General features: G+C 40.4%; 1 protein-coding gene across 5 annotated transcripts; it reads left to right on the forward strand.

The window, feature by feature from the left end:
• Positions 1 to 23,443: 23,443 nt before the first annotated feature.
• On the forward strand, positions 23,444 to 41,640 carry triqk (triple QxxK/R motif containing). 5 transcript variants are annotated; one of them, XR_011077433.1, is made up of 5 exons: positions 23,444 to 23,610; positions 25,830 to 25,904; positions 31,033 to 31,195; positions 33,338 to 33,423; positions 39,636 to 39,672. XR_011077433.1 is itself a non-coding variant. In XM_068575815.1 (4 exons), exons 2-4 carry the CDS (start codon positions 25,844 to 25,846, stop codon positions 39,735 to 39,737), a joined length of 249 nt encoding a protein of 82 aa, XP_068431916.1. In that variant the 5' UTR covers positions 23,444 to 23,610; positions 25,830 to 25,843; the 3' UTR covers positions 39,738 to 41,640. The 5 variants fall into 5 exon arrangements, 2 of the variants coding, with proteins under 2 accessions (XP_068431916.1, XP_068431917.1); XR_011077432.1 differs by lacking the exon at positions 39,636 to 39,672 and adding an exon at positions 33,590 to 33,795; XR_011077434.1 differs by lacking the exon at positions 39,636 to 39,672 and adding an exon at positions 33,590 to 33,795 and having other exon boundaries at positions 23,444 to 23,606.
• The last annotated feature ends 19,308 nt before the right edge of the window (positions 41,641 to 60,948 follow it).

Here is a 60,948-nt window from a genome sequence, read left to right on the forward strand (position 1 = left end):
AATGGACTTGCATGAGCATTTATGGCATGTTAATACCAGTTCAGTGTGAGCAGGAGACTTACTATGAGTGTCGGAGAGAGCCTCAATAGACAGAACTATCTGACAGAGGTCAGCTGATGTCGAGGTACATCAATTTTATGAACCTTCACCTCCCGCACGAGCTCCCTGCCACTCATGTGTTAAATGGGTCTTGTCGACAGAGGAGAATGCCTTTGTGCTAAAATAAATGGAGGGGAGAGAATGGGGTTAAGACGACTCCTTTGAGCTGCATCAACCTACATATGTTCGTCTTTCTTTTTCTCACTTCTCTTTCTTTTCTCTTTAAAAAAACAGGGTGTATTGAATGTGAAAGACAATCAAAAACAAATCTTTGTCAGTTGTCATGGCCATTTTCTTCCCCTGAAAACTACCTCAGGCATATTCACGACACACAGATTTTCTGCACGTGTGTATTGTGTGTATAAAATATCATTCCACTTTTGTAAGCCGAAATGAGAATAATTTGTATGTTCTGTCCTTTAGAGACGGACTTTTGACTTGAGAGCAGGCTGACGTGAGAGATGTTCAGCTCAGCTAAACAAGGCCTTTAGTGACACACACTTACAAATACACACACACAGTGTATTGACATTTACGCGCGTGTTTTATGTGCATGTACACATACCTTACTGACACACAAGAACACAACTACATGCACGTAAAAACACACGCTGCACCCTGAACAAACCCCTAATTTACTCTCTCTCTTCACTCACACACACACAGACACACACACTGGGAAGAAATTACTTTGAACTTGGTGTCAGGCGGCGTGAATGAAGCTGGGAGCAAAAGGGTCACGAAGCTCTTTGAGAGGTGAGATGAGGTCCAGCCTTTCCTGCGCTGTCTGATGTGCTGATGGCTGACGGGGGTCGGGGGTTGTTTTGGTACACATTAGACCGCGGGGCCCGACCATAAAGCTCTCTTTGTTGCAGGGGGCACTTTGCCACTGCAGAAGACTGGTACCGTCGCACATTCTCCACAAACAACATCAGGCAGTCTTTTTGGCATCTTCATGCTCCAAAATCTGAATTATTACTTCTTAAAAAGGACCAAATATAGAAATACATGTTTAAGATAGATATAAAGATTTCACATTACTTTTATTTTTGAGGGATTTTCCCTCATAATATCAATCATCCTGGCTAAATATGTTTCAATCAGAAATATACTTGTGTAATATTGAAGCAATTCTGCTCAATGACATCATTTGAAGAGGAAAGATGTGACTGCGTCATGTGGTGATGACACTGTGATGAGAGCACAACCTTTTCTAGTACTCACTGTAAATTAACTAATACTTTTAATTAAAGGACTGTAGTAAACAAAAACACAATCAAACTGATGACTTAATTGATTCTAACTGAGAAGTTAGTATGTTTCATTCCTCGGTTGGTTAGCAGAGCTGGAACCGCTGCCAAGTTGTTAAATCATGTTTCATAAATCGCAGCAAGCGAGACTGGGTGTAATCTATTAATAGGGCCACATCATTACACTACGATTTGCATCTGGAAAGGATCCAACTGTGGACACACTTCTAAACTGAGCTGAGCTGAAAGCAAAACACAAACAGACTTATCTCATACACTAGTGACAGGTTACCTACCAGGGGACGGAAATGTGATTATAAATATCAGACTTCTGCTAATACATTATCTATTGTAAGAATTTAATTTAAAATAAACCGACGCAGCCTTTGTGCCTTGTGCATATGCAAAACTGTAAGCATGCACATAACTGATTCCATAGAACAATGTTGTCGAATAAAAACACAAGGCTGAAGATTAGCAGGGACAAAACAAAGGGAGCATCAATAAAAAGGGATCATATGTGTTCGTAGGCAACCCCCTAAACACACACACACACACACACACACACAGACACACACACACACACAGACACAGAGACACACACACACACACACACACACACACACACACACACACACACACACACACACACACTGATTAATTGCATTCTTCATTCATTGTGAGGCAGCCTGCTGCTAATTAGCTTAGGCATGGTTTTGCTTATTGTATTTATTTAATTACTTCATGGGCTGCACCAAGGTGTCATTTAGAATGAGAAAGGGGGCATTTCTTGCTCTGGTTTACACAAACAAAGGGTTGGGATGCTGCGGCTGATTGCTGTTACCATGAGGAATCTTTCTTTTTGTGCCAAATGTGAAACAAAACCTAACAACTTCCCTTTAGTGTTTAGCTCTTGCTTCATAGCATAAAGACACTAATGCTAATCTAATAAACAGATTATGTTTATAGTTCTTAATGCTTTCACAATTTATCTCAATAAAGTTTTATGTTAAGAATAATCTCAAAGTTTTTTCGAGAATTTCTTTTGCCGGACTCTTTGGAAGCGCATGAATTCAAAACAGCGGTAGGCACAGCATCAGAAGATGGAACATTTTCTGGGAAAATCGGCTCCTAAAAGTTGTCTCCGTCGCAGTTTTGCAGAATCAAGAGACACTTTCAGGTGATTGGGCATCCAGCTGAGTTTGGGTGAAAACACATTCAATATGTATTGAGTATTATAATGGAGAGCAACTCTAAGATGCTCCTTTTTCTCCAGATTACTGACTTCACACACCAAATCCCCGTCGAGGCTCTACTTTGCATCCACGTGCACGTGTTGGCTTGTGTGCATTTCTTTGTCTACCTTATACTGCGTGCCAGCGTGTTTGTGAGTTTGTTGACGTCTAAATGTACATCGAGATCCCCTGACGAAGGGTACACCATTGTCTCTTTGGAACATCTAATCAGAAGCCATTTTTTCCAGCCATGCTCACATCCTACTGCAAGCAAGCAACAGATGGCATGACTGGGCACTGTGGCCGATTTAGTCCAGTCGTGTTTGCTAGGAAGTAATTGTGTTTTAACCTGGAGAGAAACGGAATATTACAGCCACACAGGCAAACAAATTATAGTCACCTCGCTGGCCGACAGATGACTCTATTTGTCTCATGACCAGATGGAGTTTGAAGAAAACAAATTGGCCTGTGATGCTGCATGGACTGAATGCACTTGTGTGTGCAGTTTGTGTGGGTGCATCTGACTGTTTGCTCGCCCGTCTCTTTGTCTGTCTTTCTACCTGTCTGTCTACCTGTTTATCTCCTCAACAGCTGCCAGTCTGCTTCCTCATATATCAGCCTGTCGGTTTTTGTTTCGTGCCAGATGTTTCAGTGCTGCAGGTCTTTATATCAGAAAAGGCGGCAGAGGGAGAAAAACTGTTCAAGTGGATTAGAGCGTCCGTACATTCACCTTAGCGTCGTGCCGCAGATTGTCTTTTGATGCCGAACACCGCCCTGGGGAACATAAATACGAGAAACTGGTGTGGTTTCAAGATAAGTATTCATTAGCATGAACAGCAATAAACGATGTGCCATGCTGATCTCCCAACAAATTAAGTCACTTTTTCTATTTCACGTCTCCCTGATTTTCAACACTCGCTGTTTAGATAAAACATTCTTGAATGAAGTGTTCATTCACTGTCAATTCCTGCGCCGTGTGCCAACTGTGTGCATCAGAAAATCCCCTGCAATCTTTGTTTTGGCTAGTGTGAGGCTGCAAGTGATTACCCAGAGTGCTTTCGGAAGTTAATGTTCATGGTCTGCACAACGGGATTCTAGGAGTGATGACAGAGGAAGTGCCTCAGGGCGAGCGTCTCTTCGCTGCCATCTCACTTTCACTGTTTCCTGCGCCGCATTTATCCCAACAGATGGCTCCAATGCTCAAACACAGGCATTCTGTGAAGAACTGCGTGGGATGAGACGACACAAAGATGTGCTGAAAGTCCCAAACCAACAAGTGTGAAGTAATGTTGAATGGACTAATGGGATGTCAGTAGACCGTCATGCAAAATCACTTGGTCTAAGGGCTTTGTCATGCCTTAAACAAATCATTCACCATCTTATGATCTCATCGGTATATTTCCACTATAGCTTTATTTCATTCATTTTTTTTAATGCAGCAAAATAAGGACTTTGAGGGATGGCTCATACAGTCTTCGGACGTTCCCCAAAGCAGCAAGTGTTGCGAGGGTAAAAGTCTCGGCAATATGACTTAATGACACTTTGTTCCTGAACTGTAGCTCATTCTGCCAAGTGATGCCTGAAGTGTTTTCTTTGCATATCAAAAAAGAAGAGTTCAGCTTTGCCTTCAGGCCGCTGAAATGACACAGCACGACGCCAGAATGTGACTCACTGAGGGGTACAGCGGGATGGAAAAGTGTGTGTGTGTGTGTGTGTGTGTGTGTGTGTGTGTGTGAGTGTCAGACAGAATAATTACACAGCATCCACAATACCCCAAAGCGCCAATTCATGTTAGACAACAATCATTTGTTCTTAACGACAATACTGTATATACACCACAACAATTTAAAGTCATGAGTTGTTCGGAACATTACCTTAAGAAAATATAAAGTTTCATGTAATCTGTTACCGGTGGTATCCTTCGAAACCACCCAGCAAGTAATGCTTTTAAATGCGTCTCGAAAGCATTCCGAAGCCAGTGTATGTGTGTGTGTTTGTGTGTTTAGTGTGTGTTGAGTGGGTGGATGACCATAGTGGAGTGTGAGGTGAATGTCACACCCATCAAAGTGCACAGGTAATGATGGCATAGCTACAAGGGGATAACCTAGATGTCCATTTACCCCCAACACGCACACACACACGCGCACACGCACACACACACACACGCACACGCACACACACACACACACACACACACACACACACACACACACACACACACACACACACAGTCCCTTGGGCTTCCTTTCACACAACCTCGTGTCCTTTTACAGTGCGCAGCGGAGCGTGCTGGTGTGACTCCTCTCAGGCTCTACTGACGGAGGAAACTGCTGCAGAGAGACAGAGGTAGTGGGTGGTGGTGGTGTTAAAGGTTAGGGATTCATAAACATCGGCAGGATGATAATTGCCCACTGGCATTTGTGTTTAGTCAGACATACTTTTATTTAAGAGTTTGAATTCAGCCTTCAAATTTTCTGTACTCTGTGTTTTATGCAGAATAAGTTTGACTATTTAAAGTTCATTGAACCATTGGATAAGTTTTAATTCCCCATTTAAAAAGAGATACAATGTTGTTTAAATATTGTTTACTTACAGAAGGCTAGAACAAATGTAAGATGTAATTACTTTGTAATGGTTTCTTTCATTGTTATCATGACATAAACTGTTCATAAGGTTGCAATAATAAGCTCTATTTCCTTAAGATTGTAAAGTCAAAGATCTGACATTTCATTAAGTAGAGCAAGTCATTGTGTAAGTTTTGACATCTTAGTTTTCTTGTTATCATAAAATAATGATATTGAGATTGTATGTCAACCAGCTTGATCATGAAATATAGCTTCTTCATCCATGTCCACTCTGACCGTTCAAATTTAATAAAACATTATTCATGTTACATGTATCTTTACACGGACAACACTTTCACACTACCAAGGATGCATATGCATATGAATGCTGCACCTCTACGCATATATGTATGCTTATATAGAAATTTCACATCTTAAAGGATGTGAAATTGCTGAAAACCAGAGAACGTGTCAGTGCCACAGAAACCAATAACAACCTTCATCTTTGAAAGAAAGATTGAGTGGACATTCACAGTGAAATGCTTTGGATTCAGCCGACTGTAATTATTTTCCCGCCTCCTCGCTGTGCGTGGCTAACACAGAAGGGTCAGTGGCAGCTGTAATTATTATACCTTGGCCTTTTGTTCTCTTTACCATTTCAGATCATTATTGTTATACTTCCTGGGAGGAACTCTTCACATATCAATTGTTAGCTGCACCAGAGGGTTACATTACATTACATATTTTGTTGTATGTGAGTAGTGACACATAAAAAACAAAGATTTAATAATGAGCTGCAGAGACGTTTATGGACTACGATGCATTGTGTAATTGCAGCTGTAATTTTATTGATTGTGCATACACATATGCTTTAAAAACATACATTGAGGATCATTTTATATAATAAGTATATGTTCAAGATAATACATTGGTAAAAGATTGGGCTACAGTACGCAGCCAGTGCTTTACTGTTTGGATTTTCAAGTGTTTTCTTAAGCTATGGTCAAATTCAAGTTCTATTAGCCTCTTCATTCCTGCTTCTAGCTTGACTAAATGAGCCTCCATGTTGGTTAACTGGGCTGAAAACATTCCCCATTAAGGTAAACAAGATTGTACTTTCTGCTATCTCCCACATGACTCTGCCCCAAACCAAATTAAGACACTCATTTGCATAAGCGAGATGGATGAGATAGGAGGAAAACACTTCTCTCTCTGGAAAATAAGTGCACTGTTAGACGATGTGGGAATCTCAGATGAGATGTCGCAGCCTATTAGTATGGCCATGCTTCATCATTTTTGCATACAACGTTTTGCTGTAATAACTTTTAAGTGTTTTTGCTTTTGAAAAAATTTAAAAAGCTCTGACTGATAAAATGACAACAAGTATTAATGTACAATTCAAGTGAGGAGAGTGCATTTTGTTTCATAATTGATTGTTTGTAAACAAACCAGCGCGTTGTGCAGCACTTGAAGTAATTACACATCTTTAAATAATACAGTTAGCATTTTTTTTTCTGAACCTAATTTTGATTCACAATCAGAATTCTCAACAGCAAATAACAAAAAGTATTATAAATCAATGTCACCCGTTACTGATAGTGTTTATTGCCTGACCAAAAGACGAAACACACTAGAAACGTACAAATCTTCGCCAAGACACCCCTCATCCTCCCCTCTGTCCTCAACAAACCCTGCCCAGTGATCGGAACAGCCAGACACACAGTAAGGTTTGTTTGTGTACTAAAAACAGCACCCCAATTTGCTGCAATCAGACACTGTGTATGGGCCGAGGCACCTGGAGCGCTCTGTGTGCTCCCACCCTGCGGTGAAATTGCTGTCAACACATTTCCCCTCCTTTCAGCGTTGGTAGGCTCTGGTAAGCAGCCGTGCTCTGTCCACTATCCACACCTCCCCCACTGGGAGGAACACCATGCTACATCCACTACTCCACATTTGCTACCTTTGGCTCTCCAACACGCATGGAGAAAATTATTGTTTTCTTTATATTGTTCGTTCCTCGCTATACCTGGCTTTCTTTCATTGCTGTGTTCTGCTGCACAAACCAGGAGTCCAAAAGCTAATTGTTCTTGACAGCTCACTTTACTTTGCAGGCGATTTAAACAGGAGTGTCATGTGAATATAAATGGACCCGTACTTGTAATATGAACTATGATTTCTTTGTAACTGTCGGTACTGTCGCTGAATGAAAAGTGCTACTTTACTCCAGGCAGCTGTAACCCACACGGATATAATAAAGGAAAACAAATCAAATCAGTGTTTTGACCTCCATAATATTCAGTTTGTTTGAATTATTGTACAGTTTTTTGAAGACAATTAATTTGCTGTTAACTTTGTATCAACAACCTGTACAGTCCCGTGGCTTTGACATGTGTAAGAGTGACTCATTGACTTAGACCATTAGTGAGATAATGTAAACAGTTGCCAAGGAGAGAGGGAGAGAGAGAAAATTTGCATAAACCCCTGGGAGAGAGAAGTGGCGACATGAATAATGCATTATCGCTTAATTTATGGCCAAACTTTAAATAGCGTTGAAACACAGGAGACGCTACCATATGAAAATCCATCTTGTTACATTATTTGCTGAGAATATGCTTTAAAACCCACTATCTCACTTAAAGTAATTAAACAATATCCTGACAATGATAAATATAATAATTTCATATTGTGTGCATCTTGCTTTCTTCTTTTACACCGTTTCCTGATCGCCAGTGCATGCACACACACTATCCTGAATGACCTGCCTAGGTAAATATTATAACACCCAATACAAAGCCTGCTAATTGTCTGTATTCTGTGTTTTTAGCACATTCATTTCTATTATTTAAAGGTCGTAAAGGCTACGCCACAAAATCAATTATCACCACAAGGCTGCCACAAAACTTTCAAATCCCGGTTAGGAGAAAAAGAAAGATAATAGATAATTAGAGAAATCATTAATAGTGCCATTAATGTAAAATCAATAGTAAGCCACTTACTGTACCTGCTGATTCATGTTTATGATTCACACCTCCGTCGTCCAACTAGTTATGAAGGGTATTTTTCTCGAGGTAACTTTGGCTACTGGAGGCTATGGAGCATGCAGAAACTGAAATGTGATATGTGGTGCATGAAAAAACAGCAACAGGGAGCTGATTGCAGTCTATGCAGCCTACCTTCACCCATCCTCTGTTCCTCTCCTTCATGGTAATGAGGCGATGAATGGCAGCATGTCTACAGGCAGGGGAAGCAGACGCGCCATGCAGCTGTGGACTCCTACGCATGAGACACACTCACACACACACACACACACACGTTTCTTCTCATCCCTCAGGCTCCCACCTGAAGGCCTGGTACTTAAATGACAGAGGGGTGGAGGTGGGTAGGATGGATTGGTACAGACTGTGATATCCTACGGTGGTGGCAGGAAGGAAGGGGAAAGCAGGGAGGCGGTGTGACCTGGGAGATAATGAGTTGTTGTCTTGCGTTCTTCTGACTTTTTTATTGCCTGCTCTATATTCTGTCTGCAGTGTGCCCATAATGCCCAACTGCATTGATTATCCTTAATGTATGTTTGTGTGAAGGAGCGTGAGGAAGGTAGATCCTGTCCAGCAAACCAGCAGTCTGTTCCTTAATAAGACAGCGAGGTCTTATTTACCTTACTCTTGGTCCAATTAAAATGATGGATGCTGTCAGAACTTCAATTAAACTGACAGAGATTCAGAAGACCTGCACTGAGTGGTGGGAATATACAATCCTTTACCTCTCCGTCATTTGTCAGCACATCAGGCTTTTCAAGCGATTTGTTTTAACTGTTTTCCGTAGTGACAAAGTGCTTTGTGTTCAACGTGCTGTCGAGATCTGACTTGCATATTGCTATGATCCTGTACTGGATCTTCCACTTCCAACTATGAATTCCCACTGCCGCCTCACATGCTTGATACAACACTGAGTGCAGAAATGGAGATACATTGTGCCCTATAGCTGCTGCCACACAGCAGGACTCCTGTCACTATCCTTTGTATTGGTGAGGTTAGCGTGGGCAATGAGAGATCAATGGGTAGCTAGGAGACAATTACTATAAGACCTTATCCTGCTGCAAAAAATAGAAAACCTGATGTGTATTGAAAAGTGGCGATGAAGACACAAAGGACAGACGGCTCAGAGAGAGAAACAACAGTGTGTTTGAAGGCATGATGGAACAAAAGATGCAGTTTGTGTGTTATTCATATAAAGTGAGGCACGATTACGCAACTGCAGTTCGTTTGTGTCGCGTCGATCACTATTTGTGGTAAGTCTCCCCAGGCAAGTTTAAGAAAGGTGCATATTATTTATCTTTTGTACAGCATACAGAGCTTGAAAGGACACCTGTTGTAAGCACTAACGTGATCTTGGTCAACGAGGCTTAAAAAAGAAAAACCAAACTCAGAGAGCTGCAGTGAGGATGGCAACAGGACTTGCTAATCGTCCGAGTGATGAGGTAAGAAGTACACCGAACAGCAACTTTAACTGAGACTGAAAACAATCAAAAATAACTTGTAAAATAACTGCTATCCACCCAAAAGGCACAAGCAGCTTTATAATTATCAATCTATGTTCAGACAGAACGTGCTGACTCTTAATGATGATGAACTCACAAGGAACTATGTACACCTTTAAATGTATTTAGCCCTGCGATAAGCACCAATCTTTTCCAAAGTCCATTTCAACACATCTTTTCTTGATTCTGTCCACTCTGCTTTTTGCTCTCTGACTCCCGAACTTCCAGACATGTGCAGTGCATCCCATTGGTTTAGTTTTGAATGGGTAGCTTGTTGTATCTTTCAAATGTCTTTCTCTCCCCCTTCCAATCTCACCACAGATGATAGCTCTGCTCCCAGAACATTGTGCAGAGATCAAAAGTGTATCAATCAGCATTCTGGCATTGTCTCCTTGTCTTGCTCCTGCAGAGAGAGCGTGTCTGAGAGGTTGTACTTGTCTTGCCCTTTCTAATCCCTTGAGGATCTCAGTTCAGTAGTCTGAGTGTTTCTGCAGGTTTGATCTATGCAACGGTATCAGATAGTATGCAAGTCAACATCTACAGTGTGCAGACCTTTTTGAAACAAGAGGAAGTAAAGGAGAGCTCAAACTTTTTTTGATCAGGAAAACTAATGACAAAATATGTTAAACATCTTAAATATCTCATCCCACAAACATAATAACCACACACCTGTTGAGTAATCAATGCAGGTTTAAATGTAAAATCTTCCTGAATATGTATTGTATGATTTCATGACATAAGAGCCAAACAGACAAACACTGCAGGGATAGATTGGATGACAAGGATATCAAAGGAACAGATGAAAACATTATCAGTTCAACAATGAATACATTGATAGCAGCACTGCACGACAAACCTGCGCATAAAAAAAATCCCTCTTCTCAGAAGTGCTCTTTTAGGCAAATATTGCATGAAAAGATACACCCACCACCATAAATCAAACATCTCAGAAGTCATCGTATTTAATACACAGCTCTTTTTTCTGCCCTTCTGTCTCCCGGTGATGCATTAAACACACACATTCTCTGAGGGGAAACCTGTGATCTCAGAGAAATATTTATTTTCTCATGCTGTGAAGCAGTTCATCTGAGATGCTTCAGAAAATTGGTTTTATTCCCTCTTAGTGAAAAATGTCTAAAAGACTGAATACAGCTTTGCTGCCTTTGAAAATGTATCCCCTGTGGGCTTTTTGGCCACTCCTAAATCCCTTAGTTACTTTCATTGTTTGTGTTGGTGTAAATATTTTATAAGCACGTTTTAATATTTATTCATCTTTTTTCTCCACGTAGATAACTGTCTCACTAACTCCCTTGTATCATACATTTTAATGCACTGAGTGATCACGTCCTGCAAGCGGTGTGTGTGAGTTTTTCTACCCCTCCCTCTGTAGTACAAGAATCTTCATTAATAAAACATAATGGATGCCTCTGCCAAGAATCACTCGCTTCCAATAAATATGCTGTACAATAGGCTGGCATAAAAGCTCTCATCCATTCAAATGAAAATCACGTACATCTTAGTGTTATCAAACACATCAAACATATTCAAATGTATTCTAAAAAAATCTTATTTTTAAAAAGATTACCAGGTACACCGTATTTCTTTATTTATCTTTTCTTAAGCTGCTGAAATGTAATGAAATTGTCCACTGATTTAAATTAAAATACGGTCCAAAAATATATTTTACTACATTTTGCAAGTGAACATTTTGCAATTGAAAGTGATATCAAAGATTTTACTTAACAAGCTTATTTGACATATTGTCCCGCTTTAAGCTGCAGATGTATTGGTACACAGCGGTTTTTAGACATCCAGCAGACACAGAGCAATGTCAGCATTCATTTGTAGTTTGAAGCGCTCCTGTTGTTCCAGACCAACTCCAGAGAAAATATATTACTTTCAAACAGCTAAAAACTCCACGTTGTTGCTAACTTTGTCTGTTAGCTATAGCTGGCTGCTTGGAACGTGACATACAGTCGACTATTATAAATTTTCTACAAAACATCTGCAGGCTGCTTCTGAAAATGACACTGATAGGAATGTGAACCAAAACAAAATAAAATACAAAATCAGCTAAAAAAAAACGTTGAAGGAGAACCCACTAAGGGTGATAAGTCTCTCTGGGTTCATTATCATAAGCTTGTAGACCTTAAACCATTGTTAATTTCGTAAGTATAGTAGTTACATGAAACCAAAGACAATAAGACAATAACAGAATTATGTTCTAATTAAAACTATTATAAAAGCTGTCCTGAGTTTTTGGAAAATCATTTCCACCGTAACTTTGTTTTGAATCTGTAACTCTGCACATGTGTTTCAGAAAAGATAGAATATCAAGTTATTAGCTGGACCAGAAGTTCCCCGAGGCTGCGGCAGTAGGCTCGGGGCAAAGCCCGAGGACTCAAACACGGTAAATATTTATTTACATCTCCCACATGCTTGAGTTGTATCCTTTATCTCCCTCCTCTCTTTGTCTTTAGTCCATCCCACCATCGCAGGTCGGGGATTGCTTTCTGTAAAACACACCTGGCTGCTGGTAAAAATCCACTATTCCCTGTTGCCGCAACACAACATAGATCTTCAATATTTAACTTCCTTCCTTCATACATGACTTGTTAAACCTGCATTTTTTATACATGCTCAAAAGCCAAGCAGTGTCGAACACACGTCTAAATTCAAATCATATATAGTCAATAAAGTCATGTGATCAATAATTAAAACATTTTAACACCAGAGAAGTGGAGATGCTCTGTTAACAGACAAGTAGTGTCTGGCCCAAAACTAAAGTGAACAGTGTAAGTTTGAATCGTGGAATTTAGACAAATTATAAATTAGGTCTTAATAGGTAAAGAGAAATACCTGCCCTTTCTAAATGAGTGGTTGTCAGCTTCACATAAGAACCCTTTTGATCACTATGCTTATTAAATCTTTTTTTTTAAAGTCCAGCTCATACTGACAGGCATATTGTTAAGAATTAATCATTTTAATGCCTAAGCAATAATCATGCAGGAAACTTTTGACACAAATTACTGGAGAACTGAAAGGGAGATCAATCACTACGTCTAATTGTGCGACAAGCTCCTGTTTCTCTGGCCATTAGTCCGAGAAGTCCTTTCGGACCTGCTGTACTCCATGAACCAACGTGTGAATATGCAAGGTGAACAGGAGTTTTCTTTATCATGTCAGAGAAGTTTAAAGTATCTCAGAGAAGGGCACAACCCTCGGAGGCGGGAGGCAGCAGCATTACTCCTCCAAAGCTGGCAAGATCATTTAGTTTGATGTATATATAAATAGTTATTTTATATTTTACTTAACCTTTACAAAGGATATTCTCTTGATATAAAAATAAATGTTCTTGACCAAATGTGTTCCACAAATATGATACTTTAACCAACGCAAACCAACAGACAAGAGGGACGAGAGGAGCGAGAATGACAACTGTGCTTCCTATTCAAGTCAATGAAAATGAATTTTAGTATTTTAATTTGTGTGTTTGAAAACACACACTGACATGAAAAACCTTTTTTTTTTATTTTTATTTTTTACATTTTTCACATGAGTGTTGAAGTTCCAATGTAGGATTTTTAAAGGGTCGTTATTTTGGATTAAATGGCGGCAATGGATTAGAAATAGCCACCAATCTTTTACTCTGTGTGAGTCTATAATTAACCAAAGTTCAAACAAATCAAACTGAGACCCAGTGGAAAAAAGGACATTAATATTTCAATTTTTCTTTTATTAATTTAATCACATTTCATATGCTGATTTGAATTGGCCACGCTCCTCCACTCAGAGTTGACTCTAATCCCAATCTAATTACTAATTATACGGTTGGAGGTTGATTGGACCAATCCTCCCAGCCAAGGCCAATTTGACTCCCTCTGATGTCGAGCACCTTTCATGTGCGATGTCTCCCAGGTTTTGAGGACACAGTGTGTGTGCATGACTGTGTGTGTGTCTGCGTGTGTGTGTGTGTGTGTGTGTGTGTGTGTGTGTGTGTGTGTGTGTGTGTGTGTGTACATGTCTGTGTTTTAATCAAGTCATTATTCAGCACCCACAGTTAATAACAAATGTTTTCCCACTGCTTTTAGCTGACAAAAAAATTAAACAACAAACTAAACCTTCTGACCTCAGCTCGCTCCTAATAAATTATCTCAAAAGAAATATGTTTTGGTTTTGTTAATGCTGCCCAACTTTCACAATAAATTAAATATCCTTTACTAAAAAATAATGATTAATTCTGTTTTTAGTGTAATTTAAATAAAGACATGTACTTTATGGCAAAGAAAAGGTTTTTATGGAGAAAAACAATCCTAATGGTGTTATAATCACAAAAAACTCTAGATATTTAGCATCTTTTTAAATAATTATAAATATGTCATTTGCAGTCCTGGAAAACCTAATGGCTTTTTGAACAATACGTTTAAATACATAATAATAATAATACTCAAAAATAATAGTTTTGAGTGTTACATGGCTGCTGCAAATAGAGAATAAAAAAATACCTGCGACGTTGAAAGAAGAAATGGGACTGATTGCAAGAATATTTGTTTAGCGTTGTGCTGTTCTCTGCTGGGAACCAATAAAGAATCAATGCACGGTCTCTCCTATTGACAGTCCACCCCGTCCAAACACAGGTTGAGGTCATAGAACTCCATTTGCTGACCGACACTGACTGTGTTTATGCTGCTGCCGACCGGACAGCCAAGAAACGAGAGAACAAACTTCATCATGAGAGAATGACGGCTCTGTGCATGTTAACAGTTATGAAGTGAACATACATCTCATCACATGATCAAATAGAGACTACGCATTGGACAACATCAACATGATTACATAGATACAAATACATCTACAAACCAAGCAATCATTGCATATTGACAGTAAGTCTGAGAGGAAATGTAAGTCAACCTCAAACAGGCTTTAATAGGACTAATAATAGGACTTTTTTTTTTTTTTTTTAAATTTTTCAGGTAATTATTATTCTAAAAAATATGTAAAAGACTTTTAGTTTCATGCTTTTCTATAGCTAGTTTTGGGTTATTTTTTTTGCTTGTCTCTTTTCTTTGGCAGCAAAAACCAAAATCTCTGCGGTGTGAGCACGAGGCCAACCTGCAGCGATGTCTCTGTTGAGCACATTTGAGTGCCTGCACAATACGACTCCTTTGAGTCCTGCTCACTACAAAGTAGGATGGAGGAAGGCAGTGAACACTTCATCATTAAAGTGTGAATGATAGCAGGAAGACAAGGGACATAAAATATCTTACTCCTATTATTTATTAGGAGGTTGTCAAGATAATTTGGTATTAAATATGGGTAAAATAGTCATTTCATGCAAAATAACTGCTTCATTGGAACACAAGCAAATTCATTCATTTCAAACTGGAAACTTTGTTCTATATATACATTGCATGTTGTGCTTAGCTGTAAATACATTTTCTGTAGGATACACAAGCAATAAATAGGAATAAAAAAACAATGAAAACAGCCCAAGAGCTTCTCAAGGCAAAGAAATAGAATATTCTTCAATGGCCAAGTCACCTGAGCTCTTGTGAGCATGCAATTAGTTGCAACCCAAGTGAGCATGCTTTTCATTTACTTTGGATAAAACTGAGGGCAGAAAGACCCACAAACAAGCACTGAAGGAGGCTGCAGTGAAAGCCTGGCAAAGCATCTCAAGGGAGGAAACTCAGCGTTTGCTGGTGACTTTGGGTGTAAGACTTCAGGCAATCATTGACTGCAAAGGATTTTCCTCCAAGTATTAACAACTTATCATATATTCACTATTGTGTTGGTTTGTCCAATTACTTCTGAACATGTGGGGGACTGTGTAAACATGGCTGAAATTCCTAAAGAGTTTTTGTCATATTTGTGTTACATAAATTGAAATAAAGCTGAAATATTGACTGCTTTATTTAAAATCCATTGCATTAGAAACATTGTGTCCTCATGGCCCTGATGGTGTATAGGGCTCTATGTGCATGTGTGGCTGTAACCGCTCGTAGCTCATAGCAACGTTGGCAGTGTGTATTTGGAAATGTCATCTCAATTAGTTGTTAAGCCCCAGTCGTGAGAGCTCTGACAGACCAGTAATGAATGGCGCCACACTGGGACTAAAATACACCCGGCAAACTGCAAGGAATGACCAGAATATTCTATTTCCTCTTAACAACTTGTCGCAGGGACAGAATGAAAACCGTGTGGGCGGTTGCTGTGTGTGTCACTGGGAAAAAGAAAGGAGTGCAGCTGTTGTTGCCATAAAACATCCATTACATGTTCATCATCTTTTATCTTAGCGGTTTTGTTTGGAGGTGCAGGGGCTCGCACGGACATTCCCTCTGTCCTTCCAATTTCCAGCTTCAGTAGCTACCTCTAAATCTTTAGACATTGTCTGTGGCCCCACAGGCAACATTTATGTCACATTTCTTTAGAAGCTGTTATATCAGCCAACAGACAACGACTTCACATTATCCTTATTCCCCCCCGATGATGGTATAGATTCAAGGCGACTGTAATGGGGGCTTTGTATGCAGACAATTAGGGTCTTGTGTAATTAAACTGTCTTTTAGCTATCACAGTCATTACATGGGCCACATCTGAAGACAGAATGCGGACATTAGGCAAGTCACATTAAAATGTAATTGACTGGTAAATACAGTAAACAAATAAATTATCTCCACAGCTGTGCAGCTCGAGTCAAAGAATCGGCAAGAAAAAGACTGCTGCCATGGCCTTGACTGGAGAAGCATTAGTATTACAGTTTGGTGCGTGTTTTAGATTCAGCCGTGTACGTTTCCTTTTCCTGAGTGTTTCTTGTTAACGTTGCAATAAGTGCTACTTCTTTTGTTTAAAATATTTTGCCCATTAAGTTTTAGCTAAATAATATATAATATAACCGTATTGTGCTTTAAACTTTTCTTAACTTCATCCTTTGCAGCTGTAACTAGTTGGGATGTCATTGTGAGGCTGCCAGAGGAAGCTGTCAGTCTTGACTTTTGACAGCCTGCGTGATGGAGGTTTCCAACAGAGTCATGGTCTTGTTAATGACTGCATCGCACAATGAGCCTGATTTAAATGCACCAATCAACCCTTATCTAAATATCAACCCTGATTATTAAGTAGCTCCATATCAGTAGCCCTGATTAAAGACATTTTATTATTAATTATTCCAATAATCTTAGCTCACGGAGACATGATGTTGGAAAATATCTGGTTTTAAGTATGAAATTATTGCATGAAATTTAATTAAAGTTTGGGTAATTACCATTTTGGCAGTAGAGCTAAAAAAGGAATCATACCTACGGCAAAAGTCATCAAATAAAAGGATGGCTCGAGTTTTTATATTTAAAGGGAAGGTTGTGTCTTTTGAATTGGGGTTGTATGAGGTATGATGATAGTCACTGTACCTGCAGCAGACGGAGGTCGGCACAACCCCAGTTTGGAGAAGCCGACTTGAGTACTAACACGGAGCAAAGTGATGTACTGCTGTGGACGAGGCCAGCAGCAAAATATATTTTAGCCAACTACAATGAGACCGACTTAAAAATAAATCAATACTAGTGTAGGTGTACTTTATATCTAGAATATTTTCAGATATGCAACTGAACTGAAAGGAAACTTTACAATATTGTATTGTCAACAGACTCCTGTGAAGACGAGCTGCATATGGTTCTAATCAGCGCCTTTATTTCTTAAAGGGTTTGTTTAAGCTTTGAAAAAAAATATATAACGTTAATATTCTACAATAAAGTATGGATGATGAGCTTTTGTGTTTCCATTTCAGAAAAAGTGAACACTACTTTGACTGAATAAGGATCATGCCAACATTCAGTATGAGTTCATTAGGCATGAGAAATTCCAACACACATAAAACCAGTGACTTATGACTTTATTTCTTGTTTACTCTCAAAAACTATATTCATACCTCTAATCACCATGAGACATTGCATGTTTGGAGCAGACGATGAACACAGCATTGCTATCTGTATGATCAATTCCCCCTTGGTTGTGCTCTGCTCTTTCATACAGTGGTGGCCCCAGCAAAACTGATCCGACAGCTCCAAATTACATGGCGATCACAGTGTTCAGATTTCAATTTTACTCCTTGGGGAAATATTGTTTCAAGCCATTACTCTTCATCAGGGGGACGTCATACCCACTCTATGCAGCTATTGTCCTCCATGGCCCGTGTCTTCAGCTGTGCCCCTGAGACAATGGCGAACGTGATGTACAAGCTGCTGAACTCCTGTCATGCACCCACAAAGGACCAGCGCGCAATGATCGAAATCCTTAAATGGTGCTTGCATAGAAATTTCATCATTATTTTGGGAGTGAAATGCATCAAACACCATTCGCTTGATGAGATGTTCATGTGCTGAAGTGGTGCAGCTTACCAAGTGCTTATTATAAGGCAGAGTGTCATGAATCACTTGGATACTATGATCTTACTGTCTGTGTTGAATATGCTCAGTTGCAGTGCGACTGGCACAGCACCAATGATCCATGCCCGTTCCCCATTTATCTTTGCCGCTCGCAAATTACAGCCCTGGTGAATTCATGCTGCTCTAATCCTCAGAAAAACTGTGAGGGGTTATGTGGGGAGCCTTGCCAGTTACCTTGGGGGGCGAATGATCTCCCCGACCTACCCCTACTAACCCCAGTGGTCGTTCCGCAACGGGAAAAGATCCGTCTCTGCTTCTTATTATGTGCACCTCCCACCAGTGGTACAGAAGATGAATCATACCTGTCAATTCTCATCCCTTGTGCAGGGAGGCCATGTTTGTTTATATTGATCGGCAGCATATGTGGCACAGCTGTTGCCGGAGGAGGCTGGTGCTGGCAGAGGTTTGTTCACGCTTTCCCTTGGCAACAGTACAGTTGGCAGGCAAGACAGCAAGCACAACGCACTCGACTAATCAATACAAACAATGAGGCAGCAAATCAAGAATAATGTTGGAGCAGACAGAATAAAGCTTTTGATTATTTGCGGCTCAGAAAAGATTTTGTTTTGGGATCCAGTTTAATGTGTTTTCATAATGCTTAACTATGCTCTCTCTGTGTGTGTTAAGACAATATGAACAATGAATGCAAAGTAAATGATTGTCAGATGTGTCTCTAGATTATTGGTGAAAGGAAAGATAGCCACTCCAAAACCTATTTTATACAAGTCATGTTTATATTGATTATTATTTGGGGAAATTGTAAGATTACAGCAACAAGCGACACAGAGTAAAATAAAATAAAAAAAACAAATAATACATATAAGTAAACAGTAAAATAGTAATAAAAACAGTAAAACAAACCACAATAGCACTATTATATAGACAGAATAAGCAGGTATTTAGAAAAAAAATATCACACCAGTTAAAGTAGTTAAAGTGACCAAAGAGATGGAAGCTGGTGATGAACTCTGACAGCAGCAGACCACCATGGTGGTACTGCCACATTTGGACTACTTTAGGTTTGATTATTAAAGTATTAACCATTTCATTGTGTATTTAATGATATGTGAAAAAAGTATGAGAGCAGGAACTCAGAGGTGCACAAATGTTGTCTTTGGCTTTGCAAGGGTTCAACAAAACATAGAAATCCAGAATCAAGGGAATGTGTGAAATTGTAAGTGCAAGTGTAGGAAGTGGGGCAAATTACTTGAGATGCAGCATCTGGCAATGATTAGTGGCCATTAATTGGTGTTAACTGGTGCTACTAGTGTTTACAGAGTTGAAGGATAATTAGCTGGGGGTCAACTCAGGGCTGAAATTAACATGTCAGAACTCTGCAGCTGTCTCGTGACAACCAGGCGAGGTAATGGTGGGGTGTACCAAATTTAGTTGGCAGGGTAGCGTAGGTTTATGGTTTTGTGTGTGTGTGTGTGTGTGTGTGTGTGTGTGTGTGTGTGTGTGTGTCATGTGGATTATTACGGGCATTTTACAGAGTCAGTAGGTTTTGGTTTGTCTGTGAGTGGGTTTGAGATAAATAGAAGAAGAATGAATGCTTTTGTGTCTGTCCTGGTGTGGATCACCACATGAGTCAAAGTGTTAAAAATGAAGCGCCTCAAGAATAGCTCTCAGCAGGGCCCAGATTTTGAATTGGCAGAATAAACAGTGAAAAGAAATACTCCAATCCAGCCAGCCGGTCTGCAGTGTGTCCATGGGGGGACCTATAGCAGAGATCCAGCTGCAGCACCTGCATAAACACTAAAACTCAGTGCGGGCAGCCACCACACACAGCTGGGGGACAGGCAGGCACTGTGTTTGGGGGAATGAAGTAGATACTCTCTGATTTGACCTCTGTTCGTATCCAAAAGAGGAAGCATTGTGATTTAACTCACAGTAGATGAGAAAGACTGGAATAACAAGGCAGCACATTCTTCACAGCACACATGGAGCCCTGGAGGACTGGCCACCGCTTTGTGCAGACTAATGGGGATCCAAGTAAATAATGAAAATAATAAAGCTGCATGTAAACAGCATTGTTGAAGTCACATAAGGTTAGGTCAATGGGTTAAAAAAAAAAAAATTCTGCTCTCTCGCAATACATTTTGTTTACTTAATTGCGATTTTTTTAATGAAGCAAATCTTTGCTTAATGAGTTTTGTTGATTATATCGTCACTGGTTGACTTTTTTATGATTCAAATGAACTGTGAAAAGGAATGCAAATATGCACTTGATGGAATATGGAACAATAAACTATAGGCAAGGGGCTAATATCTTCACCTATACGTAATATCCTATTTGTCTTAATTCTTCAGAAAGACATTTGTAAAAAACAGATAAAATAAGCTGGGGAAAGTATGGATTTTCTGTATTTATTGGTTTTGTGTTTAATGCTCAACTTGGTTTCCCACCTGGGACTTTGCTGCATCCTATTCTTCTCAAGTCTTTTCCAACTGCTGCAGATCACAAAGGGACGTCTGTCATGATAGTCCCGACAGCCAAACCCTCCTCACACACTGGAAGATAACTCCTACCCATCAGAGTCGCTATGCAGGATAATGACTGGAGCGAAACGGGACTAAATTCACTGTACGATAACTTATCTCTCGAGGTCTTTGGGACTTTTTTCTTCTTATACGAGGACCAAATTCATTTCATCTGTGCTGATACAGTTTCCCCGTCAATGAGAGGGAACTCTGGGGCTGTGAGATAGAGAGGGAGAGAGAACTCACCGCTCACTGCAGGCATGGCGGAAAACCAAGATAAGAATATTTAACATAAAGAAGAATTGTGTCTTCTCCTTCAAACCAATAATATGGCTGAGGATGGAAATGAAAAGGGATCTCTAAAAAATCAATCTCTAAGAATTCATATAAGGAAATGTAGAGAGTATAGTGTGTTTCTTGTGTGTCATAAGACAGTGACTTTTAAAATATTTCAGTTGAGTCATGTCAACAATATAGATGTTCGGTTGTCCCGGGTAAAGCACATGAGAGAAAATGTGGAGACATTTTTAGTCATCAAACCAAACCTGCGGTTTACCTTTCCCCCATTTAGATCATAAAACTACAACTCACAAGCAATTCATGTAATTCTAATACTTTTTAGAACTGATACCGTCAGACAGAGATTGTGACATGCGTCCCACCCAGTGGGGCATAAAGTGTAAGATATCTATGGTTATAACATGTTTAGGGTCTTTACGCCTCTTTTTCAAACAAGTGTATTATCTGCATTCAACAACATGTTTTTTTTATTAGTAAAGATTAAGGTCTTGATCCATTTGAAAGCATTATTTTATTGTTTATCACTATACTTTGCTTTGAAACATTTAAAGTCACGAGACATGAAAAGACAGGAACATGTAGAAAGACAATCTTGCTGTTTACGACTGACACTCAGTTGGAAAATTAATCAGTCCCCCTGATGATGACTGCAAATTGCCCAAGATTATGTTGACACGTTTTCATTGCTTCATGTAGGAGGAGGCGATGGCAGCAGAGCTGCCATTTAGCCTGCCAATAGCCCCGGGGGATTCTTCTCCTCTAGCATTCTTTTTAATGTCTGGCAATTAAAGGCCGTCTAACTGCCTGAGAGAAGGAGTGATGGAGAGATAGAGAGAGAGAGAGAGAGAGAGAGAGAGAGAGAGAGAGAGAGAGAGAGAGAGAGAGAGAGAGAGAGAGGGAGAGAGAGAGAGAGAGAGAGAGAGAGAGAGAGAGAGAGAGAGAAAGGAGGGAGTGTGACTGAGTGATGTTCAAAGAGAGAGGCAGAAATAAATGAGAAAAACACATAGATAGGCACACACCCAAATAGATCTCAAAAACTTGATGATGATCATAAGAATCCTGCCAAGACTTAACTCTATTTAATGCTGCCTCTGTGGTGTGGTCACTTAAATCAGCAGCCATTTGTACAGTTGATATTCTCTTTAATCTAACAAGAGGCACTCAATCACTAGTGAAAACTTTCACACTAACAGGCCCTGAGGGGAACCCTCTCATCTCCTCTCAAGTCTTATCTCGACATTACAATGAGGCGCACAGTCCACACACCACAACTGTTCATCGGGCAAATCCATCCTGCCTAGTTTTCATTCACACTAGCAGTTGATGCTAATGCTTTCCATATCTATCATTGTGACAGGCACAGCACGATGGTTTGTTTCACTCAACGGGAGAAATTAATCACACACATTTAGTATAACAAGAGAGTATTTGAGCTCTGCATTAACTTGTGCTGGTTTTGATGGCCATGTTAAAATACAATTTTCAGGTTTCTATTTGTTAACAGTTCTAACTTAACTGTCTTGGCAGCTTGGACTTGCACATGTAAAATGTATGATAATGATAATATATTTTATTTGTATCGCGCTTTAAAGGGTACTCAAAGCATGTATGAGTTTATATAGTCTAAAATGTTAGTATGTAAATGTAGAGGCCTTAAGTGCAATTTCAGTGTCAGAATCTTGAAAGCCTTTAATGTGAACGTGCAGTACAGTTTACTTAGCAATATTTATATGCATATAAAGTACAGCATAATGCAGGCACGTTATAGGCAAGATACATCTATTGCAAAAGGCATGCCCATGGGAGAGCAGATAATAGGTTTTAACTTCAATAAATTACAGGCGGCAGCAAGTCGACCTATAAATGCCCCGTGCAGCAACGAGGCTAGATGCATAGGGGGAATACAATTCTACACAATAAACAAAGAAAACATTTTAAAAGAGATAAATAAACATCATGGATTGAGTTGGCCTGTCAGCTGTTGCTTCCTTTAATTGTCACAGCATAATGCTACTGTTCTCAACAAGGATACACATGTATTTTCTTGTAATCCGACAAAGCAGAATGGCTCAAACTAATATAATTTCTAATGAATAAAATGTATGTCTTTGTTTCAATTTTAGGAATATTCAAGGGTGCAGGCATGACATCTTTGTTGAGATCTTTTGCAATGGTGGAAGAAGTCTTCAAATAATGTATCCAAATAAAATAAGAAATACTATAATCTATTCTAAATTATAAATTATACTAAAGTGAAAGTATTAGCTACAAAATGTACTTTAAGTATAACAAGTCAAAGTACTCCTTGGTAGGTAAAGTAGTCCCTATAGATGGACTATGTAAAACCACGTAAGTGTGTATTTTGAAAGGAGAGGGAGTGTCCCGACGAGCAGCTGGTCACGTGTTCAGTGTTTTGTCTGAGCGATCCGTCCCACCCTCGTGCTATTGGCCAACTCGACAAATGCCCATCTCTGATTGGAGGAATGGACTGTATGTCATCACTGTCAACGTGTAAACCAGGAAGTCGGAATGTGAGTAGTGGTGTGTTGGCATTCTGGAGGAAATTTCGTTCAAAGTACAATAAAAACAGTTAATTCCATCGTCTCGCGTGCTCGTGTGCCCGCGTGCATCAAGCAGGCGCTCTGTCGTGCAAACAGACCTCGACTAAGCGACATTTTCTCTCGGTAAACAAGAGCAGTGTAAGTAAGTATCCCCGTGAGTGCAATGAATAAACCTGCCCGATGCCAATTACATTTCCACTTAGCTACATGTTTCACGTTGTGTACAGTTGAATGATAATTCGTTCGGTTTGTTTTGCTCAAAAGCGAACGAACTCTATGGAGGTCTGCAAAGAGTCTCAGACTCTTTATGATCGGGACTAAAGAGAGAAAATGCGGACATTGTGACTAATAGTCTGTTTAATATCAGGTGTATTAGACAATGCTGACAGATAGAAAGATGCACGTGTACATCCCAGATACCACACTGTTCCAAAACACCCATGGTCTGGTTAACAAATTGCATGAAACTCCATGCTCCTGTCAATATCTTATATGGAGTTTACACTCCATATAAAGTTGAATCACAAGTAACAACACTGGACATTTTAACCTTCATTAAGCTGTAATTTTAACCTTCATTAAGCTATAATTTAATTAATTGACTTCATTACTTATTGCCTAGCTATTGAAATCTAGGCATTCTAACTAACTAAACAACAACAAAGAAAATACTAGAGTTACGTGCTGGACATAGCTTAGGGTTCCAGAAAATTCAGGTTCTGGTAACTACTGTTAATGACGAGAGCGTACTATCAGCCGTGTCACCTCTGCATACCAGGTGCAAATATGAACGAGAAAGTATTATCACCTGCAATGCTGCTGTTGCTTTGCTTCGATATGTTTTTTTTCTTCTAATAATCAGTACGCTACCTTCTTGCTATTTCATTATGCCGAATGATAGATATACAGTTAGTTACACATGTACAGAAATGTCTGAGATTGACCACAAGGGCCAACAGAGGCTTCAAATGTGTTGCTTTTGGCCACTTGGATATAATACTACGATGTTGCTGCACAGTAAAACATAACTTGACAATCTGAGCCTACTGTGTCCGACTGTAAACATGGCATGCAGATAATTTCCTCTCTCTCTTCCCCTTATGTCCTCTGATTTGCTGACTCTGGTTTTCCCACGTTGGAGAACAATAGCATCCTTGCTCCTCCTCTGCTGGCACTAACGGGGTTTGAAATGTAGCTGAAAACAGTGTTTTTAGTGTAAGGTAAAATTCAGGTCTCTGAAGGCAGCAGTCTCCCATGAGAAGGCATCAGACGGCACAAGCATCCCGCCACGCTCCTTGAACATGCTAATTCAGTCTCTTCCCTCGATTCCCCTGCTGCACCTCTCGACTCTTCACCACTCCTGTTCTTCTTGGGTGCACATACATACTTTTTTTCCTCCTTTCATATTCCCCTCTCTATTCTCTCCTGTGCACACCTGCTTCAAGATTTCACTCCCTATCACACTTAAACATGCATTTTTAAAACAATAATAATCATCAGCCGAGTAGGGCTTGATAGATATCGAGTTCCACTCGTCGAAAAAAATACCGGACATATCTTACAAATCATGCTCAAAAATTTCAGCCACAAAACAGTTTAGAGAGACTTGACAATCCTTAAAAAAAAGTGCTGGCCTGCCCCTCCACTCATACTTGCTTTTTCCAGTATTTTAAACAAAAGGCTACAATATTGATTGATGCAGTATGTTGTGAGGGATGTTGTCTGGAATGTAGAGCGCAGTGCTCACTGAGAAACAAGCATGTTAGATGGATTCATGAAACACATCACACACAGATTGAGTTTCAGCACTTTGTACAGAAAAGTAGTATTCGAGCGTAGTTATTTCTGGTAAATGTACATCTATACTAATTAAAATGCACAGCCCTGGAGACTGACATTTATTCTGTCACACTCTTGCATACGGTAGTTACATGTGGAGTCTAAGTATACTATTTGTATTACTCCAAGCTCTTTCGCTTTATCTTGCCTGTGAGCTGTCAGAGTAATCAAAGGGAGAATGGTGTGAAGGGAAATGGTGTTAGACTAAATGAGATGGATAGGAAGTGTGCATACTGTGAACGTAACTCACATGGAAGGTGGTGAGAATTAATTTAATTATGTGGAGCAGATGTATGTGAAAGATAAACCATCTGCCTGATCAAAACTGACTGCTCTTCTCCATATATGATTGTGTATTAACTTGAATCCTTCCTGCAGATTTCACAAGTTATCTGGGGCTACTGTAGCAGGAACAGAGCTATATCCATATTTGATTAAGTTAACTGATCAGGTGTTACATTGAGACCCAGCTGCAAGATTCTCTCACTCAGAAGGTGTTTTATTCTACTCATTTCTTATCAGGCTGAGGAAGGAGAATGGGGAGGAAGGATGCCTGTGCGACCAGCTTACCAGTTGATCAGTACCGAAAACAGATTGGTGAGTCTTCATACATCCGAGTGCTGCTCAATCAATTGGTTGATCATCGGGAAATTAGTCAACTGTAATCAAACATTGATTAATTTTATATTCTAGTAGTAACAGATTGGAAGAGATGCTCTTGATTTTATTTTTTTCGAAGTTCATTGATATAGTATTTTGTAAACTAAATGAGTGAACGTTTAATCAATATATATATATAACTGACAATTAAAATGTCTGTAAATTAGGTCAATTAACAATTTTACCGCAACATTACAATCAACATATGGAAACAAGCTAATGTCTGACTTAATAAAGCATACATGAAACTGCGTTGCAGTAAGCATTTTTGTAGTAATTTCATAACAGCTCAACCTTTATCAATGCAAAAAAAACAGCTTTACATTACATGTCTTTTTTTTAATATCTTTGCACAGTCCTGCAAACTTTTCCAATTTGTATTGTATTGAAAATAAACTTTAACCAGGCTCACTGGAGTAGAACCAGTATACAAGCTGTGGAAGTAATTACACTTTGACACACGCATGCAGCATCTAAGGTCACAGGACTGACAGATAGTGAATCCCCTGCTTGTGAAGCTACCCCTTTGATATCATGTCAGAAGCTGTTTTGTCAAAGTTTAATATTACTCTAATTCTCCAATATTTTTTGTTTTCCCATTTTTCCGCTTGCATCACAAAGGCCCAACTAAGGCAATATGGTTGGCATCAATCAAAAGTTTGGTCCCCTTTAGCATGCCAGTTGCTTGAAGATCACAGCTCGTACCATGTCTTTATGTTTTTGTTTTCCTTTTGTGGAGTAAAACCAAAAGGTCGCCAATGGCAAAGCTGGATATTTGTGAGCAGCGAACTCTTGTCATATGCTTACTTCTAATCCCAGAAGTGGTATATATTATGTACATGAAATGTGACTCAGTAGTCTGATGAGATGAAACAGGAGTTAGACTCTAATTAATGCCCTGATATCAATCTCATAGGAACCTATAGAAGGGCTGAAATTGCTGAGACAAAGGTGAGAATATGTTCCTCTATAGAGATGACGACAGTCTCAGCTATAGAGGAAGCTGAGCGTAGTGACACAATCCTGGAGATTTTCAAGTTTATAAAAAGTGTTTCTGCACAGGAGACCTATGGCTATTGGGAGTCCAAGAAGCAGGTTCTTATCAATTGTGGTACTCTTGTCATTCATATTTTGACTTTGACAAGCACAATAACAATTCATCCTACCAGTCAGAAGACGGCCATCCTTTCAACAACAGCACAAGAAGCAAAGGACATCCATTGAGATGAGGGGCACACAGAGTTCAGGGATGAGGTTGGACATATGACCTTCTTTAACTTGTCCACTAAACTCCTGACCCAAGAGACACTCCACAACCAATTGAGAGAACAGAACATTTCACTATCTTATCTCGTGGCCTGTCGCATCCAATTTGTCATCGTATTCTGAAGATGTCGGTGATTTTCTTTGATCATTTGTCCAGAGTTAACATTTGAGTAGCTACCGGAGATGTGATGTTGCACATAAATGAGCATCTTGAAAAGGTTTTTGGGAGTGGAAATAAATACAATATCTTAATTCTCTACTATTCTTTTTATTATGTTCAGTTTGTTATTGCTTTTGAGCAATTTCTCAACTTGCAAGAGCAGTTGGACAGACGTCTACAGGTTGGATGGAGATGGATTTTCATCACACGACCCTTCCTCCCTGTGAATGTTACTTCTTATTTTCTGTAATTTTCCAATTAAGATGTTGTCTGATCCACATCCCCTCTCCTGAAGATTGTGTCGACTGTGGCATTGTTCTCGTCTCCTTCCTCCCAGTGGATAATTGTTTGTTGGCCCCTTGTGATTCACGTCCTTTGATTATTCCAGGTTTTATATTGCCTGGTGTTTTTTGGGGACCAAAGGGACTAATGGCAGTCATCTTGATGCATGTTGGAGTCTTTGCACCACATGGTCACCTGTCCCTTTTTGGTTACGGATCGGATCTTTAAAATAAGTCTTTGTAAAATGACATTCTGACAGCAATAGCAATATTTGTCCTCAGGCATGTGATTGTTAGTTGAGAAATGTCTCCGTTTTGTTTACTCTATAATGGCTGGGGTGATCAGAGTGCTTGTTCTCCATGTTTCCATAGTGGGACAGAAGAATAAAATAAGATTATTCATACCACATATACTGTGGGTCAGTGATTAGCATGCCCATCTTTCAATCAGAAGTTTAGTTGTTCAAGCCCCGGCTCTCGTAGTCCCAGTCTTTGTGCCCTTGAGCAAGACACTTAACCCTGAATTGCTTCCCGTTGCTGTGTCTACAGTGTATCGAGCAAAAATGTAAGTTGCTTTGGATAAAAGCGTCAGCTAATTAAATGTAAAGTAATATATCTGTTAGCCACCTGTTTCCGTGTAAAACCTGGGTTTGTTCAACAAATGAGAGATGGACAAGACATAACAAGCTCATCTGTGTCTGTCACATCCCCTTTTTCTCCACTCATCGATTACAAAATATGTAACACAGGTGTTAAGGACTCTGAGGCCTCTCTTCCGTCCAGCCTCTCAATTTCTGCCGTTTTTCCTTCTCTTTTGAAAGAAAGGCTCAATGTGCATCAGCAGTAGTCAAGGCTGGTCGTTGAGCTATACCATCATCTCTGCTGGAGTGCTTTTGTCATGATGGTCAATCTGGAGGCCACTGTTGACATTCTCTTTTTAAAAACCATTATTATGCCTGTAATAATTGGCTTTGCCAAGATGCCCTCAGGAGAGGTAAAGCTTGAGTGTTCTTACATGGAAGTCGTCACTCTGTTCGAGTAGTAATTGCTGCTGCCTGCTGAAAAAAGTAGGACGCATTGTTCACGTATAAAGACACCCAAGATTTCAAGCATGGCAAATTGGACATTATTGTCTGAAGAAGGCGTCATGTTTAAAGAAGGTCAAACCTACGAACATGTAATTCTTGCGGTTAAATCTATACAATTGGAATTTATTAATCTTACACTTACTTTTTAAGAGTGGTTGCCAGCATTTGGTTGCTAAACTGAAAAAAATATACTTTGAGAAACTAAGATACTATGCCTTTTTACATTTGCTTGATAATGATGATTAAGATGTGACACAATAGAACACAAGCTTTGTCATAATTGTTGCTAATGGAAACCCGGCAACCCTTACTGTTGAGCCATTGCCTCTTGCGAGACTTTGCCTCTGCTCTTCTCGCTGCACATGATGTGAAGAACAGGGCATGAATATTTCCCATGCGCTTGGCATCAGCCCTCCAGTTCCACAGCCGTGCATCCTGGCAGATGCCAGCGATCCGGACCATGTGGTCACTGACTATTTGGCCGCCATGGCACGTAAACACAAAAGCAAAGCACGAGGAACTGTCAGACACGCTGTCAGTATGTTGCCGGCATCGACCCAGGGCATTCAGAGACTACTGGACAGTGTCTGACCAAATCACCCCATCGCTCTGCATGTGGTGCATATGCAGGATAGCTATTCCCCACAGAAGCAAACAAACAAGCAAACAAACACACTCTCGTACCAGTTGCTAATAAGTTTCCCTTAACCTCAATTGTGCACAGTAGCTTTTAAACACAGCACATTCACAGCACTGTCTGGACAGTTCAGAGACCTATACATGCTGTTGTCCCATTTAGAAAATGTTCTTAAGGGAATTCATTAATGTGACATTTTAAATCATTAAGGGATCGGGGTTTTTTGGAACTGTTGTGGCCGGAGGTCACATGTCTGCATCTGACAGTGTTTTTCCATGCTTGAAACGTTGCACAATTTAAATAGTGCTTATTCATGAAGAAGTGGCATTGAAGTTAATTACTAAGATGTTTGCTTCAGTTAAAACCCGGACCTTGTATTTTTCAAGTCACCATTGAAGGCTTGACATACAGAAGTCATGGTTGCATGTGTTTCACTGGTTTTTAATTAGGGTGTTAAGAATAATTAAATATGTGCTCTATGTGGTAGACTAACACAGCTATATATGTTGAATACTGGGCTGGTATTTTAGCTTTGAGGAGAAACTCATTTTTGCAGTAGCTTATTTTTGGCTGATACAAAAAAGAAGGCAGCAACTTGGGAAAGTTAATTCTAAAGCGAGTGTCTCAGAACTGATATTCTGGTGGATCAATAATGGGAAAACAACCTATTTTAATTTCAAATGATGTTTATCATAAGATGATGCAAAACTTAAATTTGTATGCAACAGCTGTATAAAATTTAGTTGTGACTGACTTTGTACCACAAATAAATGCGTTTGATGCAATAATCTTAACTTAACAAGAGGCAATCAAAAATGGCTTCCTGTCTTCGTCAACCATCAGATTATTATCATTACATAAAAGAATATTTGAATCTTTGTCCAGTACAACCCATTGATGCAGTGCTTTTCCTGCCTCAAAATAAGGCAGTACAGTACTTCAGCAGTGACCTAATTAAAGACATAAAAATAACAAAAAAAACAATGAAACAAAAATTCTCAAAATATTGTATATCTATCGAACCATTTTAAAATGTGGTTGTAAGAAACTACTTATTAAAAATGTATACATTATCAGCTGCATTTTTCGATAGACTTAAATGTCTTGCATATTCCCCAATATATTTCTTAATATAACACAATTTTACACAACTAAGACTTGAAATCAGAATGACAACAATTAGTAATTTGTTATGCACGATGCACCACTTTGGAGTTCAAGTCTGCAGCAGTGCATTTAATGCAACATCTTGACGTAGGTTATTATTACTGATATGGTCAGAGTTTTCAACTATGTTATCCTTTTATTTTCATTCACACAAACTGTGACACTCATCTATGTATATCCAGCCCTTCTCTAGCTTCACTTAAAAGGCCAATTTGTGTGACACACAAATCACATACCCCCCCCCTCCTACCTTTTTGAGTGCTCAATCACTCGTGTGTTTAATTTTAGCTAATACCCCCTACCTGTCTCGTTATGCTCAACAGTATAATAGCTCTGGATAAAAATAAAATCAAACATCATTTACAGGTAAATGCAACGACAAACATGCAAGCGAAAAGCGTGAAACACACATTCAAAAAAAGTGTGCGTGTGTGGGGCACTTTCATTTTTCTCCTGTCCTCTCTAGATGAAATCAGTGATGACTTCAATGAAAGGCACACTCATGGAAGCCTCTCAGCAGGCACTCAAGGCCGCCTTACAAGTTCTTCTGAGACGCGGACAGTGATGCCTTTTCAGTGCGACAGGCAGAATTGGGGCGAGATGGGAGGCTGGCGTGTATCACAGCGCAGGTAGATAATTTGTGACCCAAAGTAGCAACAGAGCTGGTGCAGCAAGTATGTGTGTGTGTGTTTGTGTGTGTGTGTGTGTGTGTGCGTGCGTGCGTGCGTGCGTGCGTGCGTGCGTGCGTGCGTGCGTGCGTGTGTATGCGCGTTCCAGACCCATGCAAACAAACCACATGAAGCTTTACACCATGTTAATTCAACAACATTGCATACTTTACACAGTCTGTTGTACTGTACCAGAATATCTTCTCCATATTAATTTAGTCCTAGATTTACTTTAATGTTGCTCTAATTAAGTATTGACTCTGACCAGAAGGTTATGGGTGTATTGAGGTGTGGAGAATGTATGCATGTAAGTTCTCTATGTAGAACAATTTAAGAACAAAATAAAAGCAAAAGCAGCACAGGTGCGTGTTTTAAGAAGGCATTTGTGGGAAGTGGTTTAAATGATTCTCCCTTTGAAATGAAAACCCCAGCTTGTCTGCCTTTGAGCATCTTTGGGCACTTTGCTGCAGAACAGACACAGATATAAATATAACTGATTGTATTAAATGTGTATATTACATCATCTTGTATCTATTGCAGTCTCCTGGATTGAATTGAATCAATATTGTGTTGTGGCAACCTTTGGGATAACTTCAACTTGTATTGTTAAGAATCTATATGATTATGTATTGTGATGAAACTTGTTATTTTCATGGATGTATTTTAGTTAACATCTTTCTAGTGTGGCGGGTCTTTTACAGGAGTCGAATTATACCAAAGGAATCAGTCCGATTAAATTCCCGCGATGCCTTGTGTGTTTTCATTAATTTTTCCTACATTTTTAAACATTTCACAATCCATGTGACTTTTTGTTTTTCTTCTTTTTGATTTGAGATGTAAAGCATTTGATGTAGCTTCCTGTAGCCTTGCATTATACAAACCAACCATTTGCAGTCTGAAAAGCCCTGCGTAACTTCTGTGAATGGCAAGCAACCGAAAGGTGCCCTTCTATCAAACCCCCCCACACACATTCTGACAAGTGGAGGAGACATCCAGTGGCCCTCCTAATGAATTCCCACAAGCTCACTGTCTGCTTCTGGCAACATGCTCCCCATTTCTATTAGCCCTCCACTGAGTCAGGGAGGTGGAGCGGAGGTCTGGGACCAGGAGGGATGGAGAAAGAGAGAAAGGAATAGGAATTGAATGCTATAACTTTATAAAGTGCGTGTGTGCGTGTGTGTGTATGTAGAGCATCTGCTTAGCCATGCTAACGAGGGCTGTGTATTGGGAAGCCCCTCATGATACAATACTTATAGAAATACACGTGTCATATTGAGATGCGATATATTGAGAAACGATAGTGTCACTTTAAAGACCGGCTGATAACTTAAATGTTAACCATCTGAATGTTATGCCTAACCTAAGCTCTCCTCTGACCGTAACCAAAACCAAGCCTAATTTGATCCCTGACTTTTAATTTTCTTAAATAACATCTTTAATTATTCGCTAAGATGTACACACACAAAGACACACTCTCACACACACGGTTTAGCAAGCTGTTGCCTTTCCACTATTGTTAGCAAAGTTCCTTTTCCTGCAGTGTGTTGTTTCTAATTAGACCAAAACAGCCTGTTCCGCGTCATGTGAAGCCCACTCACACACTCTCTCACACGCACACACTCACACAACACACATGCTTTGCCAGGTGGCCTGTTTGCCCATAGGACTCACCCTTGAGAGTTGAGCCCATGGGAGGTCAAACAGGTAAAAGCTGAGGCCAGAAAGGATTCTTTGTATTTTGGATGCACATGCAGATTGCAATAGGTGTGGGTAAATTTAATTGCCACATTTAGTCTTATTTTTCCTTACTTGTCTTTTCTTTTTTCTTTTTTTAATTTACAGCTACTTAGGTTGGTCGGTAGAATATCTTACAAGAACAGGTCGGCATTCTGGTGTTCACTTTATTGCAGTGAGTTGGATGAGGAGATCAAAACTGCTCTCGCATCCGTTAAATATGCAGCTCAGGTGGTCCAATAACATCCAATAACATAATGACTGGAACCAAGGCCGGATCTGTCCAAAGATATTTGCCTGTTAACAATGAATGAAAACTTTTTTTTCAGTCTTTTGATTTGTGTGCCACACTTATTGTCTGTCTTTCAGGTAAGCAGGACTACAAAAAGACAAAGTCAGCCTTAAAGGCCACACGGCTAAAAGCTGACGCAAAGAAGAATTCCTCTGCATTCAAGGTGAGACTGGCCTGGACTTCCTTTCTCTTCAGGACTATATGTCTACATGTCTTCCAATGTTTTTACTTGCTTGTCTGTCTTGGCCCATCTGTGATTCTGCTTATCTTCCTGTCTGCCAACCATCTTCTTTGTTGTGTGTCTGCTCTGTCTGAATCTGTCTCAATAGATTCCTTCACATCCGCGGCTCTTAGCTCTCTTAAAACCTGCGTTAGGTCTTTAGGGAATGTAACAACAACAACCTGAAATGATGCGATGAGCCCCGCTGCTCATCCTTTGAAGATCTGTGCAAGTGTTGAAAAACTACCATCCTCCCTAGAATAAAGTTTAAAATACTCTATCGTTTCTAGAAAAATAAAGACATAATGAATTCCTGGAAGAGTTTCGTTATTCTTTTAATGGTGAAGACGCAATGGAGGAGGAGATACGGTGACAGAGAAGTTGGAAATATAACGAGCAGGGAAGAAAGAACAGGAATAAGAAAGTGGTAATGTGGATGGAGTTGTGTAATGTGTAAAGGAAGGGAGTTGAGGTCGTTGCTCGAATAGAGTGATGCATCCCTTCTTTGTTTGGTCACACTGCAGCGATTAGGAGCCGTTGTGCAGGCGTAGATGGATGACTCCACATGTATCACTCTGGCAAACGTTATTCATGCTTTTCCTCATTCTGTTAAACAGTTTCACTATTTCAAGGTCTCTCTGTTCAGAGTAAGCCCATGTCAATGAAATAGCTCGTGAATCTCACCCTACAGGTATTCAAATCATCTTTAAACTTGCAGAGACCATCACAAGAAATCAGGTTCAGGTTTTTTATGCTGCTACAAAATGAAAATCAGTTGCAGTAAAACTTAATTCAGACATGTTTTACATTTTCTTTTTTTGTATGTTTGTTTTCCTTCGTGGCATTGAGAATTGGTTCTCTTCACATTACATCAAAAGCCAAAAGGCTTCACTTCCTCATTAAGCCTCAGTTGGCACGTAGTACACAGAGATGAACAAATTATAGTGAGGATTAAACACTGGGTGAAATGGTCAGGTTTTAAAATATGCATCTCTTAGACACGCAAGGCCTCATTAAGCACGTCTTTAATCCAATTAGATTAGTCCATATCTTGAAATATTGATATTGCTTATGAATAATTCAGGTTTTCATGCTCAAGACATGGGGAATTTTCAGAGGTCGGATTAAAAATACCTCTGGGACGAGGATATTAAACTGACTTAGACCCTTTGGCCCCGAGTTCGATTGAAATTCAGCCCAAATGTAATGGATATTTGGTCACGCTTGCTTTCCCATCGAGTCCTTTTAGTGTTACATAAAGTTGTGATTTTAACACGGCTCTGTGATGAAAGCCCCTCTTGGTCTTTGTCTCTCTGTCCTTTGGTTGACAGCAAGGATTTGGCTGCAGTTCTCGTTGGCTTGTTGCTGTGTACATTAGGTTTTTCTTCTGCCTGTTCTTTTATTCTCTTCTCTACTTCTTACTCTTCCTGTTCTCCCTCTCTTCCTCTTCCTCCCACTTTTACCATGTCCCTGGTTGAAATGCAGGTCTCAGATACAGCTTGCACCTCAGAAGGGCCAGCAGACATGTGGGCACAGAGAATCTGGCAGCTGCCAGGGCCGGCTGTCTTGGGGCTGTCCTAGTAGCAGGGCAGTCTGGATAAGTTGGCAGCAAAACGGATGAAGGGACTGAGAGAGAAGAAGAACGTCTGTTCCCACAACAGCGATTAGATGTCGGGCTGCACAAAACGACCTCAGAAGTTAAGGAAATCAGGCACTCGTGGCCGAATGTGTGCTTAGTCACTCGTTGAACAAGGTGTGTCTACGCAGCCTGCTACTGCCTGAATTCAAGCAGGGACATGTTTGCCGCCCTGCTCCTTCAAAACCGAGACGCATGGGGTCATCACAGCAGAGAGGAAGAAACTGGCAGGAAGTGGTCAGCAGTCTCTTCTCAGTTTGCCAGTGGAGGAATAAGTGCCTTCGAAGTAGCTCCAGTACACGAGCTTGCAGCATAGGAAACAAGCCTGCTGCCTCGTCTAATTGGCACACGAGCCTTCTGTTCAGTCCTGCACTCGTTTCCCTCAGTCTTATTTAGCAGCTGAGCCAAGAAAGTTGGGAAAAAATTGCTTATGGAATTGGCGGAGGATGGAGGATACAGATAATGACTTCCAGCTGTCATTTATGAATGTATGGGAGATTATACAGATTGCGACTCTTTTTCTTTTTGTTGTTGTTGTTGTTAGTCTTTTTGTGATTCCTATGAATATTAAACACAACTTGAGTCATGTAGCTGTTAGTTTTGTATTAAAGAAGTAACTTTGATGACCAGGTGAAGTAATTATTGGGCAGCATCTAAAGAGTGTTGAGTATAAACTGTGAGGGATGCTGGACTGAAAATTGCCAAAGTGCCGCTCACTGAAGCAAACTGGATGCATTATATGTGCTGGCCATTAAGTTTATGAGGCTCATTCACACTTTCTAGCTGGTTAGGAGCAGAGACGGATAGCACATCAGAATGTGTAGGTTTTTATAGCCTTTCATGCCATTTAACTTACAGTCGACTTTATGGAAAGACTGATTTTAGCTATATGTAAAAGGCATATTTATTTAATTTAAGATGATCATCAAGCAAAAGGTCAAAACGGGTTACGGCATATAGTTATTTTAAACCTGTGTTGGCATGGTAGTCTCTTTCATTGTATGGGGTGATAACAGATTTTCTTTATTTTACAAAAGGTTAATGCAGAAACAAGTCAAATATTTAATTAATTGAATGAATGAAATAAATTGATAAGTAATTTGAATAATTATGTTTTGAGCATTGGTCATATAAAACAATGTTTTACCTTTGGCTGTGCTTTTTAAAAATGTTTTTTCTTTTATTAAATTTTACTGGCATTATGTCGGGTTATTTGTGACTTATGTACAGATGAGACTTGCTTACCAACCACCAAATTCACCAACTTTCAGCCCCGAACACACTGATTCTTAGCACACACGCACAAACCCAGGAGGAGAATAAAAGTCAGACCAGATGAGGGGATGTCTGCTGAGCTGTGGCTTGTCGCCAGGGTGACGGGGACCCAGCTCCCAGCATGCCAAGTGCGCTGCAGCTGCCGCCGGTGCTCAGAGAGCCACATGATGAAGAACGATGCTCAGGCCCGATCCAGAGGTCTCCATCAGAATGTGGGCAGAGAGGCTGTGTGTTTGTGTCTGAGATGTGTGTGGCAGTGTGAGTGGGCGCACATAAATGTGTTTGTGAGAGAAGGCAAGAGTCAACACAGTGGGCCACTCTCCTCGAAAACAATGATCTCAATCAAGTGCAGGTGCTTCCTACAAGCCAAGTGTTTTCACCAAAACCCCTCCAGCTTGTGTTCACAGACGAGTCACTGAAACCAGCTGTTCTCTTCCTCTCTGAAATCTGAAGCGGAGAAAAAAAAAAAAAAAACAACAACCTGGGTTGCGATATTGTGTGTCCTGTTTGTTTCATCATATAATTCAGCAAAGTGCTTACCTGCATCAGAAGCGCAACATTTTCTTTGCGATACTGTCGGCAGAATTACAAACGCTTTGCTTTTGTTATGTTTTTCAAAGCTGCGAGAGAACACAAGAAAAAGCAGAAAACAATCAAGCCTCGGTGATTTGATAACAGTTCTTTTCTCCGAGGCCTTGGCGAAATAGAAAAGTAAATCAAGCAGTGGGAGCCTAGCGGTTAATATATGAAACTAAAGTGCATGAAATTTAAAAGTTTTCCAATTAAGCGAGGACTTAAAGCTGTTTGGAGGCTGCCGGGCTGTAGATAAATGTGGGCTAAGGCTAATGAAGACCAATGCTGCTGATGACTAGGCACTACAACAAGTACACAGATAGCTGTGGATGCCGTGACGCCTTTTAATTGTCACCCCCCTGCCACCCCACCCCCCTCTTCGAATAGGAATTATTATTAGCCCCCCACCACCGCTCGTTTGTGCCGAGCCTTATCTCTCACTTGTTTTCCCTCCCCTCCTCACAGTTGTTTTTCATTCTGTCATTCCTCCATGTAGTTTGGCCAGTGGGTTAAATTTGCTGTCATCTCTGTGTGTGCGTGCTACGTATGGTAATAACTGACAGGATGTTTTCTCAAATTTTCTCTCATAATTGTTTCTGCTTGCTTCTGTTTTTCTTTTACGTCGGTCGTGTTTACTGCTTTCCTGTTTGTCGTTTTTCTTCAACGTAACCTTGTGTCCCATCTGCCTGTCACTGAACATATGGCACACATTGTGTTTATCGTGGTTCAGCATCATTTGTATACAGGTGGAGTCTTAAATAATCTAGAAATAGAAGTACAAGATTATAGATATCTGTGAAAATAGTTTGTGTAGGATTACAATTTTGTCTTTTCAATACACTCGTCATGTCACCTTTGTTGTTCTGGCCCAGTTTGCATGTGAAAACTAATTTCCATGTTCAAATCAAATATTTTGTTTGAATAACCCCTAATCAGATGGTACTCCTCAACCTTTTAAAGCTCTCCAAGCTCTCCAGTGTTGATTAGAAAGTTTGCTGCTAATGAGTTCTCTTGATAAAGAATAACTGGCATTGTTCAATACTCTGAGTGGCCCTAATGAAACTCCAGCTGATGAAGATTGTAATCGTGCGAGCGCCACATAATGAACAAGCGCTCCAAATTCCCATTTTCAAGTTGAATGCCACTCCTCTGGAAGGCTTCAATTTGTTTGACAATTAACCAATAGAAATCAAAAAAAGAGAGAAATGGGCCATTTTGTTTTGAAAGTTTAACTTCTCAGTAAAACTGGCAGGAGAACAGTGAAGATTGATTGCAGATTGAATAGATTAAACTACAGCGGCCACTCAATACTCGGTTTCTGAAATGTGATACTGTGCATTTTATTTTATCTTGGATGTGGCCCCAATTTGACTAAAAGTATGTTTCCACTTGACATCTTTGCATAAAGAGAACCTGAAACTAATCAATGATTCATTCTCTGAAAGGCATGTGATGTGCGAGCACACTTTCCTTAACTACACAATCCCCAAATACACTGTCTCTCCCATTTCTATTGTTTTAGAAAACTGGCAGCCAAACCTAACATTAGCCGTGGTGCAGTGTGTGGGAGAGCTACTGTAGCTTTTGAATGCACCATCGCTAACATCAAGTTTTGTTCTTTCTTTCTAAATATAGACATTACGTCATATACACTTTTTTAAATTCCGCTATTTTACTGCAGATATTTACTGTTCGTGTCTTTCATTTCAGCAGGTAACCAGTGAATCTCTTAAAGTAGCTGAGCATGTTCGTGTCATTAGAGTTAGAACTCAAACTGCAGGGACCTGGATTCATTTTTAAAGAGTCTGAAACCATTTCCACACAAATGCAGGTTCATATAAAAACACGTTTGTTTGTCTATTTTGGCCTTCCGACGGCAATAAGCTCTTGTTTTTCACCGCTGTAAACAAAGCTTGCAAAAAGACACACTCTTCCTCGTGCATAGCTTTAAAATCCTCAGTCTTGACAGATAATACGATTATGAGCTTGTTAACCTTTTTCAACAAAACAATTATGGCTTTCATTTCTCTGCGCGGTTGCTTATTCTTGTTCATGTATAATGTTCAATATGCAGCTGTCATTCTCTGTAAAGTCATCAAATACAAGAACTTCCTTAAAATGTATTTGATTAAGGTCTTAATGCAGCAGTTAAAGAATTAGAATTACAGAGTAGTCCGTATATGTAACTTAGCGGTCATCTTTTCACTGAAACAGTCAGACTGCAGGTCAGTTAGCTGGCTGGTGTGATTCGTTTTATGTGTTTTTATATTTCCCTGCAACAGTGTGGAGCAGCTTTAATTTCATTTGAGCATTTTTACATCTTTAAAACAGATTTATTGGCTAAAATAATCCTATATTTACATTTGTCTTTAAAAATGCACAAATTACTTGACACATTTAGTTTAATTTCTTTCCAAAAACGCTAGTAAACAATGTATTCAGACACACAAAGTTCATTCAGTTTCATTTCAATCAAAAGACACACACAAATAGAGACATAACACAAAATAATAAGCCCAGTAAGCACATGATAATTACAGAGTCATGTCAACGTGTTCAAACACAGTAGTGCTGCTTCTGTGAATAGAGACAGAAACGGGATCAGTCAGTAATATGTATAAATAGTTCTACAGAAGAACGCCCTATCTTAAAACCTCTCTTTCCTTTTCAGGATGCATTCCTGGTCATTGCTGCAATCCTGTTCTTTGTCTTCTGTGTCTACGCCTTCTTCTACCTCAACCTGAGTACCGAGATCGATCTGGATGTGGATTAAGGAGAGGTGGACCGTATGCCAACTACGTCTCGTCTCTTCGCATCAGGCGCATGAACGGAACAGTCTGTCATCTTTTTACACACTTTTGGTGACTCGGTGACGATGAACCGCCTCTTCAGGAGAAATGAGACAGAAAATCTACTTTCCTGAGAACTGAAAATCGTCTTTCCTTATATTTTCTGCATGGGAGTATGCAAATGGTATAATTCTTTTACTGATACTCATACTGTGGTTTTACATGTGAGTTATTCTGATCTTTCTCCCAGACCCGAGAGAATATCTTTGATTCTCTTTCCCTGAAAAATTCAGTAACCTTGTGCTTTGTGGCGCTTGTATAACATTCTGCTGCAAAATCTACCTACAGCAGAGAAAATGAGCGGCATTTTAATTTAACATCTTTTCTCACAAGTCTTCCACACTACTATAGTCGAGGCCGAGCCTCCGTTAATCATATTCTGCAAAGTCACGTCCCTCTGTTTTCTCCACTAATAGAAAAATGTAAATCTCGTGCCGAACTTCTCGTCACATCGAGACAAACACTTACCTCACATTCCAGTGCACAAGCCTCTCCTCCTGGATATCTGGAGATCACAAAGTGTGAGATTAGAATCCACAAAGCCCTCGCCCTGATTGAATGTGTGTGCAGAATACAGAACAACACATTCTACCTGCCGCACATACGGGCAGCACGGAGACACACATCCACAGGATTAGCATTACAAATATGATCCTGTTTTTTCATTTGAATGGAAATTGCAGAGATGAATGACGACTGAAGAAAGCCTGTGTGTTTCTCTTAAGGAATTCCTTGATTATTTTTCCGTCTTGTCAAACATAGAATGTGATGTGTGTCTGTATGAATGTGAAGGTTTGTCAAAGCCTCTTTATCCCTACTCTTCTTTCACTAGTACTGCAATGTGCAAGGACTGACCTTCAATTTACCTTTTTCAAGTGCTTCCCCTGTTGGAGAGATTGTTCACAAAGTCAGTGGCTTTTGTTTAGTCCATTTGCTTTTTTCTTCATGTCATCACTTTCAATTCCTGTCACTATCGATTGCAATACGGTCCTTTGTTTAAGATATGGCTCTTTTATATTAGTGTAACGCATGTAAGGCCAATACCAAATACACAAGAGACCAGGTGACTTCTTTCATTCCCTTTTTTTTTTTCTTCAGTGTCTTATAAAAGCAAGTCCTGTGTCTGAGCCTGACTGTTCTTTGGCTTCGAAATAGGAGACTGATTTTGAGCTTTCAGTTTCTGCTCTTTTCTCCCATGACCTCCCGACCTCTAGTAAAAGACTACATGTCCAGGAAACCATTATGATAAGCATGCCCTCATACTCTCAGCCGATGGCTTTTATCTGGCGTTGGTACATCAAGACTCCCTCCTCCACCACCGTTGTTCACTCACATGTGTAACAATAGATAGGTAGACCTGAGAGACCTTCACATGTGACACCGGTTATCTAAAAGGTCACCATTACTACCTACAAGAGCTCCGACATCAGCACAAAGGAGAGGATCTATTTATTCAGACCCACGTTATTAAATTGGTTTGTATGGTGTATAAACATTTTTACAGTTTGCTTTGTCGTAATGATTTGGTGACAGGATACTGTGTGGTATGTTATGATTTATCTTTGTTAAATCAAATCAAAGTCATGTATCTCTTTGTAATATGAATATTGCCGAATGGAAATGAAGCCTTTTCAGTTTGTATAAAATTATCTGTATGACTTTTATTAAACTATTCGATGCAGATAAGAGGTGTCATGAGCATAAACACACAGCAAAATCATGTTTTTTAAGGCCCTTTTATTTATGTTATTATCATAACAGAACACAACAGGAGCCGAACAGGCAGTGCATACTTTAACACTTTGACATTATCTTAACTATCAGTAATGTTTTATACTTCTCCATCCATGAAGGTTATATTTAGCTGTTAAATGCAGGTGTCGTCGTTACTTTGAGTCTTAAAAGTTAATGAATAAAAAAAATCCAATTGTCGATTTACTTTTATGGGGTGTGAACTTGCCATTATTTCTCTTAGATCTCGTCAATTCTGAGCTATAAACAACAGTGTTCTATCAGTAATGGGTTATTAAATTGTATTGAGTACAGTAATGTCTTTATCAACCTACATGTCAAGGCCCATCCTTATTATGAGCGAGTGTCTGTGCATCCACAAGTGTGACCGTGGCGATGTGACACAGGATTCCCTTCGGAGAGATGCTCCAGTAGAGCAGTAGGGGATGCCCACAGCAGAGCTGATCCACACCAATAACAACAGCACACGGATGTGAGGTTGGCGCTCATCGTGTGACATGTCTGTGCTAATTGACGGTGTTTCGCTGACTTCTGCTCACGGCAAGTCAAACGCGTGAAGTTAATCAGGCAGAAGCATTGTAGAGCGTTCAGCATGACCGTATTGCAGCGTTGCACAGGAGTCGTACGCAGCGAAGCTTTTACGCGCCATCCTGAGACAAATGAGCTAGACGCCACGCACCCAAATCCTACTCATTAGTCATGTGAGGTGTGTCACCAAGAGTGATTACACTGAGCCCCAAACTTGCACATGCAACACCACACACATGCGGTACGTAATGCCGCTGCATTTTCCCACACTTAAGCCAGTGGGGAATGTTCTCATACATGTATGGCTGTTTACCGAGACATGAATCATAATTATGACTCCCGGTGAACTCCACACTGCACTTTTGGAGCATGCTAGGTTTGGCGCCCCAGGTATTTGCTTTAGACATAAACAAACACGTGCATTTTGTCACATTTTCTGTTCGCACCATGATGTCATGTGAACATAAATGGTCTCGTTGACCTCAGTTTAGTTTCTGTTTAGTTTCTAGGATGGCGTTAACTTCTGTTTTGTGTGTGTTTGAGAATGCGAGTGAGAGAGAGAGAGAGAGAGAGAGGCTCGAGCAGCCGCCTTTCTCTTGTTCATCTATGTGTGTGTGTGTATGTTCAGTATTCAGCACAGCGCCTTTGGCCATGCTCCAATGGAGCGCTCAGTTTCTCTGACGGACCGGTGAGAAGTGAGGAGGGTCAGTCCCGCCAGGAGCTCATTTAGTCCCTATCTCTATCTCACACACACACACACACACACACACACACACACACACACACACACACACACACACACACACTATTCTAGTAGTCACTTTGACAAGGAGACTCATCGCTCTCTCTCTTTTTCTCTCTCTCTCTTACACTTGCACACTTGCACACACACGCACACACACACACACACGCACGCGCACACACACTGCTGCGTTCCCATTAGGGAGATGCAGTGAGAAGACAGGACTGATGATGCTTGTCACAAAGTACTACTGCAAGTCTCACACATAATGTGTGTCTCTCTCTCTCTCTCTCTCTCTCTCTCTCTCTCTCTCTCTCTCTCTCTCTCTCTCTCTCCTCACTCCCTCCCTCGTTTTCTTCTCCATCTTGTTGATTTGATTTCTTTCAAGGCTTCTGCAGCTCTACTTAATAACTCAAACGTGTAGATTAATATCATGTAAGAAACTGTGGTCCATACATCCAGAGTCAGACAACCATGATGACAGAAGACATAAAAGCTTAAATTTCTCTTTGATTATGAAAGATGTGACACGTGTATGAAATCTGTAACTCTTCTAATAACATACTTTATTAATCTCAAGGTAGAGATTGATGTAGAAGAGTGTGGTGTCTAATAACAATGTGCATTGGTTTCCAATGATCTCCCTACTGACCGCGTTACCAAAATGCAGGTTCCTGTCGACTTCAATGTGAAAAACAAACATGACCATGTCACTGCTGAACCTGACAGCAATACTTTGGTGTTTAATTCTCAGCCGACCTCTGTTGCCTGTGTGTCTGATATGAATGCATTAGCAGGATTGTGCTGTGCGGTGGATTAGAAACTCCCCAGTGCTTTGTGAGGTGTGTGGTAATGCCAGACTTAGCGGATTCAGCTGAGAATCACATCCTCCCATCGCCTTCTTAATCCCTGATGCGCTGCCTAATGACACAGAGAACGTACAACTCAGCGGGAGAGCCGAGAAAGGCAGAGAAAGTGACAGAAAGAAGTTTGTAAAGACTCAAAAAGTAGTTTGAGCTCTGATAGAAAAGTATTACTTAACTATTCCTGACACTAAATTAATTGCTGATCTCTCTCTATGGAGTTACAAGATTTGTGATTTGAAGGAAATGTGCATGTGCAAGTTTTGGCTGTGTGTGTGTGTGTGTGTACGAGTGCGTGTGTGTGCGTGTGCGCGAGTGCTTACGTTTACAACTGCTGCATCCATAATCGTCATGAGCAGATAGGGCAGGTGCTCAACAGGTGTGCTCTCTGATACCAGTCCCTCTCCATTTGCCTGTCTGTCTGTCTGTCCCTCCATGTTTGCACACGCTCATTGTGTTCTTCATAGAAGAACACCTGGGCTCTGCTGTACCTGGGCTTGTTGCCCAGTCATCTGTCTGACAACGACACACACGCACACACGCACAGAGGACCACACTGGAACACAGCCAGTTCCTGTTACAGGCTAAAGCAGGAAGCAGCAGCTGACATCCTATCCTTCAGTTCCCAGGAGACTCAACCCACTGAGTAAACCATCCAAGTTGGACCCACTTGAGACTGGCTCACCTGAGAATCGGGCCACTTGTACAGAACAGTTAAATGGAAAAGAAGAGCGTGGAGAGCGAGGACTCATTTAGTGCATTAAGCTAGGATCTGCTACTTCTGTTGGATTCTGATTGCTTTGGGCATTCATTTGTTTTGTCTTTCAAGTGTGGTGTATCATGCCAACAAAAGCTGCAGAATGCAGATTTATAAGCTAAATTCCAGTGAATAAGCTTTGGTGGCAGTCGTCAAACTCGGCCATGGCTTGTCTGTTTCGATCAGTGTACCTTTCCAGCCGAGAGAGACTGCTATATTTTGAATGAGCTAAAAACATGAGCAACCCATGGCTTACATTTGAGGCTTTGAAAAATGTATTTAAATGGTCACATGTGATGAAAGAGTTACATGCAAAATAGTTACAATTTTTAACACCTGGTTTTAATCAATAGCTGCCCTTTTAGTGTGTAGGAGACAAAGACAAAGTCATACCCAGAGAGAAAAGCGAGGCGAGTTGCTGTGTTTCTCTCACTGGTCTGCTCGGCCATGCACCAGTGAGCGTGGGATTACCTGAGGGAATAACACAAACAGGTTGTCTCCAGTTCTTTTGGTTTGTTGTGGTTGTTATTTACTGAAATAAGGCGATCTAAACTCCCCCTTCTCTCACTGCGAGTCACTGTTCCAGAGAGTGGGCAAGCACTGATGAGTGCATTCAAGACGCTGAGTAGCTCACTTGATTGTTTCTCAACCATCAGGCTCTCAGATCACTACCTCCTTTAAAAAAAGTTCAGCAATGTAATCGTTCAAGTGATAGAAGGGTTGCCTTAATTGTTTTGTAAATTAAACAATTTAATTTAATTGTTTTTAGATCATCTTGTTCTATATTATTTGCCCTTTTAAATGTGTGTGCTGTTAAAGCAGTAATGAGGATTTTTTTTTTTTTTTAATCACTTCGGGGCAGTCAAACAAGCTGTGGACACGGTATTGTTTTATTATCACCTTTTATAAAGTTGCTATAGCTAATGTGTTAGCCTCAATTTAGTCTCCACCAAATCCTCAGGCTAATATCTGGCTTTTTAGTTGCAAAGTGCTCCACTGTGTCACCATCTAGTCACTAGCTTTTCTGTCTATTGTTCAGAGCTGAGGACAGTGTATCAGAGCTAATCTGAAAACTGCTGCTTGATGCAGCTGGAAGGAGGATGCTGGTAGGGGGGGAGGTGTGTGTGTGTGTGTGTGTGTGTGTGTGTGGTGGGGGGGGGGGGGGAGGGGTGAACCAAATCAATGAGATGCCACAAAACAAAACAATGAGCTGAGGGAAATAAAATACATAACTAAAGTTATAAATTGCCAGTTACACTAAAATAGATTTCAATCTCACATGAGTATGTTTTTCTTTTTAAAACTCATTGTATCTGATGAGCAATTAGCCATTCTTCTATCCTCACAGAGTTGACCTGGGCAGGAAACCAAACCCCATAGGAACAACACATTAGTTACATTAGCAGCGTAACCCACATCATTAGCGCTGACATTTTAACGGGCTGAAGCAGCCGTCAGTGTTTTGGCAACAGTGACAGTGGCAGATGATACATGGTCCAAGAAGATGGTCGCCATCAATCTTGCTCTTCACCTCTCCATCGTGTTCACTTGTTCTCTCTTTGTGGGTGGAACAAACCCGAGCAGATATCACATGACATAGGAGTAACGAGCCAGAACGCGGTCTCAGGGTTTCGGCAAACGTGCTCGTAAACTGCACTGGCAGTCGTGTGTCTTTCCGTCTTTTGGTTTGTGATTGTATCGACGTCTACCTGCTCATTCATTAAGTTTCTGTTCTCTAGTTCTCTCAACGGTTTCCTTGAGGGGATGTTGTGAGGGTCCTTCAGAGATCATGGTGTTGTCTTTGATTTCGACAGGACTCGTTCCCCGGAGGCAAAAGGCGAGCAGGCACCCACACACATGCTCTTTCTTTCTCCCTTTTCCTCTTCCTTGTCTGTGTCCCACCATTGCACACACTGCCCTCTCTATTTCCACGCCACCGTCCACTCTCTCTTCCTTGTCCCCTTAAACCAGAGGTCACTCGGGGTCAGGGCAGATATCATTCAGTCGGAGGGGCTTAAGAGGAAGAAAGAGGGCCATTCTTTTCTCTTGTTTCATTTTCTTCATCTCTGCACCACTGTCATTCTAGATATTTGGTGCCAGACAATCCTCTGTCAAAGGGCAGTGAGACAGCGGGCAATGGTCAGCTTTCAAAATTGTTTTCATGGCAACCACGCTGAATTTATTGTGCCTGTTTTGTCCTGCTGTGACACTTGGATGTACATTTTATTGTTTTTTGGTGTACTATCCTTATGGTTTGAGAAAAGATGTTTTGTTTTGAGACATTATTGTGACCGTTAGCAGAGCTCAGTTCAGACTAAGAAAATCCCGCCATAAAATAGACGATGACTTGTAAGACTTTGTTTGGTTCATTCACTTTTCTCCTTTGCTAGTAAGCTCACAGCTAATATATACAGTGTGTGCATTGGCTGTTTGGACTCGCCAAGGCGCCATTTTTGCTTTTTGTTTTCGTCTGAACATATTGAGTTGTGAGAAAATTACTTGATTTTGTTTTATTTATGACTTCTTTTTTTTTATCTCAAAAGAAAACTCACTAGTTTTTAAAACGCTACTCATATCCAGTTGACTCCTCTGTGGTACAGAAAACAGCTATTGATAGCACTGTTCTGTGTTAAGCACATTGTCAGGACTTGTTATGTTGATTTTTTATTTTCCAGACACTTTAGTGATGCTTCGAACAGCGAAGAGAAACATCATACCAGCTTCAGCCGAGCAAAAATAATCATTATAGCATGAAGACTTTATTTTCATCCTTCAGATATTGTAAATACTAAAATTATTACTGGTGGGACAGTAAAGGTTACCCTGAGGTTACTTTAAACCCTACCAAGCTGCTTATGTCACCGAGATGTGCCTTGAAGTCACTGTGTATAAAAAGCTTGAAGTTATCACAGAATCAACATCATCTGACAGGCGTCCAGGCTCTCTGCACACACACACACACACACACACACACACACACACACACACACACACACACACACACACACACACACACACACACACACACTGGCATATCAGGTGACATGGTCGTTTACACAGGTGTCCACTCTATCAAGGAGAAGAAAAAAAAACTTCCTGTGATATTTGCATTTGCCTTCTAAATATCATACTCTCAAACACACGCACACAGACGCACACACGCACACACACAGACGCACACGCACACAACCTATGAGTGAGTGAGAGAGACAGCGAGCTACAGGCCTCGGGGCCAAAGTGAAATTCACACAGACAGGCCTAATACCTGATACCTTTCTGAAAGGCAGCTCTTACACCACCATGGGTACGTGTCATCACATTTAATACACATCCAAGGGCACCATGTGAGTGTGCTGTGTGTATGTGTGTGTATGGTTGTGTATGGTTGTGTGTGTGGCACCGATCTGTACCAGACCTGTTTTATTACGATGAGATGAGAGAATAGAGACCTGTTTACTTTTCCTTATTTACACACACAGACACTTACTGCTGTCCACTGAGTGGATGCTGTGTTTGCCTCCACACTGTCCATCTTCTGCTGCAGATGCCCCACATGACTTCACCACTCAGTTACTGATCACATTCACACATGCACAGTCACATGCTGTATGTTTTCTTTGATGGTTGTTAAAACTACAATATGCAAAGTACATCATGCCTCCCTCACGCTCAGTTTGGTTAACTTTTGAACACTTCACTCATCTTAATTATCTTTCTCCTGAGAATAGTGCAGCTAGCGTTCATAACAATCCCATAAAAAACACTAAGAAAATAAATATTACTTATTCCTAAATGTGATAATAATTGTTTGTATCTGAAAGCTACAGTCCGCTGCAAATCACATCTGCCTTGATTTTCAGATTGAAAACATATTTTTACAGCAGCCAGTGGCTTCCTTGAGCAAAGTAGTGAATATGTATTGTTATATTGATGTAGTCAAAGCACAAAATGAAAAGAATAAAAAACAATTTCAGATGACAAACAATGAGCAAACATGAATGTCATTAAAAGGAAAATGTGAGTTTGACAGTTCCTTGAATTTAATTATTTTTTGACAGTTGTTGTTAGTTATATTTTCTTTTTGCACAATGCTTCCAAACATTAGAATTTAAATGACAAAAACAAACACAACAAAACAACAAAACAGTCCTTACTCCAGTTTCAGGTGAATCCAAATCCAAATAGTTTCAAAAGAGATTTCATTTGCAGATGCAACACGTACTGTACCGCTCAAACAGGTGGTGAAAACAATACAAGAATATTCGTGAATGCAGAAATGTTCAAACGGATAATGTTCAGTCTTTTAAGCTTTAGCTATAATTGTGTTATTTCAGACATTTTTTGCTGCTCTACTGTGTTTATAGAAATATTCCCTATGTGGGTAGAAGAAGCCCGACAAACCAGAGAATGTGAGAAATGTCATTTGAATGTATTGTCATGCTTAATCACAGAGAACATGACAGCAAGCTCATGCAGCAGGCTTCATCAATACATCAGTACATTCCTCGGCCTTCCTCACACCTTGTCCTCATCAGTCCATCACTTTGACCAGAGAAACATAAGGAATGAAGAGGTCGCCTCAAATCATTTCCAGGTGCTGACTCGGTGCTGCCTGTGACTTATTACAGCCGGCGCTGTAGTCGGTCTGTTGCTGCTTCCGTCAGAGTCACTCAGGTCATCTCCCCTGCCTCTGCCCCGTCCCTCTAATACCGCTACACATACACACTATTTACCTCCATACTCCCTCTCTTTCCCAGGCTAATCCCACCCCCTCACCCCTCAGTAATAACACTTACTGCCCACAACGTACACACACACACACACACACACACACACGCACCTCGCCCTGACCCAACCTCTCCTCCCTCAACCATAGATAGTGTAAAATGGGGGTGAGCCAGACGGATCCCAGGCCTCGACACGAGCCAGTACCAGGGTGAATCAGGGAGCATCCTCTGCATACTTGCCCCATGACTCACCCACCAGTCTGGGGTGAGCTCATCCAGCTCCCCCTCCCTTGTCTCCCACGCACCCTGTCCCACCTCGCTTGCTCATCTGTCTCACCTTTGAGACGATCTGTGCGCGTTGTTTTTTCTTTTCACTTTGCTTTCAGACATTTTCTTGGTATCCCCTGTCATCACGACACACTATAACCTCGTTGTGCAAGTTTTTTTAGCTTTGATATGACTTTTCTTTTTGTCATGTTTTATTTTCTAATTTTGACTTCCTCCCACTTAATTTCCCGTGAATGTCTTTTTGTCAAAAAAGATAATGAGATGCATAACTGCAAACAAATCTTAATATCAGAGCATATGGAGGAATATTTTAATCAGCATGCTAATTAGCAGCGTTAACACTTTTTTTTTTATCATTGCCATCTTTGAAGTGTCACCCTGCCTTTGTCATAATTTAACCTCAATTACAATGTTCATCATTTTATTACATTTTAAATGACAAAATATTAAGCTCCTGTCAAAGGAAAATAATTGATAAACGTAATTCAGGAAAATAATATCAAATGAAAATAATTGAGAATCGTAATTCAGGAACTCATCACAAATGCTATCGTGCTTAAGGTCAGATTTTCATGGAGCAGAGGATTGTGCTTCATCGTCTCGCACCGTGTGTGATCTGTATGGAGAGTGGTATCCTCCTGAAGTGGCTCTGTTCTACTCACTGGAATGAAGTTAAAGCAAAGTTTAACGTCACTTCAGGGAGCTCTCAATGCTGTTTTGAAAATAACCACCATGATCATGATACACAGTCTTGTATTTAGTCTTATGTATTCAAACACATACAAATGTCTTATTCAATAAAAAAAACATATTTTCAGTATGCCCAGCACAGGTTAATAGTGTGTGTGTATATATATATATATATATATATATATATATATATATATATATATATATATATATATATATATATATATATATATATAGACAGGATGTCTTGAGTGTGTTTAGGGCACTGCTAAGCATCCACCTGATAGAGATACAGTACACACAAGCTCCCACGCTGACCATGTCAGCTACAATCTATCCACATCACACTGAAATCAGACACTAATCATTTGATACGCAGAGGATACCAATTAGCTTGACCCTTTGTTGTTTGATGGACGGTAACTGGCAATCTTGGCAACATCAGTGATGAAAACAAAGAGCAGACCGTGGGTGTTTTCATGCTTGATGATTTCACTGATGTTTTTCTGGATTAAGGCCTTTTATCTGCCTTTCAATGTGGGAGTCTCAGTATTATTTATGGACATGATTGTAATTGATATATGACAAGGTAAACATTCACCACATACTGTAGACGACTGAGCTTTCAGTATGCACAGATGCTCTAGAATCCAGTACAAAACTATTTTGTGATACCATGACCTGTTGCTGTGGTTATGTTACACATTAAAACCAAAAAGCGTACTGTGTTTAGAAAGGTAGCTACAAACACTGCGTTGTTTTTTTCTACTTTTCCCTGAATGTAAAAAAAAAAAAGAATAAATCATGCTTGGTTGGTCATGTTAAGTCTGATTTGTTGAGCAAATGATGAAAACATTTGAATACTCTGCAGACAGATAAATGAGATTCCTGGAGTGCTTCAATGGTTTATTTTTTGAGAGCGATGATTCAATTCATCCTCCGACCATAGCTATTGTGTTGTCAAACCATCAGCTGAATATGAAAAGATTTTGGGAATGTGTTGCTTCCAACATTTTATTTACGGCTTAACATTAACCATTGCCTCTTTGTTAAAAAAAAAAATGCAAAAAAAGCAAGGTGAGATGTAGAAGGAGAATGAATGTACCCAGTTTTCAGTTCAGTAAAAAATGTTCACCTGGATCCATGTGCAAATTTTCTCTGGCGCAATTGTTGTCCTGCTCATCTCATTTAATGTTGTTACACTGAATAGCTGAATTGCATTTGTGAAAGGAATGGATTGCAACGTATTCACACATGTTGTGCCGACACAAAGAGCACTTACTGTAAGAGCCCCCTGGATCTGCTGCTGGAGGAAAAGGCAAAGCCATTACACCCACTGTTCCCATTATTTCGCGATGACCCTCGCTTGAGGGTCTGACACCCAGATTATTTCTTACAAATCAGTTTAATTTGCAGTCACAGTAACATAGATTCTGTGGGAGCATATGTGCATATATCACTACTAAACTGTTATCTTCACTTTCACATCTCGCCAAGCAATGCAAATCTCGTAGATCAACCGTTGTTCTTTTAGAAACTCCTTTACAAAAGTCTTTTTGAAATGCACTTTCTATATTGTAAGTTTATTTATTGAAGCATGAAAGCAGCACAACATAAACCATAGGTGTTTATGACTGGAACAAGCACAGGCAGCTCTGTGTTCACAAATGACTGCAATTGGTGATCTTTCTTGAAGTGATGAAGTTTGATCGAGGCAACAGAACAAATCAGATGATACATATACAGCCGCCATGAATCCAGCGATTTCACAACAGCCAACAACAGCCAAAGGGACCAGAGTGCTTGTTAAACATACGGTTCAGGCAGACGAGGGAGGCGGGTTCATACCATATACTGTAAGGCCGCGGAGGAGTCTCAGGCTTTTCTGTGAGGGCGTGTGTACATCTGGCGTTGTGCCTTTTGATGTGCGCTGTTTTTAAAATAGTAAAATTGTATGTGATTGTATGACGTGCATTACAGACGAGCACTCAGCAGTGTGTGGCTATCTATAAGTACTCCTTCTTATCGTATGTCTTTGCATGCAAGTGATGGTATTTAAACTTCTCTCTCTCTCTCTCTCTCTCTCTCTCTCTCTCTCTCTCTCTCTGTCTATGTCTGTGTGTGTGTGTGTGTGTGTGTCTGTGTGTGCGCGCGCCAAATATAATTACAACTTCCCAAGGCCACTTCCCACTATCTGGGCTGCCTCTCCCAGCAGGGCTAGATTGGGAGAAAATAAGGGCTTATTCACTGAACTATAAAAAGAGCTGTAAACAATCCCACATTGTAGCTACTGGGAGGAAACAGAGCTGGCAGCATGAGGGAGGCGCTCGGCTGCATTGGCTGGCTGACTGGCTGCTTGGCTCCGAGGTCGGCTACTTGACTGACTCTCTGGTTAGTTGGGTTGTTTGGGAGTTGCCCACAGTTTGAGTGACTGTTCTCTCCTTGCCTCTGACCAGCTCTGCCACGCATTGAGGCTGTCAGCAGAGGAGGAGAGACATTGTTTGTATCTGACCTGACCGTCTATTCTTCGACCCCCCCCCCCCCCCCCCACTGCCCCCCGTTTTGTTTCTTGATGAAGGGAAGTGTTGATTTAATGATGTTGTTAAAGCCTCGATGGGCTGAAGGAGTTTATCTGCTTATTAAATTTTAGTAGATACAGTAGGATAATACTTTAATGCATTTCAGTTCATACATTTATGTGTTTGTGTATGAAACTTAGTAGACAGTGCTTGGGAAGGAGGAGCTGAAGAAGAAGCTCAACTGATGTGTGAACAATCAGCAAGCCTGTCAGATGAGAACAGTTGGCCATAATTACCAACAGCATAGATGATACACTTTTAAGAAATGCTGTAATCACACACGCAAAGGGACGATAAAACGTAGGGTCTTAGTTTGGGTCCTAGACTGTGACTTAATTAATTACACCATTTAAACTAAGATGCTATTGCATCTTAGTTAAAGTAGCCGGACTTCCGAAACAGATCCTAAAAAATGTTTCCGAGATTCATTTGTTTTTTCAAATTGCTTTCTGCAGGTAATTCAATGTTTTGGACTGAAATTTGAATTGGGCAATCAATACCTGGTATTTTAAATTGGATGCATCCAAATCAACAATTGTTTCATCCCAAAGAATATTCAATCTTCCCCTGTTCATTTGTTCAACTGTTCAATTATGTAGCTGATGAGGGGACATCTTTGTTTTGTATTTTCAAATCCCTGAAGAACTCGATATAATTTGACCACATATAGTACTATTCTTCTAGTCCTTTAGTCAGCGTTATCTAGAGTTTTCATAAAATGAGAGAAAACACAATAGGTCAATACTTGTACATGACCCTTTTTATATACCGTGAATATATACATATACATGTACATATCATCACGTCCCTGCAGGACACAACTTAAAACACCACCACCTGCCCATCAACAACCTGAGATGGAGTGAATTAATAAGCCTGTATAGCTGCATCAATATGCATGCACAGTATGAATGAGGCATTTATATAATGGCTTGTAACCACGACTAGCACGTAATAATTACTCAAAAAGGCATTTGCCTGGTAATAGCACATAATTTCCCACATCCAGATTCCTCTCAGAGGTGACCCATACTGTGGAATATTGATTCAGCTCTAATGAGAGTCTGAGCAGCAAGAAGTTTCACAAAGGTTACGAGCAGTGTTGTGTGTGTATGTGCATCAGTAATGGTTCAGAAAATATCTGTCTGTTTTTTATGGAAGGAAGTAAAGGTTCCTGCAAACTTCTATCCATGTATTTATTTATCTTTCTATCATTCTATGATATACATACATCTGTCCATCTGTACATACATCAATCTTTCTGTAAGAAACACTTACATAAACACAATATATTACATATTAAGAAGCTTTCCACTCATTTTCGTGCCACTGTTACTGTTGACAACCAAAGTCCATTTCTATCGAAGAATGTTCTACTTCCATCACTGTATTTCAGATTTTTCATAACTGTCAGACCCTTTTACTGCAGTGATGACAAGCATCAAACATTTATTGTTGACACTCACAACAGCTTATTAAAAAATATGCTCATTGTACAAATTTGCTTATAAAAACAACTAGTCATGGAAGCTGTATACGCTAAAACTCTGGCTAGCATTTCCGTGACAATGTGTATCTATCGAACACACACACACACACACACACACACACACTCACACAATAGGCACCCGCCCAATGATACGCAGCTCATTAAAACAACCTGTGTGTTTTTGCCAAGTCCTCTCAGCTTTAGGGACATTATTCTGCAATACACACCCCTCTTTCTGGGAACGGGGGGATATCATTTACCGTTGCACAACTCTGAGGAGCCACTTATGCGTGAAAGGCAGATGTGTTTGTACTGTAAACAAGAGAGGGGAGACGGAGAGTGGTGCAGAGCCATGCCAAGAGATGCTCTGTGTCTGCCAGGGGGCTGCAATGATAGACTTCTGAAAAAATACGGACAAGAGCTTTTTTTTTTTTTTTTTTGCCTAAAAGCACAACAATACATGTTTATGTAATGCTTTGACAGTTGCAAACTCGTGTACTGTTTGCAGCAAGAGACATTGACGACTGGAGTCAATCGACTGCATTAGTTCTTTGTGCGAAGCATGTGCACACATCAGCATCTGAACATGTTGTTCCGTGATTTTGAAAGCAGCAAATCAACGTTTTTTTGTACAAATACTTTAGGATAAGATATTCTTTTAGTGAGTTCAAGCATCAGTCTTGATGGCAAAGTGTTGAAAATCTGTAATAATGTTGAAGGAATCTGTTCCTTTTATCAGCTTTCCGAAAGCACTCGACTGCAACTGTGTCCTTTCCGAGCATTCATTCACTCCCCGCAAAACAAATTATGCCAATCATAAATCGTTCCGCAGCGTCCGCGTGCAGCTATGTTCTACTAATTGACGTAGTGCTCTTGTAAGCTGCAGTACAATGATATTTCACTCTGTAAAGGGCTGTGTCCTTCTCCCGGTAAGCTTATTTCAGTGATGTGCTGTTTATCAGAAATTTGAAGAGTAGGCCTACAGTTATTGCTCTTCATAGTTGAAAATGTACTTGATCACCTCCCTTTTCAAGCTATGTCCGTCTCTCTTGGCCTATATTACTACAACCTTTTCCTTTAGCTGATTTGTGATGCACATCGCTTCATCAGCAACAGGGAGGCAAAGTGGCCGTGCGGACCCCATCAGCAGACTTTGTTGTTAGATCTCTTCATTTTTCCAGCAACAAGACACACAGCCAACTTAGCTTGTGACAATGTAAAATATTACATCTTTTTGAAGCCAATTTTGACTTTTATGTAGTTATTTATTGCTGCCTGTTTTCTTGTTTAAATCAGTTGAAACTGGCCCGTTATAAACTAATCATTTAGCATGAAGGAGATTATATGGTAATCGTCTAAATCTTGTTGACGATCTTTCCACTTTCGATCTGCTCTGACGTTATTTGTTTTCACTGGCTGTTCTTTCTGTTTACAAGTGATTTCCCAATCCTTTCCTTTTTTATGTAACATAAGTATTGATGACATTACCTTCCAGATTTCATGTGTGCCACGGTTGCATACTGTAATTAGGATTTATATATATATATATATATATATATATATATATATATATATATATATATATATATATATATATATATATATATATATATATATATATTCTTGGATATTGTTTGAATAGAGTTTTGCTTCAGCCCTCTCAAACTATTGTCAAACATTCTAATTAGGAAAATTTGCATTCAGACCACCGACAATTTCTTGGCAGGCTTTCTCTTTTGCTTTATTTATGAATCAACCAATTATTTGTCATTTTTTTTGTAATTAAGTGTTTGAAATACCCATAAATTTCAATTAATGAGTGCTGCTTAGTGGCCATGAACTACACAGCGTGGTCCTGACAGGCAATTGTGGCCATTATGGATATTATTATATTGGTTTGATATTTGACCCCACAAGTCTTCTAAGGAATAATGTGTTTGTGTCTTTGTCCTAATTGCTCAAACTTGGCACAACAGGCCGGTCATTGAAGACAGAATATACCCTTTTGGAATCTCTTTAGTCTTTGTGTGATAAATCTCTTTGTTTTCTTCACTTTTCTAAATGAATACCCCACTGGTCGTTCCAAACGAGATCTGTATTCTGTAATAGAGATGGATAACTTTGCTCAGTAGGAACTAACTTAATTGATATTATAATCATAATGTTCCCAATGTATTCTCAGTAAGAAGCTGATTCTCACATTTGTGTACAATTGTCTGTGTGTTTGTGTGCATGCGTGTGTGCAACCCTTAAGTTTGTATGTGCGTGTGTGTGGCGCTGCATGATTATGAGTGAAGGTGAGAAGTAGAGGTGTGTGTTTGTGTGAGGGGGACAGTATAAATGGCTGGCAACGTGTATTAAGAGAGAAGTGTGGCGTGAATGGTGATTGTGTGTGTTCTGTATACAAGAATGTACGCGTGGGAGTAAGCACAGTGTGTGCATGTAGTGTTAATGAGGCCGCTCGATTTGCTTCTGTGTGTGTGTGTGTGTGTGTGTGTGTGTGTGGCTGTATACGAGTGTACATGTGTGTACACACATCTCATCTGCATGGCGCCATGCCCCATCGCTTCCATTGGGGTGTGTGAGAACAAAGACTTTCCATTTCCAGCGCCGCTGTGCCTGCAGGGAAAAGCCTGATCATAATTAGCTGAATGATGAGCCTCCGCCATGCACCGCACAGCAGGCCTGTGACTGCCTCTCTGCGGCACCCCTCTCTTTCTCTCTCTCACTCCTCTCTCTATTTTCTCTACTTCTTCCTTCTTTTTTTCTATTTCTGGTGTTTTCTTTCGATTCATTATCTCTCGCATGTGCTGCGTATCGCTCACCATCTATCTCCTCGTCTCCTCTCGCAGTCTGGCTCCCTCGCTTTCTCTCTGCCTTCATCACTCTCTCTCTCTTTATTTAATTCCTTGGATCTGACTCCCTCTGTTTTCCCCTGGATGTCCCCCCCTCTCTCTCTGCTCCTCTGACACCCTCTTCTTTTTTTATCTTCTATTTCCTCTGAAGCTGGAAAAAGTAGGGATGACTTAAAACTCTTTTGTAAAAGATCAGACCCAGACATGGATTTGCATACTTAAATGCAAATATTCCACATTGCTGAATTAGAAATGTGTGATGATGCGTACAGTAATATCTGAATCATCGTTCAACAATACGCTATAATATATATTCTGAGAGCAATATGTTTTATTGTTAATGTTTCTATTTATTTTACGGATAAGAGAATGTGCTTAGATTTTGCTGTATAATTTCAGATTATTGACATTTGATCTCACCGTGTTAAGACAGTGGGGACACAATAGTATGATTGACATTCACGACTATTTAATTTTACTCTACATTTACAAGTGCTGGAGAATATATCGGCTGTATATTTAGTTACGTCATATCAATTATAATTCTGTCAAAAAACACTTAATTGGCTTTCATACATTTATTAATATGTTTTTTCAAAAGCAATTTCCAAGCTTGAACTGTAAAAAGTTTCATCATCTTTAGAAACCCGTGAAATCCAACCTCTTCATATCATTTTAAAACATTGCACCAGTAGGATTTTCGAAAATAGAAAAAGGCAACATGGTGCAAAAATAAGTCCTTGAGATTTACTCCACATCAAGCGATAAGGCACTTTCAATTTGTTTTCCCACTCTTCCCTTGATCTTATCAGTTAATTCAGTTTGGCAATAATTCGCGACATTGTAATATGATTTTTTCCCTCTGTTTACGACCCCAGAAGCCCCATTTCCCTCCTCACTTCCAGGGTGAGTGTTGCCATGTTTGTTGACTGTATCATGACTTAGGGATCTGCAGCGTTTCATTATGTTGGGGATTATTAATGACATCTGTTCTGAACCAAACAGCGTAGCCCTCCATGATGGAGAGCACTGAAAGGCAACAACGGTTCTGACAGATGAAAGGAATACTGTGAAACAGACAAAGGTGTGTTTGAGTGGAAATCCCTGCATCTGGTAAGCATCTGCATTGAGAGACCAGTAATTTGTTTGCTCCACAGGGTGTTGATTGATTTTAATAATCATTGAAAGAGCATATTTAAAATTCCTATATTTTAGTCAGCATACTAGTGAGTTGTTACCTTGAGGATACATACATTAACTAAATATTAAGCAAGCATTAAGTAAAAATGATTTTATGAATATACTGAAGCTGTCTGCATTCATACTTTGGTGTATGTTCGTGTGTGTGTGTGTGTGTGTGTGTGTGTGTGTGTGTGTGTGTGTGTGTGTGTGTGTGTGTGCGTGTACACGTACACACACACGGGCCAAAAGGGTCTTATACCAAACTGATGGACCACTAGAACAATATTCTGAGGTGGCCTCTGGACAACTCAGTCATTCACAGTGACACCCGACCACTCACACTGAAACACACACACACACACACACGCGCCCACACACACACACACACACACACACACGCACACACACACACACATACATGTATACACACACTAACTTTCTCCCTATCTCTCTCATTTCCTCTCTCTCCTCGTCTCTCTCTGTATACCACAACAGGCCGGGCAGATGGCAGCCCCTCGGCCCGCCGTGCCAGGAAAAGCATGTGAATTAAAGGTTATACCCAGCAGGTTTGAAGAGCTGCCAGCACCGTTGCGCTGCGGCAGAGGGGGGCCCCGGCCCACCTGCCTCCCAGGCTCGGGGACATCTGGCTGGGGTTTTGTGGAATGATGAGCACGCTGCCGCCAACCACGGCTACTGCCACCACGGACGGCACCACGCCGAAAGGAGAAGCCGTCATCTGTTCAGTTTTTCAGCGAGCAAGTGAACAAATGAGCGGGTGTCCATGTGTCTGCTGGTCTGTGTGCGTTTGCATGTGTGCATCTGTCAGAGGACTGGAGGAGATTGTACTGGATGTATCTGATTGGATGGGAAGGATAGAGTGAGGTTCACATGATGAACACCAAGGTTAGAGCAAAGTGCAGGTTAGGTCTCAATGGACTATAATTTTACATTGCATCTCTGTTTTTCAAACTTTTCTCTCTACGTTATGTTTTACTTTTCCTTTAACAAATCCCTCAAACACATATGCAGTTTGAAAAGGCCATAAAAAGTCCACTTCCTAAAAGATGTATATTTTAAACCTCCCGACCTTGCAAATGAGTCCCTTGCAAATCTTGGCTTGGCTTGCGAGGTTCATGAAGCAGTTGCCAGGTCAGGCTGTCTGAAACAGACATGTCAGTGGTGAAGGCTTAACAATACAGCCTGTCTCAAATCTGCCCTTAATTCCTTCCCAATATGTTTCCCCTTGTTTGCTTTAGCTAGGAGTGGATTGAAACGTTAGAACCACAAGTAGCTTCACAGATGTTGCAGCATATTTCGCGACCTGCCAACACACAGAAGCTCTATCAGGGAGCAAGACGCATTACATCCACCTCAGGGAGTCACTGACAGTAATGATTAGAGGTGGTTTGATTGTAATGGACTTTGGTTTGAGAGGTTTAGAAAAACACAGAATATTGGATCACATTTAGGGGTTACACTTAATGTGGGTCATGATGTCTTAAAACAGTATTTTGGCAATTGGTGTTAGCTAATTACAGATATTGTAACTTCAAGAGGGATAGTAGAAACGCCTCTCCTATTGGTGTAATCAAGTTGTGTTAATGAAACAGGCTATTTTGTGACACCGCGACATTATTACAGGATAATTCCAGTTTATGATCTTGCGCTTGTAGTGTTGCCTCCAATTGGTAATAAATAGCGTGGAACTTAATGATGGGACAAGAAGACATACTTCATGGTTCCTACCCCCCAGTTATGCACAGAACACTTTTACAGTGGAATATTTTGATAGCCATTTTGTGTGCGCTCACTTTTAGTTTTACCATCAAACTAAGTGGTGTGGATTATCTGACTATGAATTGGCTTGACATAAATGTAATTCCTAGATATCATAAACCTGAATGATCCAATAAAGTATATAATCAGTGAATGGAAGTAAAACAAAGTAGCTTCCATCTACCAGATCCTGGTGTGAGACGAGTGGGGGGGATGTTATGTGGCTCGTTGAAGCAATGGGTGTGACTTTTGTGTGACCCTTCCACTCCAGAGGTCAGAACCATCAGTGATGTCAGAGGAAAACCAGATGCCAGCTGAAGGTGCTAATGACTGCTCAACCACAAACTCCACACAGTGTGTGCATGGTGAGTGTGTGTTCTGACGCTGGCCCACAACTATCAACAAGAGGTGGGAGTGTTTCCATTGTTGTCTAAGTGTTAATGTGCTTATCGGATTTAATAGACATGGTTGCTTGCACAACACACTCGCCTTCCCTCTTGCGTTCTCTTTTTCTCAGCAAAGCTCCCTCTTTCTCTCTCTCTGTCTCTCTCTCTCACACACACACACACACACACACACACACACACACACACACACACACACACACACACAGACAGACAACTCTGAATGTCTAGGCCTCTAGACACAGCGTTGGACTCCCTCCCTCCCTGCAAGCTGCCAGCTCCTGACCCCTTGATACATCCTCCTCCACATGGCCCACACAGCTGGTGCAGAGCCACAATGTAGGCTGCTGACTTGCTTGCACACACACCACAGGCACACACACACACACACACACACACACACACACACACACACACAGGCATGTACAAACAGATATGATGATATAGTCAGACAGACACAACCACACATGCAAATATGTACATGGACATCATTCACAAAACAC

Source organism: Clinocottus analis, unplaced genomic scaffold (assembly GCF_023055335.1).
Source record: "Clinocottus analis isolate CAN_PGR_092001 unplaced genomic scaffold, fCliAna1.0.p SCAF_14, whole genome shotgun sequence".
NCBI lineage: Eukaryota > Metazoa > Chordata > Actinopteri > Perciformes > Cottidae > Clinocottus > Clinocottus analis.

What these genes read in the sequence shown, in the direction of transcription:
- triqk (XM_068575815.1), top strand. Translation starts at nt 25,844, where the DNA reads ATGGGGAGGAAGGATGCCTGTGCGACCAGCTTACCAGTTGATCAGTAC. An exon ending in TCAGTACCGAAAACAGATTG is followed by an intron (nt 25,905 to 33,337) that starts GTGAGTCTTCAT and finishes TCTGTCTTTCAG; the next exon opens with GTAAGCAGGACTACAAAAAG. An exon ending in AGAATTCCTCTGCATTCAAG is followed by an intron (nt 33,424 to 39,635) that starts GTGAGACTGGCC and finishes TTTCCTTTTCAG; the next exon opens with GATGCATTCCTGGTCATTGC.